The sequence below is a fragment of the Balaenoptera musculus genome, chromosome 11, assembly GCF_009873245.2.
Source record: "Balaenoptera musculus isolate JJ_BM4_2016_0621 chromosome 11, mBalMus1.pri.v3, whole genome shotgun sequence".
Taxonomy (NCBI): domain Eukaryota; kingdom Metazoa; phylum Chordata; class Mammalia; order Artiodactyla; family Balaenopteridae; genus Balaenoptera; species Balaenoptera musculus.
Genome location: NC_045795.1, coordinates 99940995 through 99998697, shown reverse-complemented (window position 1 = coordinate 99998697; position 57703 = coordinate 99940995). Strand labels below are relative to the sequence as shown.

The window sequence follows — 57703 nt, the reverse complement described above, 5'->3', positions numbered from 1 at the left end:
GACCTTGATTTTGTCCGGAGGCCTTAACCACACAGGTAACACAGGAGCTGGGCTGTCTTCTGATACTCAGAAGTTATTAAGAAAGGAGGGGAGAGATGTTATCTGGTAATTCTCACTCGCAACATGTGTGCACATACCCACACACACCCCCAACCACTAACATGTTATTTTATTTTTTCTAAAAAGGTTCCAATACAAGGCCTCAGAGTAGTGCATGCAAATCAATGACCTTCAAACTGTCTGTCACTGTCAGATGACCAGCACAATCTACTACCACAGTGTGTGACCTGGTAAAGAGACCAGCTTCTCACCCTGAGTCCCATCATCTATGCCAACGTCCAGCCTACCACGTGGCTCTTGAATGACTCAGGTACATTTTAGTATCTGAACAGAAAAGACACATTGAGCAGCAAGCATAATGAGTAAGTGTCCTTAGTGTATTAGACAAGGGAAAATACAGACAAGGCATAAAAGGGAAAAGCCAGCTTCATTTGGTGCCTAAATCCCCAAAGTCTCTTGCATACATGATCTGTTTCTAGGGACATCTGCCAACGCCGTATCAAGGACTTGCCCATTTTCCGATGAGATGGAGCTGTTTGCGATGAAGGACTGCAGGACGGGGGAACTATTCACACGAGGTAAAAACCTGAAGTTGTGGCTGCAATTCATAGGCCATCTTTTCCCTGACGTTAACCCATCCCTGTAAATCCAACTTTGTGCCCATGTGAATTACAAGGGATAGAGAATTCTAACTCCGGTCATGTCTGTGATTATAGGAGAATATAGCCATGGAAGAATTAAATGGAAAAATACAGCCGTGGAAGAATTCAGTCACATCAGAGGGTTTTAGTTTGATTTAGTATATTCAGTTAAAAATTTTTTTTTCTTTTTTTTCGTTTAAAAACATGTTTCTTATATTAGTGGCTCTCAATGCTCTTAGTTACTTATAGATTGCCACCTGCAATTGATTTCAGGGAAAGGGTATGTTTGGTAAACTAGTCTTAATTGAAACCACCAGCTAACTAAAAGAGATATATTCTCATTAGAAAAGTAATCATGAGGGAGAGCAGCATTTAGCTTTTGGAACTACCTGCTTTTCGGCGCAGAGAACTTCCTTCTCTTCAGTCAAAGAGAAAAGACAGACTGAGCAGGGAGGAGCATGCAGCCATCCATCAATCCCTCCAGAGTAACAGCATGAAGGGTAATGACCTTGAGGAAGAAAAAACGCCTGTACCAGGCAACATTTTATATGCCTGACGGCCAACTTCCCAAAACCATGACATCAGCAAGGTTGGTAACTGGCTGACCTCAAACCCACTCACATTCCTTTGTGAAGAGAACCCAAACTCGAGGGGTCCTCCACACACCCTCCACCCACCCACTCCCCATTCCCACGCCCCCGTACAGGACCTCCTCATTCAGCCCAAAGATCCAGCAGGTGCTAAAGAAATGTGAATAGTGTCAATACAAAAACAGATTACCTTTACACCACAATGTTTTTCAGACCTTCCCAAGATTGAGAGGTCTTCTCAGAATGTAACAAAGTGAATTTCAACTCTCACACCATTAACCATTGAGAGTATGACCCAGAGTTAGTTAAGGGGTATAAAGTGACTAGTGGTCAGTTATTGTTCAGTAGTTAACAAGCATAATTGCAGGAACTCTACCCAGAGCTGAGCACACTTGGGTATCACGATGGCAGATGTCAGTTAAGGGTTATGTTCCTGTAAACCTAAGCACCAGAGCTAAATTAACAATTTCCCTTTTTGCCCTTAATTGGTGAAGAGTTCAAGTACTGCAATTCTACCAAAATGATCCTGGGTTGTGCCTCTTTCAAACATTTCAGTTTCTTTTTTTTTTTTTTTCCCAGCCATGCAGCGCACTGTGCAGGATCTTAGTTCCCTGATCAGGGATTGAACCCGTGCCCTCAGCCATGAAAGCGCCGAGTCCTAACCACTGAACCATCAGGGAATTCCCCATTTCAGTTTCTTAGTACTAAACATTGGTAAAAAAATATCTCACCAGTGCCCACGGTCAGCACAAGATGAACCAAAAGGGAAGAAGGCTCATCAACTAGCCTTGGAAGTTATTTTAATTGACCTTCTGACTCAGGGGAGCTTTAACTCTTCTGACAATGTTCCACAAGAGCTTCCTGGTCACCAATTCCTAAACTATGAAAAAGTCTGAAAAAGCCCAGCTCAGAGTTATTTTGCCAAAGCTCTTGAGGAAGCTTTCTCTGTGGACAGACAATTATCCCAGCAGTCATTCAGTTCCACAGAGCCACACTTGGATAGAGACTCTTCTCCCAAATTACACCACCTCCATCAACCAAAAAGTTATCCAGTCCTGTTTTGTAAAAAGCTCATGATCAGACTCACAGTGATACCCCCGCACTGGGAGTTTAACTTCCTGAAAGAGACAAACAAGAAGTCAAAGAGGGAAATAGACCCTGGTGAAACCTCACCCCCATTACCCACTCTTAAGAAGAGGTGCTGGGCTTTCCTGGATCTAAACTATTGCCTTCATAGCAAGACCTCCCCCTTCCATTGCACAGGCAGAATGTGCCCAGTAGGGCAGTGGAAGTCCCAGGTAAAAGGAACATAATACCCTAATGGGGACAGACTTCCTCCAGAGCCGAGTAAAATTTACAGGACTCTATCTTGTCTGTCTTGGCTAAAGGAAGGGCCCTATATAAGGCTGCCCTATAATACTGCATAATGACCAAACACTAGGCAGGAGCAAATGGATGCAAGAGGTACACAGTAGCCATTTCTGCCCAGGGCCCAACAGAACTGCGCTTAGTTATATCTCGGCAGTGAAGTTTTAAATTCCCTTCTAAAGGGAAAACCCAATTATAAAAAAAAAAAAAAACAGGAAAAACAGCAAATGCATGCTGATTCTTCCTGTTCTAGTTCCCATTTTATTATTCAACTATCATGGAAAAAGTTCCAAGTGCACAGCACAAAACAGCAGATTCCTCCCCCCCTAACCTGCGTGCAGCTTAAATCTCACCCTTCCTCCTTCTCCATCAACCCCACCAGCCCTCCCTCCTGCTCCCCTGGCTCCTGCCAGGCCCCAGAGGCGCCCTGCCCACCACAGTCAGTCGGCGCCCCCCTTCTGTTTGGCCAGGGTGTGCTTCAGCTCCCTCAGGTTCTCCGTCAGCACCTCCACCTCGTCCAGGCGGCCGCACTGCTTGGCATCGAAGATGTACGCCTTGATGTTGTCGATCTGCTGGAGAAGGAGCTCCTCCTCTATGGGCTCCTCGCCCTCCTGCCCGCTCTCACTGTCCACCTCGAAGGGGTTAGTACAGGGAGCCTCCTCGAAGGGGTTGCCAGGAACAGGAGGGCCTGAGGGTCTCTGATGGGGATGCCCATCTTCCTCGTCAAAGGGACTGGGGGCTGGGCTGTCTGGGCTAGAGAAGGGATTCCCTGCCACTGCCTCCTCTTCCTCCTCTTCCTCAAAAGGATTGTACTCCTTGAGGACACAGGCTGGAGGGCCGAGGGAAGGCTCTGCAGCAGGAGGGCTGGCCGTGCCCTCTGCTGCAGGGCTGGAGAGGTCTTCCTCATCAAAGGGATTTAGGGAGGGCACCTCATTGTGCTGCGATGTGGTGCTCTGGGGGAAGAATTCCTGGTCAAGGGCTGGGGGCCCAGACCACACTCTGATGGGCTCGAGAGCCGAGCTGGGTGAAGGGGTCTTGGGTGCTGCACTGCTCTGAGCTGGGGAACAGCCCAGATCCAGGGCATGAGCAAGGTGGTCGCGAGGCTCTCTGCCTGGCTCCAGCTGAAAAGGCCTGATTTCTCGGAAGTCCAGGGACCGAGTCCGCGTGTGCAGAGATGCCGCCTGGAACTGCTCCCGTTCTCGTTCCCGCTCCCGTTCCCTCAGCATCTGCAGCTGTTCCCGCTGCAGGTCCTCCTCCTCGGCCTGCCTCCGGGACAGCTCAATGGCCTTCTCTGTCTGCTGCTGGTCATACTCGTCCTGCAGCTGGCGCAGGTTCTCCTGCAGCGTACGCACTTCATCCATCCGGCCCGCGGCCTTAGCCTGCCTGATAAAGGATGTGATGTTGTGGATCTGTTGGAGGAGTGGGTCCGAGTCTTCGATCTGCCCCTGACCTCCTGAGAGCGGAAGCCAGCCCTCAGCCTTTCTCAACGGGGCAGGGCCCCCGCGAAGGGACACCACCTCCCCGTTGGTCGCATGAGACACCAGGTCACTGCGCCTTTCCTCAAGCCTTCGCTGGGATTCCAGGGCAGCCTGGGGAGACACCAAAGCCAAAGAGAAGAAACACGGTCACCAGGCCAACAGCCACACAGCCAGCCACCCTCTGCGGTCCCGCTATCCCTGTGTCAGTGAGACTCCAATTCTCCACCTCAGGACTACGATATCCAACTGCTAAAATCAAATCAGGCTTTTTTATCAGAAGGGAAGGAGGGACAAACCCTGATTTTCAAAATTAAAATAACAAATAACAGTAAGTTAAGGGATAAGCTTTTTCTCAATCTTAGATTCACTGGCCATGCACTTGTCTTAAATCTCTGAGGTCTATTACCACTCATCTACACTAGAACCTCACACAATCTTAAATACACATATTATTCTGTTTAATATTGCATATTCCAAAGTGTTCTACAAAGAACTCCCTGGTGTCTGGGTCCTCTGCAGCCTGTACCAGGGGGAGGATTGCCAGTCTCTATGGTATTCTGGACAGAAGAGAATCAGTAGAACCTCTGAAAGAAAAATAGGACCTGGAGAGAAAAATAATTACTCTGACCTCTGAAGATGAGAGAGGCCAGAAACAGAACAGAAGGAGAATGCAAACTAGAGAGAATGAGAGGTTCTGACTTAACGACAACCTCACAGGACCTCCTGGGAGCCTGAGGAGGCCTCTGAGCTCAAGGGAGCTGCAGGGAAGAAGCCAGATGCCAGCATCCCTGAGCTTCACTCACCCGTCTCTCCAGGATCTTCTTCCTCTCCACTTCCTGCTTCCTTTTCTTTTTCAGTTCCTCAAACTGTTCTTTGGTTGGCAGTGACATCAAACCAAGCAACTTTTCCTGTAGGGGGTCACAGGCAATTTTACACTTAAACCCTTTTAGGAAAAAAGTGAACCTGAAGCCCTCTAGTGAGAGCCCACTTAAACTAAGCCACCCCACTCTCGGACAGTCACGTTAATGAGCAGAGCAGAAAAGGACCTAACGCTGAAATCAGACCAGAGCCAACTTTCAAATGGGCCAGTCTTTTCCTGATGAAACGATCAACACCAGACATCCCAGTTATTTGCCCTCTCAGTGGGGCCTTTTCCTGCCCTCCCTGTCTACATCCGTAAGCCTCCATCCGAGCCCCAACCCCACGCTCTTTACGTTTCTCCACAGCACTCTCCACCCTCTTAAGCTATATTTTTTAGTTGTTTCTTATCTATTCCCCTCTCTAGAATACAAGCTTTATGAGAACACGAATGTCTGTCTTTACTCATGGCAGGATACCCAGCACCCAGAACACTGCCTGGGACTCAGCAGGCACTCATCAAACGACTGTGGAATACAGCCACTAATCAAAAGCAGGAAGGGCCTCATTCTCTGCATGACGATGTTGGGAAACTAACCCAACAGGACGCTTAGATCTCTGTCAGGAGCCCCACAGGGGATTGGCTGTGACTCTCACAAGGGCTTTCTGACGTAGAAACAACTTAGATCCAACCACCTAGGTCTAGTGTGCCCTTGAATAATCACCTGTTTCCTCCAAACCAATGGCCCAGGAAGAGTCCCGTAGGAGCTTATCCCAAGGAGGAAATGCTATGTGCAAGTATGTCCATCAGGCAATCCTCAACAGCAAAAAATGGGAATCTATCAAATGCCCAGTGAATGGGGAATAGTTAAAGGATGGTGTACACAGAGCACTATTCTGTAGTCATTCAAACAAGAGCTGTTTGAGGACTGCATAAAAAAGTTCTTATGGGGGGCTTCCCTGGTGGTGCAGTGGTTGAGAATCTGCCTGCCAATGCAGGGGACACGGGTTCGAGCCCTGGTCTGGGAAGATCCCACATGCCGCGGAGCAACTAGGCCCGTGAGCCACAACTACTGAGCCTGCGCGTCTGGAGCCTGTGCTCCGCAACAAGAGAGGCCGCGACAGGGAGAGGCCCGCGCACCGCGATGAAGAGTGGCCCCCGCTCGCCGCAACTAGAGAAAGCCCTTGCACAGAAACGAAGACCCAACACAGCCAAAAATAAATTTAAAAAAAAAAAAAAAAAAAAAAGTTCTTATGGGACTTCCCTGGCACTCCAGTCGTTAAGACTCAGTGTTTCCACTGCAGAGGGCATGGGTTCGATCCCTGGTCGGGGAACTAGAAATCTTGCATGCCGTGTGGTGCCGCCAAAAAAAAAAGTGCTTATGATATAAAATTCAGCAATAAGAAGGCCTAAACTTGCAAATATGCTACTTATATAACTATAAGTTACTATAAGTAGCATATATAACTACTTTATATAACCACTGCAAATGGAATAAAAAAGAAAATACATCAGAATGAGGCAGGATGGTGTTAAGGACATAGGACTAAAAGGAATATTTACTTTTCTTTGACATCCAGATTTTTCTCTAGATGTGGCTGACACATTTATAATCTTAAAAAGTAATTAATGTACAAACAGAAAATAAACAAGCCATTGGCCCAGTCTGCCTTCAGAGTGGTAGAAGAGCAGGGGAGGCGAGTGTGGTGTTTCTGCCACCCCAGGATGGCTTTACCTGCACAAAAAGCGTAGCTGAATATCTGATCATCCTCTGCAGCCGTAAAGTGTTTGGATGTGGCGGAGGGTCCTGCTTCAAGTCTAAGGTTAAGATCTTCTTACTGAATTGGAACAAACACATCACTGTAACAGGCACTGCCAGCCTCAGAAACATGGGTGAAAAGTCCCGAGTCACCAGGCTTGCATGCCAGCAACATGTGTAGAGAAATGGGTTAGAGACTCCACTGAAATGCCCTTGCAGGCAAAGCCCACTTCCTACCCTTTGGCTGTACCCAAGGCCCCAAACAAGCACAGGGTGAACGACAAACACTCAGCCATTGAGGCGCTGACCACTGGTGCAGGGCCAGCGTCGCGGGTGAGTGACCAGCACGGCAGAAGGGCCCTGTGCTTGGTTTCATATTCTGCTATCACTGTCTTACAATCCTTCATTTTGAACAAGGGACCTGAATTTTCATTTTGCAACAGACCCTAAAACCATGTAGCTAGTCCTGCACGTACGGATGGACAAGGGTTCTGCATCTCTGTTCTGAGTCACAGTACTTCCTATGCTGCAAAGGGCTGATGTAACCCCAACAGCCAATCCACATTTAAAAAGCAGCGACTGGGACTCCCCTGGTGGTCCAGTGGTTAAGACTCAGCGCTTTCACTGCCATGGGCCTGGGTTCGATCCCTGGTCGGGGAACTAAGATCCCACAAGCTGCACAGCGTGGCCAAAAAAAACAAGGCAGCAGCCAACTTGAAGGAAAGAATCTGGGTGTCCATCTGGGCTCCAGCACTTCTTCTAGCTGTGGTGCATTCTCTCACCTATAAAATGGGGATGTTAATCTCTACCACACAGGGTAACTGTGGTATGATAAAGGAGCTACTCTGTGTGGAAGTAGTCAGTGACTGGCACACAGCTGGTGTCAATCAGCTCCTATTCCTTTAATAATAATGAACAGTAGAAATCCTTAACCGAAAGTTACTGAGATGCACTGAGCGCCAGAGCTGGCAACTCCCTCAGCCTCCTCCTCACACACTCCCACTAGCACCAGGACTGGGTAAGCTCAGGTCTGCTGGCCGCCCACCACTCATTAGCACAGCACCTCCTCCACTCAAGGCAGCACGTAAGACATCACCTAACAGACCTTACCTTAAAGCGTCTATTAGCTCATACACTTTCTGCACTTCCACTCTAAGGTCATTGGCATGTTCCAGACTGTAGGTTGTCTCTCCAGCACTAGGGAGAAATCACAGAGATGTTTGATCTAAGTGTCATCGCACTGAATGGACAGTGTGGTGTGAAAGGACTCACAGAGGGGTAGACAGTTAATTCTCTCCAAATGGCATTTCAGACTCTTGTATATATTGCAGTGCTCATTCCTTTTCAAAATATAAGTGCTAATCAACTAGAAACTGCTTTTAATTTGCAGACACCATAGGGACACACTAGTGCCGAGGTCTTTGAGGACCAGCTCCTAAGCTCATTGCCAAAATAAATGTGACTGAATCTACTTCAGCCTACTTTCCCTGAACAATTTCAGTGCATCTAGTAAGACGGATGAAGTGGTTTACTAAATGAGTTGGTTAGACCACATAAGAGGAGAAGGAACTTTCTTTTCTCACTCAAAGACTACCCACGGAGCGGAGGAATGATAGGAAAGCTGACCAAGGAATCCAAGCCATGGCCCGCGTGGCACTGTGTCAGTTGCCCCATGCTCCTGGTTCTCACGCACAATTGCTCCCTGTGTGAGAAAAACACTTGGACTCCAACTCAAGAAAGGAGGTGAGAGGGAGTAACTCTGCCCAGGATGGAGGAGGGGACATCAGGGAAGGCCAGAGGTGGCTTAACCCCAGTCTCAGAGGAACAGCAACAGTTATCATGTGGTCTTAGAATTGTTCCTTTACGAGTCTGCCATTCCCACCAGACTGCTGAACTCCAAGTGCAGTGATTATGGCTTTTCATTTTTATACCCCTAGTAACTAGCACATGGGACAAGCTTAAACAATGTTTACTGTGAAGAGAAACATTTCAAATGATCTCCAAGCTATTAATCCAGCCTCAGCAATGGCCACTCAACTCCCTTCCTGAGGCAGCAGCTATTTAAGTTAAATAAGCAGAAAGAACTGCTGTGTTTACCTGTTTTCCATCTATAAGGCAGCCCTAGCTGGAAAAATCTTGGTGTGTGCTGTAATCTGCAGATTCAGTAAAGTCGTTTCATCATCTCTAACTGCACAGTTTGCAAAAAGAACATCAGATCAGAACTAAGAAGACTTGCACTTTGTCTTGATAACGCCAAGTCATGTGGAAAATAACAGGGTTGGCCCAAATCTGAAATCACTGCCCTGGTCTCAGTCACATCAACCAACTGTATTCTCCTCGGAGCACCTATCATACCTGGCATTATTATCATGTGCGTTACTTGTTCACTTGGTTACGGTCTGCACTCCCATGATAATGAAGCTGTCTTCACAGTCCATTGCTGCAGCCCCAGCACCCAGAACAGCACTTGGCACATAACTCGTGCTTGATAAATATCCACTGAGTGAGTGAGTGACAGACTGAAAGGCACTTACTTAAAGCACTGCAGAACTGGTCTTTGGAGGTGTAAGAGTTAGACACCTGGAAGCATGCTCAGCAATGGTAGCTCCCCCCAGCTACGGAGGCCCATACAGTCTCTGTTGCAACTATTCAACTCTGCCGCTGTAGTGCAAAATCAGCTACAGTAATCAAACAAACGGGCATGGCTGTGTCCCAATAACATTTTATTTATAAAAAACAAGTGGCAATAATAAGTGTGGGCAAGAATGTGGAGAAATTGAAGGTCTCATACACTGCTGATGGGAATGTAAAATGGTGCAGTCATTTTGGAAAACTGTCTGGAAGTTCCTCAAAAAGTTAAACACAGAGTTAACATATGACCCAAGAACTCCACTCCTAGGTATATACCCAAGAGAAATAAAAATATATGTCCACAAAACACCTATCATGAATATTCATAGAAGCATTATTCCCAATAGCCAAAAGTGGAAAAACCCAAATGTTCACCATGGGACTAATGGATAAACAAAATGTGGTCTACCCACACAGTGCCTTCATACAAAAGGAATGATGCACTAAACCATGCTACAATAGGGATGAATCTCGAAAACTTTACATTGTGAAAAAAGCAAGACACAAAAGATCATATATCTATGATTCTATTTAAATGAAATATCCAAACTAGGCAAATCCATAGACAGAAAGCAGACTAGTGGTTTCCAGAGAAAGGGAGAAGGAGCAGTGACTGCTAATGGGTATGGGGTTTCTTACTAGGATGATGAAAGTGTTTCAGAATTAAGACAGTGGTGACGGGCATACAATTTTGTGAATGTTGTACTAAATGTGATGTGATGGTTGTACCAAAACCACTGAACTGTACACTTTAAAAGGGTGAATTTTATGGTGTGTGAATTAAATCTTAATTTTAAAAGAAGAGACGGCACACTAGATGAGGCCCGAGGGCCGAAGTCTGCCAACCCCTGACCTAAAGGAAATGTCTGCTCTCAGCCCTGACACCTCAACGTCACCCTGAAGTGGCATCGACCCAGGCACAAGCACGAGGCACAGTGCCCTTGCCCACCTCCGGATGCTGCACTTGGCAGTGGTGCTTATCATCCAAGGCCCTTCCTAAACCCGCTCAATCAGAAAAGCTGGGGTCACATGACTGAACATGACTACACAGGACTGCAACATGCACCCCAAAGAAATACAGATATGACGAAGATTCTCTGCAGTCGGTGGCAGAAGAAAAGCCTGGGCAGAGTTAGGAATTTCATTTTCACCTACTAAAGAATTGACCTAAAATGCCAGAAAACAGTCACCACTAAATTAGTAAAACAGAGAGGAATAGCTTACTTTAATGATGCTGCCATCCTGATGTATTCAGGAGCTTTTTGGTCAACTTTCTCCATGCAAAGTCGTAATTTCTAAGAACAAAAAAGAAGAGATGAGTTGTGCTCTCAAGGTATAGAAAAGCCTACCCAGAGGTTATGCTGAATCAACAGAGATGTATTTAAAATGTGCAGTTTTATAAAATGCAAAAAGTGCAGAGAGCGGTTTTTAGTTCTGTTTTGTTTTGTTTCTTGTTATCAATTTCCTGATTTAGACCTACTCTACAAGAAAACCTTGCAGGAAGGAAAGAAAGCAAGGGTGAACTTTTTTTTTTTTTAATACATTTATTTATTTATTTTTGGCTGCGTTGGGTCTTTGTTGCTGTGCGCGGGCTTTCTCTAGTTGTGGCGAGCGGGGGCTACTCTTCGTTGTGGTGCGCGGGCTTCTCATTGCGGTGGCTTCTCTTGTTGAGGAGCACAGGCTCTAGGCGCATGGGCTTCAGTAGTTGTGGAGCACTTGCTCCGTGGCATGTGGGATCTTCCCGGACCAGGGCTTGAACCCGTGTCCCCTGCATTGGCAGGCGGATTCTTAACCACTGCGCCACCAGGGAAGCCCAAGGGTGAACTTTTGACCGGATGTTTCTGAGAGGAGCAAGGCCTTCCAGGACACAAGTCATCTGAGTTAACCAAGGTAGAGAAAAGAAATTAGTTGCTATGTCCTTTATCTGCCAGGTGACGCCAGATCCCAGCACAAGGCACTGCCAGGGCGCACTTCAAAAAAGAAGGAAGCCAAAAGCACGGCAGCTATTTACAAAAATGAGTTATCAGATCGTGAACTCCACATAAAGGACGGCCAATGGCTACATCTGCAGCTCAGCAAGGGTTTAATTAACACCATTTCTAGTATCCTGAGTATTTTCACGGTGGTTTCAGAAATACAGCCACTCTGACCCGCAGAACTGCTACCAGTGACCATTCAGTGATCATCAGACAAAAACACATCCCTCCTTGGGGCTTCCCTGGTGGCGCAGTGGTTAAGAATCTGCCTGCCAATGCAGGGGACACGGGTTCGAGCCCTGGCCCAGGAAGATCCCACATGCCGCGGAGCAACTAAGCCCGTGCGCTGCAACTACTGAGGCTGCGCTCTAGAGCCTGCGAGCCACAACTACTGAAGCCCACGTGCTACAACTACTGAAGCTCACGTGCCACAAGTACTGAAGACCGCGCGCCGAGAGCCCGTGCTCCGCAACAAGAGAAGCCACCGCAATGAGAAGCCCGCGCACCACAACGAAGAGTAGCCCCTGCTCGCCACAACTAGAGAAAGCCCACGCGCAGCAATGAAGCCCAATGCAGCCAAAAATAAATAAATAAATAAATAAAATCTATTAAAAAAAAAAAAAGAACACACCCCTCCACTGTTCAGTTTTGCACAAACTGCTTCCGACGCCCGGGCTGGTTTCCTCCTCCCCGTTTCCTACCACCTCCCTGCCCAACCCCCACCTGGCTCATCCTTCTCATCTTGCAGGCCTCACCTGGCCATTAGGAGGCCAAGCCAGGCTCACACCCAGTCTGACTCTAAATCCCAGCTTCTGGCACCATACTCTGCTCCTTTAAAGCAGCACCTACTGAAGGCATTCCAGGGTTGCTGGTGGTAATGAGAGCTGAGGCATTTGAATAGACTTAAAAGAGGAAGCTCTAAGCCTCTGGGCAGTTTCTCAAACTCCCAAGTGAGTGTGGCAGGTCTCTTCCAGCCCACTCTTCACCACCAGCTCCAGCTCCTGCCCACCCACAGAACTTGTCCACAACGCATGGCAACCACCCTTCCTCCTCTTGCCCCTGGGCCATGGAAGCCCCTAACCACCCCCGCTGTCAAGTGGGCATGGAAGGGCGAGGGAACAAGCTTGTTGCAACATACCCAGTGACTCTGCGACTCACCCAGGGCCCTAGCTAGTGCCCTTTGGCAGAAACTAAAAATGATTCAAAGGAATGACTTCCCAAAGCATTCTCCAAAATCTGCAGGCACGTATATAAGCAACAGCCAAATCTCTCTAATCAGACTCAAGACCACACACGAATCACCTCGTAGAGCTTCACGATGTCAGGGGTGTGCTCCCTCTCGTCGATCTGCTGCTCTCTCTTGAGTAGTGTGTCCTTGCAGTGTGTACAGCAGCGGATCCGGTCGTCATCCTTCTCGTCCAGGACAGAGCTCACGCTGCTCACGCTGCTGATACTGGCCCGGCGGGAGCCGTGGACACTGTTGGGTGACTGGCTGGGGCTGGTATGAGTGCTCAGGGAGTCCTTGCTGGCACTGGTGAGCTTGTCTGTAAAGCACAACACAGGACAGGCAGCAGTGAGCCCGCAGCCTCCAATCACCCCACCAGCCACGACAGCAGTGGAGTCCAACGGTGGGCGTGGCACGAGAGCAGGCTCTGCCCACAGGCGAGAAGCACCCACACCTCTGCCTTCCCGGGCTCAGGCTCTGAGGTGGGATGGACGCCCAGTGCAGCCGGCAAAGAGCCAGGCAGCCTAGGACAGTCTGTCTTCGAGGCTCGGAAGCCCACCCCTAACCTGGCCTTACCACCTACTGCCCTGCTCCATCTGCCCCGTGCCTCAGACACAACCCAGGCTCTCCCTGGACTATCCTCCACGGCCTTCCCCCACGCCCAAACGCCAGACTCCTATCCCTTCCAAAGCTCAGCTCAAATGGCACATCCTCCCGGAAGCCCCCCCCAATTCCCTGAGGCAAAAACAATCTGCCTTTCTATCAGTTTCTACCACGTCGCCCCTCGTGGAGCACTTCCCACTTTTCCCTGTAGTGATAGCTCTATGTACACCCCAGAGCTGCCCTAGGAATCTGTGATTCTGAGGGTAGAAACTGTCTTATTCATAGCTGCACCCCTATATTTTTTCCAACAGGGCCACCTCATAGCAGCTGCCCAGTAAATGTCAGTTAATTAGCCCAAAAGAAGGACGGTGAAGAGTGTCCCCAAAACATAGTTTATAAAGTCTCAGGTAAGACAGGGAGTCGCCTCAGGGAGAAAGGGGAAGTATCAAGGTAATGCGAGCCTGCTGGACATCAGAGCTCGACAGAGGAAGCATCTGCTTCTGTCCCATGTTATCCAGACATCCTGCAGCCAACAGTACATGCAGAGTCAGCAGAACTCTCCAGGGTTGCAAAATCACCCCAAAAGTCCCAGAATTAGCCAAAACCCCATGAGATCATCTTTAGCAACCTTTAACCAGCTGAGATTCAAAGTTCTGGACCATTGGGACCACTGGGTTCCACCTAACCTTTACAGCCTCATTCCCACATTCTCAAGCAGTGTTTCACACCCCCAACTACTGTACCTGCTCATCTACTAACCTTCCCCGGGCCTTTCCACATCCCACGCCTGTGCACCAGCTCTTCACTCTCCCCAGGATGCCTGCCTGCCCCACCTCTCTGCAGTCCCAGTTGTGTTTCAAGGCTCCTCTCAAACGTCACCTCCCGACCCTGAGCACCCACACTCTCCCTCTTCTCCAGCCTCTGCAGCGGCCTCAGCAGCGCTCAGTGGCTCTCATATTACGACATTACAGCCTATTCTATATGACAGTGAGCTGTCTGTGACTCTTTGCTCAAAGGAAAGGACTAGCCCGCTGCTCATTTTTCAAGACCATCTCCTACAGTCTCCTCTCAGAGCCTCACCTGCCACTTCAAGCAGAGCTGACAAAGATTCCATCAACTCGGGACTTCCCTGGTGGCGCAGTGGTTAAGAATCCACCTGCCAATGCAGGGGATACGGGTTCGAGTCCTGGTCCGGGAAGATCCCACATGCCGCGGAGCAACTAAGCCCGTGCGCCACCACTACTGAGCCTGTGCTCTAGAGCCCGCTCACCACAACTACTGAGCCCGCTCACCACAACTACTGAAGCCCACGCGCCTAGAGCCCATGTTCCCTAACAAGAGAAGCCACCACAATGAAAAGCCTGTGCACCACAAAGAAGAGTAGCCCCCGCTCGCCGCAAATGGAGAAAGCCTGCTAGCACCAATGAAGACCCAACACAGCCAAAAATAAATAAATAAATAAATAAATAAATTTATTAAAAAAAAAGATTCCGTCAACTCTCCCACATGCCTGACACAACTTCTCTCATCATACCTGTCTCTTTATGAAGCACTTGTTTGTGAGTGTGTCTCCCCTGTTGGACGCTGGACTCCCTGAAGGAATGGATGATGCTTATAGACCAGACGTGGGCAAACAACAACCTGCAAGCCAAGTCCAGGCTGTTTTTGTATGGCCCTCAAGCTACATATGGTTTTTACACTTCAAAAGGGTTGTTTAAAACAGAAGAAGAAATGTGACAGAGACCGTATGTGGCCCACAAAGCCTGAAATATTTACTACCTGATCTTTTATGGGAAAAGTCTGCCACCCTCTGTTACAGACCACTGAATCACGGGTCCCTAACACAGGGCGTAGGCTGTAATGGGCTTCAAGGAATAAACAAGTAAATGAATGAAGATCCCATGGGCCATTAATTTTAAAAAAAAGTCCCCCAAATCACCCAGTGGTAATTAGTAAACAAGTTAGTCTCAAAAGGAGATCAGGGTCCAGGGCCTGCCTCCCCATCACCTACTTGCCAAGGGAAGGCTGATGAGCTCCATACACTTCTTGCACATAATAGACCCACAGAGGCGGCAGTGGTGGCGGCGGTTGCGGATGCTGAACTTATTCCCACAGTCTGGACAGAAGGGGACATCCTGGTCGTTGACCCAAGGCACCACGGACTTTTCTATTGCTTTGGGAAGAACAAAACAAAAACCAAACAAACATAAATGTAGGCCATTTTAAAAAGGAGATCTGGTCAAGAAGAAAGATAAAGAATAGAAGGAATGTGAGCAAAGTTCTAGAGTTACCTCGGATCTTTCGCAGACTCAGTATTTGTCTGTCAAATGCATGAGCTGACAAGGAGAAAAAAGTGCCAGAAAGAATTATCTGGTGGTGTATACACTTTCTACAGGCAGAGGCATCAAGTGGGAATGAGCACACCAGCATTGCTCAAGTCTTATCTGTCGTCTCCAACCCCAAAATGTCACAAAAACAACTTTAATAGGGGATAGAGTATAGCTTTGCATCCAGAAGGTACCTCCCTTCCCATGACCCATTCCAATCTCTTTATTGTCAGTTACCCCGCTTAAGCAATAACCAGGGGTAGGCAAGGACAACGGTGGGGTGCTACTGAAAGCAATGGGAACCCCCCGATTCGCCACAGTCCTCCTGGACAATGAAAGTGGTCACATATTTCTGCCCTACGAAGTACACATGAAGAACTGAACCCGTGTGGTTGCTGCCATGCCCACCACACAACCCAGCTTATACACAACAAGCATTTCCAGGGTTAAAGTAAACAGCAATCGTGGTATTGAAGACACACTCTTAAACCAACCACAGGACGAGAGGCTCCCACACTGCACAGTGGCCCTGGCAGGGTACTCCTCTCACGCCTGGTTACTAGCCTCTCTGTTTGCCATCACATGGTATCACACACTATGCCTCACTGCGTGATTGTCCCTGGGACACCCAAACGAGGAAAGGATCTAAAGGCAGAAAGGCTGTCCAGCAGCCAAGTGGGCTTCATAGGAAGTAAAAGGGAAGCCGGATATGTGGCCAGTCATCAACCTGGGCCACTGCCTTCAGTAAAGCCAGCCCAGGCTGGAACCATCCACCACGTCCTCAGCACAGCTCTAGGTAGGGCGCTTCCTTGCCAGCATGGGACATACACAATATACAAGACACATGCTACAGAAATGTAATTCTCCCCCCAGAAAATTTATACTTGCAGAAAAAAAGTGTTTTAAAACAAAAGAATTTACCTTCTCTAACCTGATTATTAATTTATTGACTTCAACGACATAGTGGTCAATTCTGGCAGCTCGGTGTTTTTTGAAGTCGGAAAGATGGCTTCTCACAGCACCTAGGAGGGGAGGTGGTGACATAAACGACTTGTCGTTTCCCTGAGGGAGCCTCTCTACCTTGAATTTCAAACATTCTAGGATTGTATTATATTTATCTATTTATTTATCTATCTATTGGCCGCACCGTGCAGCATGTGGGATCTTAGTTCCCCAACCAGGGATTGAACCTGGGCCCCCTACGTTGGGAGCACGGAGTCTTAACCACTGGACCGCCAGGGAAGTCCATTAGAGTCTTACTAAAAATTAAAAAACTAGAAAAGCAAATGGAAGGAAATTTGCTAAAATGTTAACTATGGTCACCTTGGGGCCACAAAGTATGATAGGAAAGACCTTAAGGACAGAGGTTGAACTCTGGAGCCAGCCTGTGCTCAAGTTTCAATTCTGCCACACACTGTGTGACCTTGGACAAGTTCCTAACCTCTCTGTAACTTGGAGTACTCAGCTATAACATGGGGAAAACAGTAGTACCTACTCCACAGGGCTGTTATCAGGACTAAAGAAGTTAAAATTTATAAAATCCTTAGAATACTGCCTGTCACATGAATTTTTGTTAAATAAAAAGGCAGTAACGTTATGGGCGATTTTTAAACATCTCATACTTTTCTGTCCTTTTCAAGGCTGGTACAATATGGTTTTTCATCAGAATAAAAACAATCCTTCTCAAAATGTAAACACTAATAGATGCCCTTGGAGGGGGCTAGTTAAACTGGTAACTTCTCAGTCCAGCAGCCAAGACCCAGGACAAACCTCCTCACACAAATGGAACCAAGTAGCCTGTTGTCTCAGTTCATCTGAAATATAACCTGCTCAATCTCACCTCTTCTGAAAGCCGGCCCTGCCCCCCAACCCTCCCAGCACTCAGTTCATTTCTTCCACCCAATGATGGCCTATTCATTTAGGTACTTTACCACAGGGGTCCCCAGCCCATGCCACACAGCAGGAGGTGAGTGGAAGGCAAGGGAGCGAGCAAAGCTTCATCTGCAGCTCCCCATCGCTCCCCACCGCCCGCATTACCACCTGCACCATCCCTCCCATCGCCCGCATTACCGCCTGAACCATCCACCCTCCACCCCTGTCTGTGGAAAAACTGTCTTCCTCGAAACCGGTCCCTGGTGCCAAAAAGGTTGGGGACCGCTGCTTTTCCATATCTAGATCTTTACGCTACACTCTTAACCATCCATGCTTTTCTTCTTCCCTAATCAACTTTAACACCTAATTAAATTTTAGTTTTGAATTTTTAGGAGTGACAATACATATTAATTTTAAAATTTGCCATTCACTTGACCTTTTGTAATTTGTGACTTCCTTCAGTTGCTGAAACAGGCAAGTTAATCAGTAAATCACCTTGATAATTTAACACTGGCAATCATGAAATAAGCTACCAAAAAGCTAATAATTCATATGCTTGAAAAGTCTCCTTCATGTTTCTAATTGTCTTTCATATGTAACTAATAAATATATGCGTATAGTCTCATTTTTAAGCCATTTTTCTCCTGCCATAATGAAAATAAAATGTTTCCGCTCTCCAACATGGTAGCCCCTAGCCACACCTGGAGACTGAGCACTTAAAATGTGGCTAATGTGTGGCTGTGGAACTGACTTTTAATTTTATTTAACTTTAATTTATTTAAATTTAAATAGCCACATATAGTTAGTAGCTATCATATTGGATAGTGTAATTATAGGACTTTCCTCTTCCAAAAAGACACATTCTGGGATTCCCTGGTGGTGCAGTGGTTAAGAATCTGCCTGCCAAGGCAGGGGACATGGGTTCGATCCCTGGTCTGGGAAGATCCCACATTCTGCGGAGCAACTAAGCCCATACGCCACAACTACTGAGGCTGCGCTCTAGAGCCCACGTGCCACATCTCCTGAAGCCCGCACGCCTAGAACCCGTGCTCCGCAACAAGAGAAGCCACTGCAATGAGAAGCCCGCGCACCACAAGGAAGAGTAGCCCTGCTCGCTGCAACTAGAGAAAGCCTGTGTGCAGCAACGAAGACCCAACACAGCCAAAAATAAAAGTAAATAAAATAAATAAATTTATTAAAAAAATAAAATAAAAGACACATCCTGCAGCAGCACTATTTGGTAGCTGACCCCAGGGTAAATATCACTTGCCTTCTTAGAGCCTGTTTTCTCATCTATAATGGAATGAGCATCACTACCCTTTCTACCTCACAAGGCTTTTGTGAAAGGTGAACAAGATAATGAGTATCAAAGTATAATAAAGTACTATGGGACTTCCCTGGCAGTCCAATGGTTAAGACTCCACACTTCCAATGCAGGGGGCGCGTGTTCGATCCCTGGTTGGGGAACTAAGATCCCACGTGCCATGCAGAGCGGCCCAAAAACAAAACAAAGTATAATAAACTACTACGACAGAATCATTATTTACCCATCGCATGGACAGAAAATACTATATAATGATCACTATCATTCAACAGTTAAAGGACATTAAGATTAGCTAGTTCAACTCCATGTGGCATGATCTTTTTGGTAAAAGCTTTACTGAGTTATCATTCAAATACATACAATTCACCATTTAAAGCATACAAATTCAATGGCTTTTAGTATATTGACAGGGTTGTGCAACCATCACCAAAATAAATTTTAGAACATTTTCATCATCCCGAAAAGATGGTAATTTTGAAAGTAAGTAGATGATACCACAATTACATGCTTCAGAAAATTAAGTTGCATGAACCAGTGCTTCTCAGTAGGCAGGTAATCAATGTCTACACAAGAAGAGACAGCCCAGTCAATGGACTGCACCTGGGCTGATGTCAGAGACCTGGATTCCTGCCCCAGTTCTGCAGTTTCCTAGCTGTCTGACCCTGGGAGGTCCCCATGGAGTTCAGTAAGGATTAAATGAGAGTTCACATGTAAAGAATTTAATGCAGTGCCTAACACAAAGCAGAGGCCCAGCTCATTCTTGTCCATTTTCTCCCCCCACTAGAACACAAGGTCCAGAAGCTTACAGCCATTCTGATTTACTGGTGTCTCTTCAGCTAACTCTTAAAACATATAGATGTTCAATAAACATTTGCTGAATGAATGAATGAATGAATGAACGAAGATGAAAAGAATTTCTTACCAGCTCCTGGGTTCCCACATGTAAGGATCAACCCCTCCATAGCTGAAAGACTCATATCCTTGGGTCCCTGATTCAGCTCGGTCATCTCCTTCTCGTTTCAACAGCCTGTTCTTTGCTTTCCTAGCCTTCTGGACAAGACCTTGAAAAATGGAACAAACACCATATGAATCCACGAAGAATACCCAGTAGAGAGTCAAGGTCCTATAGGAAGAGCACTTAGATTTCACCTATCAACAGGGTCCCAATGCATTTCACGGCTTCCCCTGTATCAGGGTTCTTTCATTTTCTGAGGACATAAGTAACATGAGGGAAGGAGGAAAACTTCTAGAATCACTGTCACAATCCCATTTACTGGTCCAATTCCATCCTCCAGCCCATATACATTACAGGGATCTTGTTGCTTAAATCAATTATAAAGTTAAGGAGAGACTCAACTGCAGGCTGAGGAACATCAGCAAACCCTACCAGAAAATCGGTTCTGAAGTAGAGATTCTTGAATTCAAAGATCTGTACTTTAGATATGTAGTATGGAAGGGAACTCTTGGGTCTGGGGTCCCATAAGAAAGCTGCAGACTGTGATTTCAGCAGTATTATTATGATTAACTCTAGTCTAAAATCCTAGAGCCATAAAAGATAAAAGAGACTATTTCAGACAAAATTAGAGAATTTCAAGGACTGTAACAGCTCGGGGCCAAGGAAGTAGACAAGAGGAACTATGTGCTTCTATGAGGACAAAAACGCCAAGTCAAGAGCTCGAAAGGTAAAGAGAGAGAGCTAAATAGTAGGAATATGAGGACATTATGTTTTTATTTATTTATTTATTTATTAATTATTTGGCTGCATTGGGTCTTCGTTGCTGCGCTCGGGCTTTCTCTAGTTGCGGCGAGCTAGGGCTACTCTTCATTGTGGTGCCTGGGCTTCTCATTGTGGTGGCTTCCCTTGTTGTGGAGCACCAGCTCTAGGCATGCAGGCTCAGTAGTTGTGGCACGCAGGCTCAGTAGTTGTGGCTTGCAGGCTCTAGAGCTCAGGCTCAGTAATTGTGGCGCTCGGGCTTAGCTGCTCCGCCGCATGTGGGATCTTCCCGGACCAGGGCTCGAACCCGTGTCCCCTGCATTGGCAGGCGGATTCTTAAACACTGCACCACCAGGGGAGTCCCGAGGACATTATGGATAGCATAGTCTATCTCCTGGTAAGTCATTCCCTAGCCTTGGGTCTTGCCTCCCAAATTCCAGCAAGACAAATGGAATAAGAATCTTAATGAACACCAGAGTGTCTCCCAGATTTCAAGCTTCCTAAAAAAGAGGCTGATTAAGAGGAACAGAGAGAATGAGGAAAGTTAAATTCAACTAACAGCCCTTGTGTCCTGAAAAGGCTTTGTTAAAAAAAACGCATCTCAGATAAGGCAAATGTCCTGACACAAAATGGACTAGACACTGAATCCTTCCTGAAAGGTTTGGATGGCTTTTTTATAGCAGAAGGTAGCTATAAAGTAAGCCTAGTGAAGGCACCAGGAAGACAATGGGCTATATACATAAATAGTTTCCCTCTGATGTGAGATACTGTGAGTTAGGAGAGAAAGTAGCCCATAACCTGCCCTCGTCAGGGATGGTGAGGCTAGTTTTAAGAGATTATGTTAGAGTTAGAACCAAAGCTTGAGCCAACCAAAGAAGGTCTTTCTTGCAGCCTTCCATTGTAACGGACACTAAATAGAGAATTAGAAATGCCCTTCCTAATAAAAGCAGGCTTTAGTGCTTGCAACCTGGCCCCTTAGCTACCATCATCTTTGAGAGTTATTTCCAGTCCCAGGTTTCACAAGAGCCCACATCAAACCAAGTAAAGGAAGCAGAGGTAGGAGGAAAGAACTCCACCTGAAGAGGTAGTTTCCAGTATTTGATCGGCCCAAAGCATTTCTTCAACTCAGTACCAAGTTTCTCCTTTTCATTAGTGAAAAGAAAGCCCAAATCTTGACTTCTTGCAAATGTTTTGTGATTATGAGCTACATGAAAGAAAAGGGGACTAAAATCTAGGTGCCTTATTCATTTGCCTGTCTTCCCCTCACAGCCAAAGCAGCAGGAAATTCACTGTCTCTCAAAGGAGGCAGAAAAAGAAAAGCAGAGAGAAACAGACACTGACAGAAAGAGAAACTAAATTTGATAACCTCCCGGTTTCTCTCCAGCTAGTACTCAGGATCAACCCTCACTTCGTTTCAGTCAGCAGCAGAAGGTCCTATATCTATTATTCCCTCGATAATCTTACACATTTTCCCCCTAATACAAGGGCAGTCATCACAGGAATGTGAGGACATTCTCTAACCTCTCCACCCACTGGCATCAAAGTTTTAGTGATATCACGGTATATGACTCAGTTGAGCTGGCACTAAGACTAGATGCTCACTGAAAATCATGGAGGCCCTTCAGTTATCCAAAGGACACTTAGACAATCAGTTCCTTCGTTTGCTAGTTTTCCAGCTGTAGTGCATGCTGTGACTGGAATACAGGGCCTCACCTCATCAGTGATACCACGTGCAAAGAGCAGCATTAGGCTTAGAGGTGATGGAAGACATGGGGTCAAGGCCTACCTCTGTCAATTCCTATCTGACCTTGGATAAGTCACTCCACATCTCTGAGCCTCACTTTTTCTCTATGAAATGAGACCAACACCTTCCTGCAGGGTTGCTGGGAGAGTCAAATGAAATAACAACGTATGTGAAAGAACATACATTTCTCTTTTTTTTTTTTTCTTTCTTGTCTCCTCAGAGTTATGACTCTGCTCCAGCCTCTATAGCCAGAAGCCACCTAGTCCATTGCAGCCTTCAGGATTTTGAAAATGTTTGACTTTGTCATATTTTTGACAGAAGTTATAAATGTTAATACTTTCAACAACTCTTTTTTTTCGGAACTGAAAAGTGAGACATGGAGTGAGACTTTGATTACAAGGGGCATGTGACTCACGTGTGTGGAGGCCAGAGTCCGCTTAGGAATACATGGGTCATTCCTTTCTCTCCCACCCAACAAAGAATTGTGAATACAGCAATAGACCTTTTTAATCTCATTGCCTTCAGAAGTGTGGCCAGCTATTAACTGAATCACTAGGAAAGTGAATTCCAGAGCACCAGCATCATACTTAGGAGTTAGAATCTAAAGTCCGGGAAATGAATAATCTGTATAGCAAAAATTACTTTGAAAAATTCTTTCTGCAACCCTCCAGGACCTGAGGGTCCTTGGAAGCTCAAAAACCAAGTTTTAACTTTTTGGGTTTAACTCCTTATATTTCAACCATAATCTTCCTTTTCCTGTGCTGCAGAGGACAAGGTCTAGTTGAAGAAGTAAGGATGGCAGGAAGGCCTGAATTTGTGACAGGTGAATGGGTGTACAATGTGCCTCCACTTACAGAGCAAAGGAAAGGAATTCCACCCCAAACCCTCTTAGGCTGGCAGTTAGGTAATTCAAACATTATAGCAAGAGACAGCAGAGGACAGTAATTACACTTACTAGGTTCAAAGCCGGGCTCTACCTCACTTTGCAGCTTCAGGCAAGTTATCTCTGTGTCTAATCTCTCTGTGTCTGGTATCCTCATCAGTAAGATGGGGCTCATAGTCACATAGTTATCGTGAGAATTAAATAAAGTTAATACACTGGAAGATTTTGAATAATGCCTGGCACATGGAAAGCACTAGAAATATGTTCTCTATTATTATTATTAATTTCCTATTGTTTATCATATTACGGTGGCAACATGGTAGCTGATGAAAACCATCCCACGAGTTAAAGCTCCCAGTGACAGAATGAGATAAGCAGAAAATCCTTGCCTCTTACTTTTAATTTGCCCTTTGACATCGCGGTCTTCCCCGGAGTGCTCTTCCTCATAATGTGACTGCAGCTGATAGAAAGACTGCAGGTCCTTCAGGCACAAAGGGCAGAGGAAGCCCTCCCTCACTTCCCCTGGGTCATCCAGAGAAGCCATGGCAGTGTCACTCTCAACCCCCGCAAGGCAGGGTCTTCATGCCAAGAGCCAGCTTGATTCCTCCACAAGAGACAAGGGATGCGCAGCATTAGCTTAACCAAGCAGCATACAGGTGATGGGGAAGTGGCATCACGGCCCTGGATGAGGTATCCTCTCTGGAGTAGGAGTCCTAAGAAAGGAAAGAAGCGGGAAGAAACCAATTCAGGCAAATTAGCAGCAATTGAGAATTTTCCTTGTTCTTTTCACAGTTCAGGAAGGGTACTTAACATTTTTCAGTGCAAGTTTGAGAACACAAACTGCTTTCTCGAATCCTTAGACCAAAACACAAAACTTTCTAAGATATGAGAACATCACTGGACAATGGCAATTCAGTGAAAGGGAAAGCACAGATTCTTGAAGATAAGAAAGGAAAATACAACTTCAACAGTAAACACAATACCAAGGCAATTCACTAACATTCATTCCAATGATCCAGCTGCATAATCTGTATGCCACTTTAGCCGCTGGGTAAATGTCTGAAATAGTTATCAACAAGCACAAATTTTTATTTGACTCTCTTTACCTTGAGCATTTATTCAACTACATATATGGAGCTCTTGCACCTCTGTCAAAAAGGCACTGATGAAAAAAAAAAAAAAAAAAGGCACTGATGTAAAAGGGATAGCGCCTGCCCTAAAAATCAAACCAAACCAAATCAAACAAAATCCCAGCTTCAGTCTAAGGAGGAGCATTAGAAACCTAGTGATCAAAAAGAAAAATCTATTCTGTGTCTTACGTTTGTAGGGTACTTTTTCTCCAATAAACTTACTAGACTTTATAAACCAGCAAGCCTAACGTTCTCACTGCTTCAAAAATAAAAGAAGCTGATGCTTATACAATTCAGGGCTTAATAAGTTATTTTCAGTTTTATCCGGCCACGGCAAAGTCACTTCCAATGTCACCTCAGAAAGATGCACAGCCATAGGGAAACGCGGACAAAACCAATCCACGGAAGCAGAGAAATTTCTCCCCAAGAACCTGAGGCCACAAACCACAGTAGAGAGTGAGAGGGAATGTATGACCGTCAGCTTTGAGCTGTGGATGGACCTGCTAACAGGGCCACGGAGGAGGAACTGCCTAGCCCTCCAAAGTGAAGAGTGGCAGTGACCCAGGAAATAAACAAATGAAACACGAGGTCCCTGTTTTCTTCCTCTAGCTAAAAAGCCCAATGGCTATATACATTCAGATCTCAGCCCCTTTTACAGAAGGTCACTGAAAGAGCAGCTCCCGGCCCCTCCCAGCCAGTGGTTCACCCGAGCCCCCTTCCTTCCCATGCACTCACGCTACCAACACACACTCTCCCGCATCTCAGACAACCCTCACTTCCTCGAGAATGTCTTGCTTGACGCATTCTCCCATCGGGCAGCCCTGCACCTCTCCTCATAGCATTTATCTCAATTGTAATCACAGGTACACAAGCGACTGAATCCGACAGCCTGTAAGCTGTTTGAGAGCACAAGCCACGTCCTCGTTCCCAACACCACACCCCCCGGGTCAGTGCCCGTACAAACCACCGAGAATCTCAACAACGCTCCAAGGGTGAATAAATGAATGAACGGACGAACCCTACAATCATATAACCAAATAAACCAAATACCCACCACAAACCACCAAGCCAGGCCCACGTCCACAACATATGCGAGACCCTCACACCCTAAATCACGTCCAAAGTCCAAATAAAACCCACATCTCCTGCAACTCCACGTCCAGCGTGAGTGCTGCCGGCCACAGGCCGCAGCACCACACATCCCCCGGCCGCCCGACCACCCTCCACGTAACTCACGTGACGTGCACGCGCCGCATCACCGCACCCACAGTGCGGTGGGTGAAAAGGCTCATCCCCACAAAGCACACACGACAACTTTCACATAGGCACCACACAACCCCGAACCCAAACTCCTAAAACCTCCCCAGAAGACCCAAAAAACGCTCCTTGGAGACAGCCCCCCGCTGCCCCAGCCGCATAACGTTACAGGGCTCACACAACCCCAAGCAACCACAGAGTAAAAACACCCCGGGCACACGAGCGAGACGCGCGGCCCGAGAGCCCCAGCGCCCACCACGCACGTCACACCCACCACACACAGATCCCACGCCCGCACGGCCCGCCCGCCCGGTTTCTGACAAGAGCCGCGCCCAGCCCCGCAGGCACGCCCAGCCCTGTGTACCTTTCCCGGTCCCACAGCCGCGAAGGCCTGTCCAATTCTCCGACCCGAGCTCGGGGCCTCCACGATCCCTCAAGCGGTCGCGGCCACCATCTCCATCGACTGCTCGGCGCTCGACAGGCGCGCCTGCGTCGACGCCTAAAACGAAAGAAAGGCAGACGGACCACGGAGGAGCGCCGAGTCTTCGAGGGGACGAAAGGGAATCCCCAAGCGCAGGCCAGCGGCGGATTCTGCGCAGGCGCAGGAAAAACCGGCCAGGCGAGGCTGGGTAATTTTGCGACGTTTTGACGACTCTGGTAGTTCCGCCAGCGAAGTTGAACTACGCCCCTTGCTCTCCACCCCACTGTTAAGTATGGGAAAACTGAAGCCGGTGGTTTTTTTGCTCCTTGACCGAGGTGCGCAGTGAATGAGGCAGCGAATGGTTTTGAATGCCTCCTCCCTCACCGCCAAATGGGCTTCTAAATTAATTAATTTAGAGTCAATTAAACTTCCTGAGCGCTAGAGAGTAAAGGAATTATTTGAGAGGCTTGGAGGATGTGGAGAGTCTGGAATATAACAGCATGAGAGTGGGCTTATAATGACAGGAAGTATACATCCAAAACAGGTACAGTGTGCTCAGGAAAATCTGTGAAATTTTCCAATACAAACAACACTGTAATGAGATATCACTTTACAACTGTTATAGTGGCCGTTTTCAAAAGAAATGTGTTGCGGAGGATGGGAATGGAACACATGTAGACTATCGCTGAGAATGTAAATTTCTGCACCCACTACGGAAAACACGGAGGTTCCTCAAAAAATTTAAAAATAGAGCTAACATAGGACTCACTAAATCCGCTTCCGGGTGTTTATCTGCAGAACAGGAAAATACTAATTCAAAGAGGTATCTACATCCACTTATCTACTGCAGCATCACTTACAGTACCCAAGATATGTAAACAACCTAAGTGTCCACCAACGGATGAATGGATGAAGAACAATGTGTGGGGGAAAAACACACACACACAAAAGAAACCCCAACGATATTCCCCACAGGCCTCGGTGACCTGGGCTGGTGTCACATCCCTGGACCCTGAACAGCCTTGTGTCCCAAGGCTAGACTGTGGCGGAGCTGAGGGACCTGGGGAGGATGTGCCAGCAAATGAGCCCCCCTTGCACCTGCAGAGCCAGCTTCCCTGGGGATGGGACCACCATCTCCAGATCCAGGCGGGCCGTCGTACAGCTCAACCAAGCCGAGTGCACCCAAAGCCCGGTGGACCCTACGGCTGTAAGAGCTCTGATTAAGTCACCAGGTCTCCAAGTCTCCTGGTGCTGGGTTCCCAGCGGCAGCCTCCTTCCTCGGAATCCCCCCACCTACATACGACAGTACCTCAGCATTGCCGTGTGGGCAGGGTTTGGATTTTCCTGGGGCTGAAGGGTAAGGAGGAAGCAACAATGAGACGCCAGCCCTTAGCTGTTTCTTCTGGCACATTCCACTGTAATATCTAACCCAGAAACAGGACTTTCTCTATGGCTCTGATTGCCCAGTAACCAGAGTTGGGCCTGAAGCAGTGCTGCCGCCTAGTGTACAAATCCTGGAACAACAACTTAAAAACCGGTACTTCAGGGAGATCAGCTCTATGCTCTGTGAAAACCTAGAGCGGTGGGTTGGGGGGGTCGAAGGGAGACGCAAGAGGGAGGGGGTATGGGGATATAAGTAAACATATAGCTGACTCACTTGTGATACAGCAGAAACTAACACACCATTGTAAAGCAATTACACTCCAATAAAGATGTTAAAAAAAAAAAAAAAAACCTGTGCTTACGGGCACTTAATATTCAAAAGGCCTGCAGGGGCTGTAAATGACAGCAACCCTCAAGAAACATCCTACGGTAGGTAATCGAAAAAGATTTCAAAATACGGAGGACTTGCCAGAAGCCATTTCAAGAGGGAAGTTTAACGGACACCGTTTTGCTTAGTTCTGTTTTGCTATGTAACCACATGGAAAGAGGTCCACATTGCCAATGATTACAGAAAGTAAGATCAAAATCAAAACGAGGTATCACCTCACACCCGTCAGAAGGGCCATCATCAAAAAGTCTACAAACAAGAAAGGCGGGACAGGGCATGGAGAAAAGGGAACCGTCCTGCGCTGGTTTTGGGAAGGTAAATTGGTACCAGGCATGGGGGAGAACAGTATGGAGGTTTGTTAAAAAACTTAAAATAAAGCTACCACATGACCGGGCAACCCCACTCTTCGGCCTCTATGCGGAGAAACACCAAAATTCAAAAAGACACATCACCCCCCTGTTCGCTGCGGCAGTATTTACTGGAGCCAAGACATGGAGGCAACCAAAGGTCCAACAGCAGACTGACGAATAAAGAGGATATGGTACATATACAGGACGGAATATGACTCTGCCACAATAGCAATGAAATAATGCCTTCTGCAGCAACATGCATGGACTGGAGATGATCACACGAAGTGGAGGAGGTCAGACAGTTAAGGACAAATAGCATATGACATCACATAGAGGTGGAATCTAGCAATCGATACAAATGAACACATTAACAAACGAGAAACAGGCACACAAACTTAAACAACTTCTGCTTACCAGAGGGGAAAGGTGGGCGGGGAAGGGAGGGAGAAAGGGAGGGATGAATATATACACACGAATATACGTAAACTCGAAAATCACCAAGGACCTACTGCTTAGCACAGGGAACCCTACTCACCAATCAGTTATAACCTATATGGGAAAAGAATCGGAAAAATAATAGATATCTATATACGTATAACTGAATCAGGTTGCTGTACAGCCAACACAAACACAACACTGTAAATTGACTCAGTTCCAATGTAAAATAAAATTAAAAAGAAAAGAAATCCGAAAGATATTCCCCATAGGGCTCCAAGACTTCTGCTACTGTCAAATCCCTGGATACCGAACAGCCTTGTGTCCCAAGTCTGGACTGTGGCGGAGCTGAGGGACCTGGGTAGGATATGCCAGCAAATAAGACCCCCTTGCACCTGCAGTGCCAGGTTCTCTGGGGATGGGACCACGACCTACAGATCCAGGTGGGCCGTGCTGCAGCTCAACCAAGCCGAGTGCACCCAAAGGCCGGCAGACCTTCCGGCTGGAAAAGCTTTGAAAACTCACCTGGTGTCCAAGTCTCCTGATTCTGGGTTTCCACCGGCAGCCTCTTTCCTCGGAATACCCCATCTACGAACGACAGCTTCCTCAGCACTGCCTTGTGGGCAGGGCTTGGGATTTGCCTGAGGGTTAAAGGGGAAGAGGGAGGCAGCAATGAGTCACCAGCCCTTAGCTGTTTCTTCTGGATATTCCACCCTAATCTACAACCCGGGAACGCGACTTTCTCTATGGCTCTGGTTGCCCGAGTAACCAGTTGGGCCTGAAGAAGTGCTGCCCCCTTGTGGACGTGCCCCATTACAACAACTGGAAAACCGGTGCTCAAGGGCACTTCATATTCAAAAGGCCTGCGGGGGCTGTAAATGACACCTGCCCTCAAGAGAGATCCTCGCGGAGGTAATGGAAAAAGAATTCAACACAGAGCCGACCTTCACGCAGCCAATTCGATAGCGAAACTGTACTCATCACACCGTTTAAAACAAAACCACCTGCAAGATACGCAAACTTCTGGTTCCCCAAGGGACAGGTGTGGGGAGAGGAATCAATTAGGACGTTGGGATTCACATATACACTACAACATGTATAAACTAGATAACCAACCAGGACCTACTGTACAGCAGAGGGAAATCTACTCAACACTCTGCTATACCCTATACGAGAATAGCATCCACAAAATTAGACATGTGTGTATATGTATAACTGTATCAGGTTGCTGGACACCTAAAAAAAACACGACATAATTGTAAATGAACTATACGTCGACAGAAAACAAAAATTAAAGAAAGAAAAAGAAAGAAAAAAAGAAAGAAAGGCCCACTCTCTTCACCTCAGGCGTATGTGACCGGGGCTGGGGTCACATCCCTAAAGCTTGAGCAGCCCTGGGTCCCAAGGCTGGACTGTCCTGGGGTTGAGGGAGCTGGGGAGGATGTGGTAGCAAAGCAGCCCCCTTGGACCTGTAGTGATGGGTCCTCTCTGCATGGACCACAATCTCCAGATCCTGGCGGGCCCTCCTACACCTCAGCCAAGCCTAGTGCACCCAAAGAATGGTGGGCCCTCTGGGCTGCAAGAACTTCGAAACGTCACCTGGTCTGCACGTGTCCCGGTGGTGGGGTTCCCACGTGCAGCCTCCTTCCTTAGAGTCGTCCTCCATCTACGTATGACAGCACCCTCAGCACGGCGGGTTGACAGGGGTTGGGAATTGTCTGAAGTTGGGGGGAGGGCAAGGGGGAAAAAGGAATGGAACACAAGCCCTTGGGTGATTCTGCTAGCACCTTCCAATCTAATTCACGACCCAGGAACAGCACTTTTGCTAAGGCTCCTGTAGCCTTAGTAACCAGAGTTGGGCAGGAGGAAATGCCGCCGCCTTGTGGCCGTTTCTTGTAACAACAACGTTAAACCTGCTGTTTCTTCACAAAACCGGCTGGGCTGTAAATGCCACCTGCCCTCAAGAAAGATCCTCGGGGAGGTAATCGAAAAAGAATTCAAGATAGGGACAAACTTCACGCAGCCAATTTCGAGAAGGAAACTGTACTCACACCGTTTAAAACAAAACCACCTGCAACAATGCGCAACATCGATAATTCTTAGAGAAACGCCATTCAAACCTTCCACGAGGTGTCACCTCGCAGCGGTCAGAACGACCATCACCTAAATGTCTACAAACAATAAGTGTGGGAGAGGCCGTGGAAGAAAGGGAACCTTCCTCTGCTCTTGGTGGTAATGTAAATTGCTAACAGGCACTATGCGCAACAGTATGGAGGTTCCTGAAGAGAAAAACTAAAACTAGAGGTACCACGTGATCCGGCAATTCCACTCTTCGATCTATATCCAGAGAAAATCATCATGCGAAAAGGCACATGCACACCAACATTGCTCACAGCATGATATACAATAGGCAAGAGTTGGAAGCAACCAAAATGTCCATCGACAGATGAGTGAGTAACGAAGATGCGGTACATTTATACAATGGGATATAATTGAGCCATATAAAAGGATAAAATCATGCCAATTTCAGTAACGTGGATGGACTGGAGATGATCATACTAAGCGGAGGACGTCAGACAGACAAGGACAAATAGCATATAATATCAATTAGAGGTGGGATCTAACAAGCGATAAAAATGAATTCATTTATATAGAGAAACAGACTCAGAAACTTAGAAAACAACTCATGGTTACCTGAGGGGAAAGGTAGGCGGGGGGAAGGGAGGGAGAAATTAGACAATTGGGATTAATATATACACAATAACTTATGTATACTCGACAATTACCAAGGATCTACTGCTGAGCACAGGGAATTCTCGTCACCAACCTGTTATAACCTATATCGGAAAAGAATCGGAAAAAGAATGGATATCTGTATATGCATAAATGAATCAGGTTTCTGTACAGACAACACAAACACAACACTGTAAATCCACTTTGTCCCAATATAAAATAAAATTAAACTTAAACAGAAAAGAAAAGAAAAGAAATCCCAATGATATTCCCCACAAGTTTCAGTGACCTGGGCTGGTATCACATCCTTGGAACCTGAGCAGACTTGTGTCTCAAGGCTGGACTGTGGCGGAGCTGAGGGACCTAGGGAGGATGGGCCAGCAAATGAGGCCCCCTTGCACCTGAAGAGCCAGGTTCCCTGGGGATGGGACCACCATCTCCAGATCCAGGCGGGCCATCGTACAGCTCAACCAAGCCGAGTGCACCCAAAGCCCGGTGGACTTTTCGGCTGGAAGAGCTTTGAGAAGTCACCTAGTCTCCACGTCTCCTGGTGGTGGGTTCCCAGCGGCAGCCTCCTTCCTCGGAATCCCCGCCTCCCTACAACTGCATCCTCAGAATTGTCCTGTGGTCAGGTATTGGGATTTTCCTGGGGCTGAAGGTTAAAGGGAAGGAGCAATGAGACACCAGCCCTTAGCTGTTTCTTCTGGCACATTCCACCCTTACCTAACCCGGGAACACGACTTTCTCTATGGCTCTCGTTACCCCAGTAACCACAGTTGGATCTGAAGAAGTGCCGCCCCCTTGTGGGCGTCTTCCATAACAACACCTGGAAAACCGGTGCTTACAGGCACTGCAGAGTCACAAGGCCTGAGGGGCCATAAATGACATGTGCCCTCAAGAAATGTCCTGGGGGGCGACTTCCCTGGTGGCATAGTGGTTGAGAATCTGCCTGCCAATGCTGGGGACATGGGTTCAAGACGAGGTCCAGGAAGATCCCACATGCTGCGGAGCAATTAAACCTGCAAGCCACAACTACTGAGCTTGCACGCGTAGAGCTCGTTCTCCTCAACAAGAGAAGCCACCACCTCGAGAATCCTGCGCACTGCAACGAAGACCTAACGCAGCCAAAAATTAAGTAATCAATTAGTTAATTAAGAAAAAAAAGAAATATCCTTGGAGTAGGTAATCGAAGAAGAATTCAAAACAGGGCCAACTTTTTAGAATCCAATTTCAAGAAGTAAATTTTATGCACAGTTTTTTAAAAAATCAAATGAGAACATGCTGAGCATCGCTTATTATTAGAGAAATGGAAATCAAAGCTACAACGAGGTGTCACTTTGGGCCAGTCAATATGGCCATAATTAATACGTCTGCAAACAGTACATCCGCGAGGGGGCTCGGAGTAAAGGGAAGCCTCCTTCACTGTTTTTGGTAATGTAAACTGATAACAGCCACGATGAAGAACAGTATGAAGGTTCCCTCAGAAACTAATAATAGAGCTACCATATGATCCAGCAATCCCACTCCTGGGCCTATATACAGAGAAAACACCAAAATTCAAAAAGACACATGCACATCGACGTTCACTGCAGCAGTATTTACAATAGCCAAGACATGGAAGCAACCAAAATGTCCATTCGACAGATGGATTTATAAAGAAGATGTGGTACATATATACAATGAAATATTACTTAACCATGAAAAATAATGAAATAATGCTTTTTCCAGCAGCATGGATGGACATGGAGATGGGCATAGTACGTGAAGGAAGTCAGACAGAGAAACATAAATAGCATTTGAAGTCACTTATATGTGGAATGTAAACATAGGCACACACAAAATCGAGCTCTAGATGTAGAGTACAGATTGGTGTTCCCTGGGTAGGGGGTAGATATGAGGGAAGGGTGTCAACATGTACAGACATGTACACTTATAAAATAAATAAGTCCTGTGGTTGTAGTCTACAGCATGGTGACTAAGTTAACATTACCGTATTGCATATTTGATAGTTGCTTAGAGAGTAGATCCTAACAGATCTCATCACAGGAAAAAAATTTTTCGTAAGTATATATGGTGACAGATGTTAATTAGACTTAGTGTGGTGATCATTTTGCAGTGTATGCAAATATCGAATTATTATGTTGTACACCTGAAACTGATATAATGGTACATGTGAAGTATACCTAAAAAAAAATGAGAGTTTCCTCAGTCAGCACCAGTCCATGATCTGCACTGTCCTGGGTACCCCAGGGTGTACAGGGGCAAAACCTCATCCCAGCTTTTGGTAGCTATTTGCCTTGTACTCTGCCTAAGTGCCAGCCTTCAGCACCGGCCTGGGCTCCTGAAGAAGAGCTATAGCACATTATCGGAAGATCCTGAGCTTTGGGGTCAGAAGATGACCTCGGTTCATGTTCCAGCAGTGTTACTTGACTGCTGTGACTCCTAGTATCACAGTCCGTAAAATGGGGATAAAATAGTTTCTACCTCATAGGATTGTGAAGGCTGAGTGAGGTTATGTGAGGTGGGGGGAGTATGAGGAGTGGTCTTAACAGTGGCTCCAACTCTGGACAGGAGCACTGATTCTGCAACTAGCACTTGGCCTCCATAGCCTTCTGTTTAAGGACATGAGGCTCCCAGCATGGAGAACATTGAGCTTTTGGAGGGTAATCACCAGTGAAAGGGCAGTTAAATAGGTGTCCAGAGCCCGGGCTCCTCTTACTTTGTGACTTCGATCAAGTCCCGTCCCCTTACTTTGCCTCAGTTTTCCCATCTATACAGATAAAATGGGTTCCAAAGCTCTTTTATTTTTTCAACCTGATGATCCCATTTTTTTCACTTTACAAGGTTGGGAGGCGTGGACAGGGACTTCCCCTTGTGTACTGGCACAGACAAGGAAGAGACTTGCCAACCTGTCAGAAGCAAAGCAACAGACCCAGATCTGCCTTTGTTACTGGCCTCTGCCTTGGGTCCTGGGAGCCAGGACTGGGGAATGAAAACACCGTATTTCATGTCTGGGTCAGAGGAGTCCCAGCACAAGCCATGCTCCCAGGCAGGACTATGTCTGGGGTCAGGCGATGAAACTTTTATTAAACCATCATGATTTTTCCTGTCATTCTAACATTTACAAAAGCCAGTGTCACATTCACCATTTCATTTGCTCAAAAAAGCAATAGCCGTGTGGCCCCTTAGTGTCTAAGTCCATCCCTAGCAGCACAGGATGTCTTGGCATCACAGTGAAATCGCTGAGCAGGAGAGGGAGCTCACGATGTGGGCATTGTACGTCAGGGCCAGGTGTGTGGCACGTCATGCAACTCCCCAAAGACTTGGCTTCCCTCCAGGCTGGCCCAGGCCCCAGTTCCCAGGCCTCTGCCACCTGCCACTGCGGTTGGGAGCAGGTGGGTTGAGGGGTGGCACACCCCGTCCGCTGGCACAGGGAAATGAGAGCAATGACGGAAGATCTGGCAGGGCCACAGGAGGGCAGGGCCTGGTCTGGAGAATCGGCAGAGATTGTGCCAGTCTGGGTGGTGTCCAGGGGAAGCAGATGACGGCTGCTCTGGGTCAGGAAGGAAGGAAGCAGGGGGAAGGAAGGGGAAGAAAGAGAGAGACGCAAGCAGGGAAAGAGGGAGAAAAGAATGACAAGAAAAAACTGAAGGGGTAGCGAAGCATCGTAGTTGTCAGATGCCAGAGCCAGTGGACCCAGATTTGAATCCCAGCCCTGTAATCTGATCCCAGGTGGGTCACTTTGGTTCTCTGAGCTTTAGTTTTGTCATCAGTAAAATGGGATCATGATTGTACCTCCCTCCTAGGTTGGAAGATTAAATTGGTTAATATTTGGAAAGTGCTGGAACAATGCCTGGTACATAGGAAGGACTAAGTAAATGTTTGTTAAATAAAGAGAAGGGAGGTGTCATTCAAATGCCTTGGCAGTTGTATCAAGCTGTGCCATAGGAGGTGTGGGGATCCAATCTGGTTCGTGGCAATATTTTGGAGACTCATGGCCCTGCCAGATGGGAACTCAGAACAGAATTAGATAGTAACCACATTCATTGAATCCCATGAGGGGGTGGGGAGTGGCAGCCTCTGCAGACCTGAAAAGTAGGAAATATGGAATTGACTTGGGGGCACGTGAACCGCAAGGCCACCCAATTTGCAGGTCATGGACTGGCATCTCCTTTGACAAAGCAGGGCCACCACCCACCCAGAGGGACCTTTGGCGAATGAGAAAGATGCCCCCCTCCCTCCAGCAGATGTAGCCCTGTGCCAGGACTCAAGCCCTGTGCTTGGCGAGTGGGGCGAGGCCTGGATTTCTGCTCCCACTCAACCCCTCGACTGTGCTGTGCACAACCCGCACTACGGTCCCAGGGACAGAGGCGAGAATAAAGGTCAACATGGTCCTCAGGTTGGGGAAAAAAATGACACTTGTTGTCTGCAGCTTCATATCTCATTCCTCTGACCTAAATCTCTGGAGATATGTATGCTCGGCCAGTTGAGAAGTTAATCCCAATTTCAGCCCAGAATTGAAGTAATCTGTATATAATATGTGGTATTTTAAGTATTTGAGGTATTTAAGAGAGTTTGGCAAGTAGAGCATCTAACACATTAGACCTGTGCCTCCAGTTTGAAATGTGTAACTCAGAATTGACTTAGGATTGGGATTTTAAGTTCCTTCAATAAACTATGTATTGAGTACCTGTCCACATGTTGCCTGAGGTACACCAAACTGACAGTGATTCTTGCTCTCCTGAAGCTGACATTCTAGTGGACAGACACAGACACTAAACAATAAATATACTAAATAAGTACATTATGTAGTATGTTGGAAAGTGATGAGTGCTATAGAAAAAAGAAACAAATAGAGTAAAGGGGATGGGGCGGGCCAGGTCACAGTGTTTAGTAGGGTGCTTCGAGTAGACCTCACTGAGAAGGCACAGTTTGAAGAAGAAAGAACTGAAGGCAGTGAGGAACGAGCCACATGGATCTCTTGGGGAAAAACATTCCACACAGAAGGAATAACCAGTGCAAAGTCCTCATGGCAGGGTGTGCCTGGCAGGTTGAAAAAAGAATTATGAGGCCAGCACCCGTGCTCATAGCAGCATTGTGCACAGTACCCAAAAGGTGGGAAGAACCCAAGTGTCCATCAGTGGATGAATGGATAAACAAGATGTGGTCTAGTCATACAATGGAATATTATTCAGTCATAAAAAGGAACAAATTTTTGACATATGCTATAACATGGATGGACCATTTTCTTTGTGCTTAGTGAAGTAAGCCAGACACAGAAGGACAAATTCTGTATGAGTCCACTTATATGAAGCCCCTAGATTAGGCAAGTTCACAGAGACAGAAAGCTGAATAGAGGTGACCAGGGGCTGGGGACAGAGAAGGAGGGGGAGTTTCATGGGTGCAGAGTTTTTGGGGGGTGATGAAAAAGTTTTGGGAGTAGTTAGTGGTGCTAGTTACACTAAATTGTAAGTATATTTAATGCCACTGAATTGTACACTTAAAAAGGGTTAAAATGATAAATATAATGTATATGTTTACCATAACTAAAAAAACTAGAGGCCAATGTGGCTGGAACAGACGGAGCGAGGGAGACAATGATAGGACTTGGGTCCTAGAGCTCGAGGTGAGAGGGCAGGTCATGGTTATTATGGCGACTTCTGCCTTTACTCTGAGTGAGGTGGGGGAAAGAGGAGGGTTTGGAGCAGGAGAGGGACAGGATTTGCCTTTTGGCTTCTGTGCTGGGAAGAGAGGCAGAGGACAGAAATGCCACGTGTGCTTGGCACATAGTAAACCCTTGATAAGTGTCAGTGTAAAGGATGCATGCTGAGAAATAGAGACACAGACGTAGAGAACAAACGTATGGACACCAAGGGGGGAAAGTGGTAGGGCAGGAGGTGGTGGTGGGATGAATTGGGAGATTGGGATTGACATGTATACACTAATATGTATAAAATAGATAACTAATAAGAACCTGCTGTAAAAAAATGAATAAAATAAAATTCAAAAAAAAAAAAAGAAAAAAAAGGATGCATGCTGAGTCTCTAGAAGGAAACAAATTCTAGCAGTAGTTGCCTCTGGGGAGGGGCGCTGGGTTGGAGGAGACCTTTTCACAGCGCATACTCTTTTTGTAGGCTATGCACGCTGGGTGAGCAGAGCGCTGCGAGGAGCCGAGACAGCCACCAGGGGGAGCCATACGGCCGCATCGAACCGTGCAGACCGCCCAGGTTGCCAGCGTGGGCTGGTCCCCATCTTAGGCCTTCCGACCCCCTGCTGACCAGCAGAGGAGGGTGAGCACCCCAGTGGCCTGGTGCGGGAGAGTCAGCCCCCCTCCTGCTCCCCGGCCAAGCCCCTGCACCGCTGAACGTGAGCCCCCTTTCTCTTGCAGGGGCTTGACTGAGCAGCTGATGACAGTATGGAGCTCAGACGGCACGTCGCACAGCGTGTTCTGGACCGTCGCTGTGCCTTCAACAGAGCTCATGGGTTCTTTTCTCTCGGGGACCCCACCCCCAAACCTATTCTTTCCACAGCCTGTCAATAGGAGTAAATGGCACCTCCGTTCAGCCAGGTGCTCCAGCCAAAAGCCTTGAGGTCGTCTTTGACCCCCCTTCTCTCACACTTCACTCGGAACCCATCAGCCAGTCCCGTGGACTTCTGCTCTGAAACGGACCTAGAATATGCCCAGTTCTCCCCACCTTGCTGCCACACCACCATCTCTGGCCTGGATGACTGCAGCGGCCTCCTCCCCCCCACCCCACTCCTGCCTCTGCTCAGCCCCAGGCACCCCTACAGCCTCTGCTCCCCTCGCAGACAGAAGCATCCAACTGGAGCAAAGTTAGGTCAGGCCCTTTGCCTGGCACCCTCCTGAGGCTCCCACCAAAGTCCTCCCAAGGGCCCACAGGACCCTGCCTGACCTGGACCCCAGTCCCCTTGGAGGCATCGCTGGGCGCCCTCCCCTGCCCCAGTGCTCAGGCACAGCGGCCTCAGGTCCTGCCCTCCCTGGGGAGGATGCTCCACCTCCAGGCACCTGCACTTGCTGGTCCCGTGCGGGGAACACTCTTATCCCAGATTCCTAAATGCCTCTGTCCCTCACCTCCTTCAGGCCTCTGCACTAACGTCACCTCATCCCGACCACCCTATCAAAGCAGCACATCCCAGGCCACAGCTGGGACCAGGTGAGGCACCCACGGTACAAAGTTGAAGGGGGCGTTCGCTCTCAAACCGTGCACCGCTGGCCTCCTTTCTGCACTCAGGGAGCCTCACTCACCTCACCTGTTCCTGGCTGTTCACCCACCCCCTGACCCCTTTCCCTCTGTGGCTGTGCCCTGCATTCACTTCCTTCATCTCTTCTGAATTTGCGTGTGTTTATTGCTCCCCTCTCTCCCTCTTGGATGCCAGCTGCACGTGGTAGGAACTCTGCCTCATTTGCTGCTGCATCCCAGCCTCCAAATGGGCTGGCACGTGATAGGCCCTCAATAAATGTTTGTTGCAGGACTCAGAGAATGAATGTGTGACCTGAAGTGCCCTTCCCTTTTCCCCCACCCCCTTTAAGCCTGGCTAACTCCTCCTCAACCTTTAGAACCCATTTCAAGGGCCCGCCCTCCCTAACCTCTCCCAGACAGAGGTGACCCTTCATCTCTTGTGAGTCCTAGGCCTGTCACCGGACCAGACAGTGAGCTTCTCAAGGAAGGAACGCCGTCTTAGTCATGCCCCAGGACATTTTAGCTGTCAGAACTTGAGTGAGTTATTTACCCTCTCTATGTATCAGTTTCTTCACCTGTAAAATGGGGATAATGACCCCCCTCATAGGATTGTATGAGGATCAAATGAGTTCATTTGTGCAAAGCACGTAGAACAGTTCCTGGCACAAAGTAAGTGCTCAATAACTGTGAGCTTTTAGTATTTTTGTTATTATCCACCAGTGCCCTGCAAAGGACCTGGCCCAGGAAATAGTTGTTGAATGAATGAATTGCTGAATTATGAGTGACCTTCTACTTCATGAGCAGAAAGCCAGAGCATAGGAATGGGTAAGATTTTAGCTGGGAGAAAAAATAGACTATCACCAAGCGTATTAAGCATTTTAATTAGAGCCTCCTGCACGCCCCCGTGCTGTCTGGCCGCTGTCTTCTGCTCCTATTTTTGTTTGGCCTTGGTGGCACTTTGAGGATCAGAATTTGGGGCATGTCTTCTGCCTGTGACCTGAGCCCATGCGCCAGACCTAGTGGCCTCCCACATGCCTCCCAGCCTCCTGCTTTAAATAGCCTCCTCTGGCTAACTGTGAATAGGCAGCCTGGAACACTGTTTATGTAAACCAGCCAAACTCTCCCCCATGTAGCTGAGACCCCGAGTCTCCCAGCAAATCCCACCAGAGGGAGAGCAAGCGACTCCTCCCGCCAGCAGGGGGCGCCCAACATCCTTTTCTCCTGAGAGGCTCAGGGGAGCTCTGGGAACCACTCACTTGTCCCTGGTGGGACTTAAAGAATTCTGATGCTTGTCTGGAACCCTCAGGTTGATCTGGAACGCATCCTGGACTCTGGGGTTTTCAACACTTCCCATGTGATTCCAATGTTCAACCAAAACTGAGAATCACAGCTCAGGACCTCTGCCTCCCTCTACCAGCCGCTGGGTGGGCTCATTCTAGGCACGAAGCATCCGTCTCACTTTCTTGAGCCACCTGTTATAGGCAGCAGCATTTCCAAGCTTCTGAGCTGTCTCTGTGCCTCCTGTACAATTTCACCCCTTTTACAAATCGCCTGTTATTTACCTTGAAGACAAGGTAAATAAATTTTATTTATTTATTTAAAATTTTAACCACATTTTAGGCAGATGTGAAATTATGAGTTGGATGTATTAGTCTGTTTTCTTTAATACACATTTAAATAAAAGCTAAACTATTAAAATTTGAGCCATATACCTCTCCAAATCATCTTCTTCAGAGCCAGGGGCACACTCAACACACCAGGAAGGGAGCAGAGAGGGGACACCCAGGGCATGTGGGATCATGGAATAGAGGCTGCCTTCCAGGCTTGCACGGAGAGGGAGAGGAGGGGATAACTCCCAAATCCAGGACAGCACAGGGATGTTGAAAATGCTTAAAATATCTCTAGAGGAACTCACAAGAAACTAGTAAAAGTAGCTACTTCTGGAACTTCTGGACTTTTTTTTTTTTCACTTTTAAAAATAAATCTTTTGAGGGGGGATCCACACCACATGGCATGCCAGAACTTAGTTCCGCGACCAGGGACCGAACCTGTACCCCCCCCTGCAATGGAAGCCCACAGTCTTAACCACTGGACCACCAGGGAAGCCCCAATAAATGATTTTTAAAAAGAGACAGAATAGGTTAACAGAAAGAAGTGTCCAAGATGGAGACGCCAGTGCCAGAGCCCTGACTTCGGCTGAGAATGTCCAGCCCTGTCCAGGCAGGAGAGGCACAGAATCAGGGTGGGGACACCTGGTGTTCTAGTCCCCAGACACCCACTGCCCTCTAGATGGGACATGTAGGCGTCCTCAGGTCTCAGCCAGGGCACGACCATCCCTGCAAAGGAACGTGGGGAAGGAGCCAGAGTAAGGTCACCAGGTTGAGCAAACAAAAAGTACAGGACACCTAGTTAAATTTGAATGTCAGAGAAACAACGAACAATTTTATAGTAGAAGTATGTTCTATGCAGTATGTCCCATGCATATGTCTATTAAAAACATAGGGAATTCCCTGGCGGTCCAGTGGTTAGGACTCTGGGCTTCCACTGCAGGGGGCACGGGTTTGATCCCCGGTCGGGGAGCTAAGATCCCCCATGCCACACGGTGTGGCCAAAACAAACAAATAAAATAAAATGGCTCAAGAAGCTGAGTTAAAACAAATTATTCATTGTTTACCCGACTTTTAACTGGGCATCCTGTACTTTCCCTGGAGGCAACTGGGAGAGGCATCCGACCACAATGCAGGTCTCACTCCCTTGGAAAGGAGAGGAAAAGAGGGCAGGTGGGTAATGCGGTAGGCTGATAATGGCCCCCCAAAATGCCCAGAACTTGTGACTGTTACCTTATGTGTCCAAAGGAATTTGCAGATAGGATTGAGTGGAGGATCTCGAGGTGGGGAGATGATCCTGGATTATCCAGGTGGGCCCTAAATGTAATTACAAGGGTCCTTAGCAAAGAGAGGCAAGCGAGTCAAAAGAGGAAGTAGAAGGTGTGACCACCAGGCCCATGGGGTGTCCTGTCCCTTGGGAAGGGCCTGGTGCTCTCAGTCACTGGCTGGAAGCAGCCCATGAGAACCTGGTCTCCGAGGCAGTGTCGTGTGTACTTCCTTGAGTGCAGGCAGTTGAGGCAGTCAGTGACACACCCCATCCTTGGAAACCTCAGGGGTGCATTTTTATGGCTATCATCTACCACAACCTCTTTTTCTCATCCTACCACAAAGAAGCCAACACACAGAGAAGTTAAGAAACTTGTCAAGGTCACACAGCCTTCAAGTGTTGTGACTGGGATTTGAACCTAAGTGGTCTGATTCTAGAGCCCACACAACTTGAGCCCGATTCTAGAATGCTTCCTTCACATATCTTTGAGTAAAAGCTGCCTTGAACCACTTTGGGAATCAAGTAGAATGTATACTAGAAATAGGTTAATTTTTAAAATATTAGGAACTTCCCTGGTGGCGCAGTGGTTAAGAATCCGCCTGCCAACGCAGGGGACACATGTTTAATCCCTGGTCCGGGAGGATCCCACATGCTGCAGAGCAACTAAGCCCGTGTGCCACAACTACTGAGGCCGCATGACACAACTACTGGAGCCCGTACACCTAGAGCCCGTGCTCCGCAACAAAAGAAGCCACTGCAAGGAGAAGACCACGCACCACAACGAAGAGCAGCCCCCGCTTGACGCAACTAGAGAAAGCCCACGTGCAGCAACAAAGACCCAATGCAGCCAAAAATAAAAATAAATAAATAAATAATTAATTAAATAATATTAGAGACTGATAATATCCAGTGTTGGAAATGGTGAAGGGAAATGAGTACTCTCAAATCTCCTGCACTCTAGTGGGAGTATAAATCGTGTACAGCCTTTTGTAGAACAATTGGCAGGATTTACAAAAATTGTATCTGTCCATGTCTTTTGTCCTAGAGATTTCCTTTCTAGGTGTTCTATCCCACAGAAGCTCTCACGTCTGCACAAGGCTGCTCATCACGGCATGGTTTGTCATCAGAAAGCACTGAAAATAACCTAGATATCCAGCAATAGGGGAGTGCTAAAATGAATGATGGCGCATCCATACGTCAACCATTGCAGTGATTAAAAAGAACAGGGGATATCTCTAATGGCACAGTCATGTGGTGCTAAAAGCAGCTGAGGACGAGGAATAGAGTAGAGGGACGATACATTTATGCAAAATAAGAGGAGACAAGGCGTGAGAGTGCGTGTGTGTGTGTGAGCGTGCATGTGATGTGTGCAAATATGCAAATGCAGGGGCTACTACGGCTAGGATTTGTGTTTCTTTCCAGAGACTCAATGGGTGTCCTTTCTTTTTTTTTTTTTTCCGGCAGTTTATTTATTTTATTTTTATTTTATTTTATTTTATTTTAAACTTTGGGTTTATTTATTTATTTATTTATTTATGGCTCTGTTGGGTCTTCGTTTCTGTGCGAGGGCTTTCTCTAGTTGCAGCAAGTGGGGGCCACTCTTCATCGCGGTGCGCGGGCCTCTCACTATCGTGGCCTCTCTCGTTGCAGAGCACAGGCTCCAGACACGCAGGCTCAGTAATTGTGGCTCACGGGCCTAGTTGCTCTGCGGCATGTGGGATCTTCCTGGACCAGGGCTTGAACCCGTGTCCCCGCATTGGCAGGCGGATTCTTAACCACTGCACCACCAGGGAAGCCCTAATTAACATCTTTATTGAAGTATAATTGCTTTACAATGTTGCGTTAGTTTCTGCTGTATAACAAAGTGAATCAGCTATATGTATACATATCGGGCATCCTTTCAACTGACGCTTACCGAGGGTTTACTATATGCCCAGCACGTTCAGCATTTTTGCCCTCTGCACCTCTCCTCAACACACAAGCCAGAGGTCAGATCCTGTACCTCCTCTATTCCAAACACTCCGGGGAGGGAAGTCACAGCCGGCAATGAGCATATCACTCTGGGGCACGTCCTGTCCCAGCTGGCAGATCGGTCACAGGCCCTGGAAGTGCAGGACCCTCCCCCTTGGCCTAACAGCCTCAGGCCCAGAGTTTCTGGCTCCTCCCTTGCCTTTTACCTTCTCTTATTTCTGATGCTTTCTTTGATCTCTGGGGCCTTGCAGGCTCTGGAGAGGCTGTCCCTCCCAGGGTAGCCAATTCCTAGAGATAGTAAAGGATTACCTGGGAGAGTGACTTTTAGATGCAAACTAACCCATCCAGAGACGACACCCCCATCACCTCCTTTCTGGAGCTCTTATACCCTGAGCCACTACCGCCCCCCAGCCCCCGTGCCCTAAACACCCCAGGGCCAGGCACCAGACAGCTAGGGATAGTCCCTACTCCCCAGAGCCCACTGGAATTATTCAAACCCACTTACCCTGCCTCGCCTGTTCCTTCCTACAGAAACCACAGTAAAGGCTCTTGCCCACATTTTCCCTCTTTCTGCCTTCCAACAAGCCTGGTGCTTCCTACTGGGTCCCCACCTGCAATGGAGTGGTGAGTCCCCTCCACTCAGGGACTGTGGGAAACAAACTGTCTTTTCTTTCTTCCTTTCTCCGTTCCTTCCTTCCTTCCTTCCTTCCTCCCTCCCTCCCTCTCTCTCTCTCTTTCTTTCTTTCCTTCTTCCTTTCTTTTTTTTGGATCTTATTTCCCCGACCAGGGATTGAACCCAAGCCCTCAGCAGTGAAATCACCGGATCCTAAGCACTGGACCACAGGGAATTCCCAAACTCTCTTTTTAGTGGCTGTGGTCTCCTGGCCCGTGGGCCTCACCACACCTGAATAATAACAAAATCTACGTTTAAAAACCTTCCCCCACCTCCGTACCTGAAAGGCCACCCCTCGGTGAGCTCTGCAGTGACTTCCGGATCCTCCAGAGCCCTCCAGCCTTGTAGTCCGTCTGGAGACGTTACCCGTGAAATGGTCGCACCTGTGAGCAGTCTGGGAGGATTACCGTGAAGCAAAGGCCCCAGGATCACACACCCTCCTCATTCCCTCCCTAGGCCCCTCCACTTCCTGGCAGCAATGCCCTGGGCCAGCTACCTCCAAACTGTGAACTCTGATCACCTCTTCAGAGGGATGCGGGGAGGTGGGGAGTTAGAAAATGAGACTCTAATTTTTGCTCTGCAGATCTGTATATACACGAATTTTTAAACAATAATGTATTAATTTATGCCAACTGAAGAATGTCGCTTGCCATCCGGCTCTACAAGGATTAGGTCACTAGCCACTACAGTCCCTGACCTTCAACATACCCTGAAAGGAGTTCAGGGTGGAGATCAGGAATGAGGCTCTCTGTGCTCTGGGAAAACTGGCAGAACAGGCCTTCAGATAGCTGGATATTTTCAGGAGAAAATTTTATGAACCTAAACTCTTGCATCTTCCCACACTTTGAGAAAGCACTAAAACCGTTAACTAAGCTATCTGTTCCTGTTACTGAGATGTGTGCTCGGTTGCCTGTACCCACTTCGCCAAAATCACATATATACTGGCCTCCCCACTTACCTCTTCGGGACAGTTCCTCAGGCTGAGAGGCTGTCTCCTGGGCCGTAGTCCTCGGAGAGGCAATGAACAAACTCGACTCACAGCTTTTACATTGTGTAGTTTTTTTTTTTTAATGTCGACATTTGTTACTTGAGTAAATTTTAAAAATTAAAAATGATGTTAGGTTTGGGGGACAGAAAGAAAGAGCCACCTTAACTCAACAGCCACGTGTTTTGCCAGTGTGGTGGGGAGGCATTGGAGGGGGCAAGCTCTGTCTTTGCTGCTTGTCACTGGTTTTGAAGCTTTGCTCTGACAGGATCCCCAGCCTGGTGCCAGGAAATGGGCCTTTTTCTCAGACCTGTTGGCACTAGCTGCCGAGATGCCAGCATCTCCCCCAGTGCTCTCAGCTCCTGGCCAGCTTCCTCCTCCTTCTCCTCCACCTCTTCCTCCTTCCAGCCTCAGAAGCCCGTCATCAAAGGACAACGACGGGGGGCTTCCCTGGGGGCTCAGTGGTTAAGAATCCACCTGCCAATGCAGGGGACACGGGTTCGAGCCCTGGTCCGGGAAGATCCCACATGCCACGGAGCAACTAAGCCCGTGCACCACAACTACTGAGCCTGCGCTCTAGAGCCCGCGAGCCACAACTACTGAGCACGCATGCTGCAACTACTGAAGCCCACGCGCCTAGAACCCGTGCTCCACAACAAGAGAAGCCACCACAATGATAAGCCCATGCACCACAATGAAGAGTAGCCCCTGCTCGCCGCAACTAGAGAAAGCCCGCGCGCAGCAACGAAGACCCAACACAGCCAAAAAAAAAAAAAAAAAAAAAATTTATATAAAAAAATAATAAAAGGACAACTACGGGGCTCATCTGTCTCTGCCTCGGGCCTTGCCCTCCTCATCCTAAATCTCCAGAGGCAGGATGCTTCCTTCGACAGCTGCCCCCATGCAAAAGAAACACTCAAGGGTCTATCCAGGAAGCGAGTCCCCAATTGTACAGTTAGTTCACCTGGATTCAAATACAGGTTTTGTCACAAAATTGCCGTGTGACCTTACACACGTTGTTTAATCTCTCTGAGCCTCAGTTTCTTCATGTAAAATGAGGATAAAATAATATCTACATCATAAAGTTGTTGGCAGAGTGAATAGATCTGAGACACTTAATATAATGCACAGAGTAAATGTTCATTTGCTTTTTTTTTTTGGTACGTTCGTATGTATGTATGTATATATGTATGTATTTATGTTTTTGGCGGCACCGTGCGGCATGCAGGATCTTTGTTCCGCGACCAGGGATCGAACCTGTGCCCCCTGCAATGGAAGCCCAGAGTTTTCATCACTGGGCCGCTAGGGAAGTCCCAAATGTTCATTTTCAATTGTCAAATTTTATTATTAATCTCCCCCTTCACTCATCTTCTAAACAAATAAAACATTTATTAGGGGCTCACTGTGTGCCTGGTCCTTTGCTAGTTTCCAGAGCTGTAACACAGAGATAAAACTACTTGTACCTTATATATCACAGGCTGGTTTGGAGCCAGCGACAGCCAGAAAGAGTTGGGTTAGGGCTTCCCTGGTGCAGTGGTTAAGAATCCACCTGCCAATGCAGGGGACACGGGTTCGAGCCCTGGTGTGGGAAAATCCCACATGCCACAGAGCACCTAAGCCCGTGCGCCACAACTACTGAGCCTGCGCTCTAGAGCCCGTGAGCCACAACTACTGAGCCCATACACCACAACTACTGAAGCCCGCGTGCCTAGAGCCCGTGCTCTGCAACAAGAGAACCCACTGCAATGAGAAGCCCGCGTACCACAACGAAGAGTAGCCCCACTCGCCGCAACTAGAGAAAGCCTGCGTGCAGCAACGAAGACCCAACGCAGACAAAAATTAAAAAAAAAAAAAAAAAAAAAAGATTTGGGTTAGACACCAAGAAGAACTTAAAGTTAGCAGATTCCTGAAGTGGAGGAAGGGGATTAGATTGAGGGAAATGACTCTTCTGATGGGAGAAGAACCTGGTGCAGAAAACATCTGGTCTGCTGAGACCGTCCCAGCTTTCTGAACCACAATGGTGGGGTGTTGGGCAAGAGAAGAGGAGAAAAGAAGTATTTTTCCAGACAACATGTGGTGTGTCTGAGAGGATCCACGTGAAATTGACAACATTTTCCTGAAGAGGAAGCTGACCGGTGGTTTGATTCTCAAACTCAGCAGGCCCCAGCCTGGCAGGATTAGGATGGAAGAGAAGCTGATGAGAAATAAATGAGACAGGTGCTGAAATTTCTTCTTTGTCAATAAAAGAAAGTTACAATTTGAAATTGGTTGAGAGTCTTCAGGAAGTAGAAGAAGGGGAGGTGATGGGGAAAATTCTCGTCTGTAACAACTCCATGAGCTGGTGGCACCCAGGGGAGACGACTGCTCGGCCTGGGCCTCTCCCTCCTGCAGCAGGTGCTGGAGTCGGGCCCATGTCATGAGGCACTTCAAACACCGAAATATAACAGGTTGCAGAGGCCTGGATTAGACTGGTGGTTCTCAAACCTGAGCGTCAGAATTCCCTGGAGGGCTTTTTACAACATAGATTGCTGGGCCCCGCTCCCAGTTTTGACTCAGAAGGTCTGGCGTGGGGCCTGAGAAGTCACATTTCTCAGAAGTTTCCAGATGATGCTGGACCACACTTTGAGATGCGCTGTTCTAGATGGACCCCAGGATCCTGGGGCCAGGTCTGTCTAACTCTGGCAGGTGGGATCCCAGAGGAGTTGCCTGGTGTAACATGGGAGGAGGTCACAGAAGGCTTCCTGGAGGAGGAGGTGCCTGAGTTGAGTCTGAAGTTGGGATTTTCCAACTTCAAAAAGAGAGGCAGGAAGAAATCATTTGGTCTCTACAGTGTGATTGGATGAGGTGGGTGGTGGGTGCTGAGACAGGAGCAATGGGCAGGGTCCGGCTTACGAAGGGCCTTGAACGGCAGGCCGAGGAACTGGCCTGTGTCCTGAGGGCCGGGGTTAGCGTTGCCTAGGGATGTCAGCAGGAGAGAAACGTGAACAGAGCTGACTTGTGAAATGAGTTGTCTCAGGGTAGGGGAGTAGGGGTTCAGGTATGATTATTCATCCCCTTCTTACAGATGAGGACACTGGAGTGCAGAGAGTAGAAATGATTTGCCTAACACCATGGCTGGAAAGTGGCAGAACCAGGAGCCACGATGTTTGCCTGACATCAAGTCTGCCCCCCACTTCAAGGGTTTGGAGCAGAGACACGGGGTCTCAATGCTGGCTCTGCCCCCCTCACTGGAGCCTCACGTTCTGATTCACCCTCTCTTGGCCACTAGGAGGACCAATTAGTAAAGAACTAGTTTACTATAAAGGCGGCTTCAGTGCTGGTGCTGTGGCAGCTTAGAAAGCGGGCTGGAGAATCGTGGAGGGAGGGGAGCAGTGCTGGTCCAGAGGGCCGAAGCCACCGCTTTGTGCTGACAATAATGTCCTCAGAAATGCGATGTTCCCTGAGTCATCAGGCCCAGACACAAAGGGACTGGAGGCCCTGCCCGCCCCGCTGTCAGAGCTGCTGCTTCCTTCTGCTCTAATGAGGGGCGTGCTCGGCGGAGGCCACGGCAGCCCCGCTTGTTGGCTCTGCTCTCAGCAGGCGCTAATGAGGCATTTGGAGAGCTCTGAGGTCACAGGGACTCGGGGCCTTGGGGGAGGGACGATAAAGGCGGGGGCCTCATCCTGGCTAGGTCGGGCATCCTGACCCCACAGAGGCAATCACACAGTGCAATCCCGGCGGACTTCACAAAGGCGGGACGTGCACATTTATCGTAATATCCCCACCCCAGCAGGCAGACCCACGCTCCTTTTATTCCCAAACCAACGGTTCTTGACCTTCCTGGATCGTAGACCCCTTTGAGAATTATATGAAAGCTCAAAACTCTTCCCCCAACAAAAACAAATACAAACTAATAAAGTAGTAATCTCAAGAGCTGGCCTTTGTGAATAATTTACTATGTGTCAGGCCCTAAATTAAATGATTTACATGCCTCATCTCATTAAATCTTTACGACTCCGTAGGTTTGGCCGTCTCCGCTTGGCGGTGGGGGACTGAGACACAGAGAGGCTGTTAGCCATGGGAAGCCACACAGCTGGTTAGTGGTTGAGCTCGGACTCAGAACCAGGTCTGCTGGATTCCAAAGCCTGGCTTTTAACCAGCTCATTCTACCGCATAAACACGTAAACACGAGCATAAATTTGGAGGCAATTTCCTCCTACCACAGAGGACGTGAGAAGCATCCTTCCTGAGTCCTAGGGACACAATTCTTCACCCCCCTCAAAGATCTCATACTTCAATGGGGAATAGACATGCTCCCTGGTGGTCAGTGGTGTGAAGGGGGAGCTGGAAGCATAGAGGAGGATCATCCAACGCAACCAGGGGTGTTAGGAACATCCCAGAGGCAGTAGTGTCACTGAGTCACTGGGTACTAAAGGATGAGTAAGGAAGGGCATTCCCAGCAGACAGAATGATGGGGGCAAAGATGTAGAGGCAGGAAAGAGTGTGGCATGTTTGGGGACAAGGCACAGCTAAGACAAGCGACAGCAAAGGGTCGGGGAGCATGAGAGCTGGGACGTGGCAGATGACGAATCTAAAATGTCAGGTTCTATAGCAGTTAGGATGCTTTGGGCCACAAGTAACAGAAGCCCCAACTAGAAGTGGTTTAAGCAAGGAGTCAGTTTTATTATCCCACATAACAAGATGTTCGGAGATGTGGTGCCCCAGGGTTGGTTAATTCTACGTAACTCAATGACATTGTCAAGGACTCAGATGTACCCATCTTTCCTCTCTGCCATTCCCAGTGGGTTGACTTCTATCTCAGGCTTTGCCCTCATGGTCATGATATGGCTGCCAGAGTTCCAGATATCACTTGAGAACATTATGACATTAAGCGGAAGAAGAGGGCTTATTTTTTCCCATGGTGCATCTGTTTTATCAGCAACAAACCTTTCTCCAAGGACCCCATTTTTCCCCCACTGACGTCTCATATTTCACTAAGTGACACAAACACCCCTAAATAGATCACTGGTAAGAGAATGGAATTTTCATGATTGGCTCAGACCAATGAAGATTCACCTCTTTGGAGACACATGGCTGCTTGATACCAGAATAAAACCAGGAAGAAATGGGGGAAATGTCTGTTAAGAAGGCAATTAACAGTGTCTGCCACTCGTTCTGGACATGAATGACTTTTTTTTTTTAATTTTTTTTTTTTTTTTTTGGCTGCATCGGGTCTTAGTTGCAGCAGGCGGGCTCCTTAGTTACAGCACGTGGGCTCCTTAGTTGTGGCATGCAAACTCTTAGTTGCGGCATGCATGTGGAATATAGTTCCCTGACCAGGAATCGAACCCGGGTCCCCTGCATTGGGAGTCTTAGCCACAGAGCCACAGGAAAGTCCCATGAATGACTTCTATTATGAAGGAAATGAAGACTCATCAGAGGTTTTAAGCAGGGAAATATAATGAAGTCCATGTTTTTAAAAGATCACCCTGCTGGCCAAAAAGAAGGACATTCAGCAGTCAGAAGAGATGAAGAAATAGAGACAGCAACAGACCAGGTAAGGGAGGAGAAGAACAGCCCTAGGTTTAGGGCAGGAGTAGTGGGATTGAAGAAAAAGATGCATTTCTAAGATGTTTAGCAATCATATTTTTAATTTCCGAGTTTTTTTCTCATTCCCTGACTGATCCGTTTCTGTATCATCTTGTACTCGTTTTATGGATGCTGTATTTTATTTTATTTATTTATATTTTTGGCTGTGCCTCTCGGCTTGCGGGATCTTAGTTCCCCAACTAGGGATTGAACCTGGGCCATGGCAGTGAAAGTGCCAAGTCCTAACCACCGGACCACCAGGGAATTCCCTGGATGCTGTATTTTGTCTTATTTCTCTGAGGATACCAATTAGAAGGTATTTTCTTTCTTCTTCATTTTTAAAAACATCCTTTTCTGTTTTCAGAATTATCTGTTTCCTCTGGGGTCATTTTTTTCTGTTTCTCTTAGTCTCTTGTTTAGGTTGCATGTTTTCCTGAAATGTTTAGATCAGGGGTCGCCCACTACCCCCTGGCCCGCGGACTCCTCAGCCTGTTAGGAACTGGGCCGCACAGCAGGAGGTGAGCGGCGGGTGAGTGAGCAAGCGAAGCTTCGCGTGTGCCGCTTCCCATCGCTCCCCATCGCTCGCGTTACCGCACTACCGCCTGAATCACCCCACCCCAGGCCCCCCAACCCGCCGTCCATGGAAAAATTGTCTTCCACGAAACCGGTGCCTGGTGCCAAAAAGATTGGGGACCGCTGGTTTAGATCATTCTTGATTGTTCATTCAGGAAGGAGAGAAGCTAATTGTGTGTCAATTGTCCATCTTCAGCCAGAAATCTCCCGAGATATTTAAAATATAGAATCGCCAGGAATTACTGGGCTCGAGGGAAGCACAGACGTCCAACCTCTGAAGAGCTGCATCCAGGCTGTCTTTAAAAATGTGCTCAAAGAGGGTGACATTTATAGATTATGTTAAACTTGTGTTATATTTGAAACACAAATGACTTGAGAAAAAACAGAATTTATTGGCTCAGGTAAGCGAAAAGGCCAAGGGTGTAAGGTAAGGCTGGATCCGGGTCTCAAAGTCACCAGACATCTGTCTGTCTCTCCAGTGCTTGACTGTCTTCTGAGTGGTGAAGATTCTCAGCCAGTTTCTTGCTTTGCCCTGGCCAGGTGGCCTCCTGCAGCTCCAGGCTAACACCCTACCAGTTTAGCAACCTGTGAGGGGAAAGAGTGCCTCTGGACCAAAGTTCCCACAGAAGCCCTGAAGCCGGCTCTCATCGGCCTGGTGTGGCCCATCCCTGAGCCGGTCACTGTTGGGGCAGTGAGGAGGTGGGGCCTGGGGCTGGCTCAGAACTGGGGAGTCAGGAGCACCCCCTGCCCCCTTGGCTGTGTGATCCAGGCAAAGCTCTGTATCTCTTTGTGCAGAAATGTCCTTATCATGGGGAACTTAGGATGATGCCTTTAAAAGCAGTAAGCCCTGAGCTCCATGCTGACGCCCCCTGCCAGGGTGAGCAATGCTGCCCAGAGGTAGGGGGCACAGCCATGGCCAAGAGCTCACACCTGGAGCCTGGAGACCTAGGTTGGCAGCTGGGCTCTGCCCTGTCTTGGTTGTGGCCTTGGGGCAAGAGATTTAACCGCTCTGTGCCTCAGTTTCCCGTGTGGATAATTGTAATAGTTACCTCCCGGGTGTGAAGACTAAGTAGGTCAAAATACATAAAGCCCTTAGAACAGTGTCTAACACACAGGAGTGCTAAGTCCAGCTCTTCTTAAGATAGTATGTGTGTATCAGTGTGTCTCAATCTCATTGCTCTCAGCACCCCTTCATGCACTTAAAAATTATTGACACCCCCCCAAAGAACTTTTGATTATATCTATTGATATTTCCCATATTAGAAATTAAACTGAGAATTTTTTAACATTTGCTTGTTTAAAAATAACTGGTAAATCCATGATGTGTTAACATAACTAAAATGTTTTCATGGAAAATATAGTTTTGTGAGAAAAGTGGCATTTTTACAAATTTTTTAATTGTCTGACTTAATAGAAGACAACTGGATTCTCTTATCTGCTTCTGCATTTATTCAACAGATTAAATTTTGGTTGAAGCATATGAAAGCCTTACACAGGTATGTAGTTAGGAAAGTGAAAACCTCGTGGTTCCCCTGAAAGGGTTTTAGGACCTGAAGGGTCATCAGAGCAGTGTCGCAGGAGAGCCCGCATTCCATCCATAGCTGTTCAACTTGGAAGCAGACTGGCTGGGTGTAAATCTCAGATGTGGGGCAAGTGGCCTAGCCTCTCTGTGCCTCTGTTTTCTCCTTGAGAGGGTTGAATGCCCTGCTTCCTGTGGAGTGGTTAGAGCAGTGCCTGACACATAGTAAGTGCTCAATAAACACTGACTGTTACGATTATTAGCTCAGAGTCTGGCACTAGCAGGGGCTCCCTTTTCTTCCTAGGTTGGGCATCTTCTCAGAGATAATGTTCAACCTCCCAAGGATGGCCTGGGGTTCCATGTCCTCCAGGGTTGCCCTGAGACGCCACACTCCTCCCAGTGGGGACCGGACTGAGCCTGACATGTGCCCTGTGCCACCTCTCTGGCCATAGGCCTAAAGCGGCCACCACCCCCAACACAGGCCTGTCAGCCTGTGGCACGTCAAACAGGGTGTACCTGCGTCGGTGCAGGGAAGCTCTCCCCCTTGGCAGCTGGCGATTAGGAAGTCACTCTCCACAATGGACAGGGTCTAATCAGCCTGCCGATAATCACCAGGCCCAGAACGTGGCCGCGATTCAGGAAAGATGATCCCCAAAGACTAGAGCCACTTAAATCCTGGCATTGACCACAGGTCCCCTTGGTAACCCATAACTCTCAGCACAGTTTAGCCACTGAGCTAATTGATGTTCTCCAAGGCAGTTAGCTCATACCCGGGCGATTGAAATGGGCTCTAATTGCCAACATCCTTCAGGTAAGAAGCCCCACATGTTCCACCACCCAAGAGGCCTGAGCAGGAACTGAGTCTCTCGGCAAACCAGTCCTCTGGTTGCATCTAATTAATCAAAATAAGGTTCGCAGAGAGAATTAATTAAAGAACATATCAGAGGAAGTCGTGACATCGGGATGGTTCACAGCAAAGTAGGACAGGAGGCTCACTGAATTTGTGAGAGGCAGCTCCTTGAAAGAATGTTCCCCGGCTTTTAAAGCTGCCTGAGCGAGGAACGGCAGGGATAGAGGAAAGACCACTGGCCTTGGAGTCTACAGAACTGGGGTGAGCCTGGTGGTACCACCCACGTGAGATGTGTGGCCGTGGGCGAGTTGCCTCACCTCTCCAAACCAGGCATCTCTCACCCATAAAGTAGGGGTGTAAATCGTGAGTGGAAAGTCCCTGCACAAAGGAGGTTCTTGGTGGCACAGTGCAGAGGTAAAAACCGGCACCTGCAGAGGGCTGTTAGATGTCCTCTAAGGCATTTTAAAAGGCAGAGTAATTGGGCAGATGTTACACTGGGTCACAACATAAGCTCTCAGCTCCGGGGCCATCCTTGAGGCCAGGCTCACAGGTTTGTAGCGACTGCGTAGCACCCTGCAGCATTTGGGTTTGCCCCTCCAGCTCCCGCTCAGGCAGGCCTGATCTCAAATCCCATCTCCACCTTCATTCACACATTTGACAAATGTTTGCTGAGCACGTGCCCTGTGCCGGCACTGTCCTCGGTGCTGGGGGTACAGGAGTGGTCCCTGCTTCATGGAGCGCAGAGTTTGGTGAAGGAGGAGGCATTTATGAAAAAATTGCCCAAGAAGACTGGCAGACGCTGCTGGTCCCTCACTCCATCCCCTCAGCGCTCACCTTTGCGGTACACACAATAGCATCCTAAGATTCTTCACCTGAGGGCCTCTAGTGGTCAGTGCTTGGGGCAAGCTGGAAGTGCCAGGGAGTTAACATCCCCAGGAGCAGCCCTCAACCCCTGATCAATGGGAATCAGAAGAAAATCTCCAGCTTCCTCACCCTGTCAAGTGGGAGACTGAGGCCTCTTCTACAGTTTCTCAAGGAAACCCTGCTCACTAATGCATCTACATTCACTTCCTTCCCTTTCCCGAATCCCTCCCCCACTCCGAGACCATTGCTTCCTGGGATCACCCTCCAAGTAAACCACTCGCACTCAAGTCCTCGTCTTGGGCTCTGGTACGGGGGGAACCAGCCTAAGACAGACATAATTACAAACTGTGACGGCTGCAAGGAAGGAGCGAGACGCAGTGCCACATCCCAACAAAGTGCTGTCTGAAATGACAGTTGAGGAGGGGAGGAGTTACCTAGTGTGAATCATCAGGAGTCAGCAGAGCAAATAGATATCGCTCTAGGAATGTTAAGTGGAAAAGTTAATTTAACATAACAGGGCTGGCGTTCAGCTAGTTGCACTGCTGTGGCCTCACAGGTTTGTCAGAATCCGTCCATTCTGATTGGACGTGCGCCCTGATTGGCTGATGCCTGTCTTGTACCAGTTGTTGAATATCTTGAATATCACTCTTGGAATAAAGTGCTTATGAAATTGTCAGAGCTTGGGGAGCAGTCCTGCAGAAAAATACCACAGAAGTGCCCTGCCAGGGAAGCTCTTTCCCAGTTTTCTAATCAGGAAACTGGGAAATGAGGAGGCTGCCATTGGAATCATCAAGTTAAGAAACCACTACCTGGGGACTTCCGTCGTGGTCCAATGGTTAAGAATCCACCTTCCAATGCAGGGGACGCAGGTTCGATCCCTTGTCGGGGATCCCACATGCTGTGGGGCAACTAAGCCCATGAGCCGCAACTAGAGAGCCAGTGTGCCGCAACGAAGATCCCTGCATGCCGCAACTAAGACCGACACAGCTAAATAAATAATAAATATTTTTTAAAAAAAGAACCCACTACTTAGAATACTATTCAGCAATCAAAAAGAACAAAGTAACAAAACATGTTACATCATGGATGAACTTCAAAAACATTATACCAATTGGCAAAAGCCAGGCATAAGAGACCACGTATTATAGATTCTATTAGTATAAAATACCCAGAAAAGGCAAATTGATATTTGAGAGAGAAGGTATATTAGTAGTTGCCTGGGGCTGAGAGTGGGGAGAGAGATTAATTGTAAATGGACACAGGGATTTTATTGGGAGTCTGAAAATGTTCTAAAACTGATTTATGCTGATGGTTGTACCTCTAGGTAAATTTACTAAAAATCATTGAATTGTATTCCTGCAATGAATAAATCTTATGATATGTAAAATATACCCCCAATAAAGTTGTTTAAAAGAGAAAAGAACATACTACCATAGCTATGAAGCTGGCCAGAAAGCCACTATCAACAACTGTCTCTAGATACGTAAGAGCTGGAGTTTGGACGGCAGGAAGCTGCTGCAGAAACAAATCATTATCACCTTGCTTTCCAGCAGGAATCGTCAAAGTGGCCTTCCCAATCTCACACAAGAGCTCACTGTGCTTCCACAATTCTAGCTGCAAGGGAGTCTTGGAAATGCAGTTTTTGCTTTCCAACCTCCACAGTTCAGGAAGCACCCTAGGAGGTGACCCAGGGTATGTGAGGAGTAGGAGAAAAGGAGGCTCCAGACAGAGGGAACAACACGGACAAAGGCCCTGAGGTGTGTTCAGGAAACAGAATGGGCAGGCCATGGTAAGGAGTTTGGATTTTATTCTAGGTGAGATGGAAGCTGCTGGCAGGTCTTAAGCAGGGTGGTTGCCATGGTCAGATCCGCTTCCCTCTGGCTGCTGTGTGGAAAATGGGCTTGGGGGACAGGAGTGGAAGCCAGAGTCCAGCAAATGATGGTGGCCGGGATGCGGGTGGTGGCAGAGGAACTGGGAGAAAATGGGTGGACTTGAGATATATCTAGGAGGTAAAATTTATAGGACACGGTAAAAATTGGATGCTAGGGGAGGGGAGGCATAGAGACAACCCCCAAGTTTCAGACTCATGAGCTGAGAAAAGTCACCTTACTTCTCTCTTAGTTTCCTTTTCTCTGAACTGGAGTTGACTATGATGAGTGATTAATTCATTCAACAGATATTTACAAATTACCTACTATGTGCTGGGCAGTGGGATAAAAGTGTTTTTCCCGATGTCTGGCCCCAGAGTAAGTGCTTAGGAAAATTTTCCTTTTTCTTTCATCCTTCAGAGCTCACCTCAAGTGCCCCTTCCCCCTGGAAGGCTTCCCTGATTCCACCCCAAACTGCACTGCTTTCTCACACTTCTAAGGGTTGGCAATCAGGGCTAGAAGATAGGGTGAAGGAGGAAAGGCATGGGCCAAAACACCGCAGATTTCCAGTGTTAACAACTCTAAGAACACTGATTTCTTCCCACTGAGCCTTTGTTCATGCTCTTTCCTTCTGCCTGAAATATCGTATCTCTTATTTATCCTTTGACTCAGCTTGGATGCTTCCTCCTCCAGGAAGCCTGCTTTGCCCAGCCAGACCTATTTGTTCTGCCATCTGTGTCTACCTTGCATACTTTGCTAACTACGAAGTGGTTGTCTGTCTCCCCACTGGATGGGGAGCCCCTTAAGGGCTGGGAGTCAGTCTAGGAAACTAAAATGGAAGTGACCTGAAGCTTTCAACATCCATTCAACAAATATATATTGAGCACCGACTTCATGCCAGGCCCTTATTTAGGCAGCTTTGACAAAAGCAGACACATATGAGAAGGGAAAGATGGGAAGGATTTCAGTGAAGAGAGAACAAGGTGGGAGGCATCTGTGTTAGTCAGAATTGGCTAAGTTTTGCTGTGGTAACAAAGAAACCCTGACATCTCTGTGACTTAATACAACACAAGTTTATTTCTTCCATGTGAGAAGTCTGATCTAACTTCCATCTGGTGACGCCAGGGCTCAGAATCCCTCCCTCCCATGCTCTGCTGTCTCAACCGGTAGCCTCCCAGGCTTCCTTGGCAGGAAGAAAAGGGTTAAGGGGCTCTAACTGCCACAGCCCCAGACTGACACTCCAGCTCACAGCCCATTGGCCAGGACTAGTCATATGACTCCATGCCAACTGCAAGGGAGCCTGGGAAATGTAGGGAAGCACATGCAGCATCTCTGCCACAGCATCCTAGGCCAAGCAAAAGGCATGTGTGTGAGAGGGGGAAGGACAGAGGTATTTGGGGAGCAGCATGCAGACTTTCTTAAGGATAAAGCCCCAGTGCCTGACAAGAACTCGCAATAAAGCCCCTATGTCTGGGCTTTTACTTTTTTTCTTTTTTGTGTATGTGATTGGAGAATGAAGGAAGGAAGGAACAAGTGTGTCTGCAAGACTCAGTTTTGAGTCTCTTCTGGTCTTGGAGCACTAGAGCTAAAGATGCCATTTATAAG

At 47.7% G+C, this 57703-nt stretch overlaps 1 protein-coding gene across 1 annotated transcript; it reads right to left on the bottom strand.

The window, feature by feature from the left end:
• Positions 1 to 416: 416 nt before the first annotated feature.
• RBSN (rabenosyn, RAB effector) lies at positions 417 to 29049 on the bottom strand. The gene is made up of 14 exons (XM_036870201.1): positions 28944 to 29049; positions 25806 to 25940; positions 23451 to 23767; positions 19639 to 19774; positions 16439 to 16544; positions 15755 to 15758; positions 15482 to 15526; positions 15202 to 15363; positions 12665 to 12906; positions 10611 to 10681; positions 7866 to 7952; positions 6732 to 6834; positions 4941 to 5045; positions 417 to 4248 (listed from the first exon to the last, which is right to left on the bottom strand). The coding sequence occupies exons 3-14, from the start codon at positions 23596 to 23598 to the stop codon at positions 3100 to 3102; spliced, it is 2358 nt and encodes a 785-aa protein (XP_036726096.1). The 5' UTR covers positions 23599 to 23767; positions 25806 to 25940; positions 28944 to 29049; the 3' UTR covers positions 417 to 3099.
• Positions 29050 to 57703: the final 28654 nt, after the last annotated feature.

Excerpts from the sequence above, each read along its gene's own strand:
- RBSN (XM_036870201.1), bottom strand. The coding sequence starts at position 23,598 with ATGGCTTCTCTGGATGACCCAGGGGAAGTGAGGGAGGGCTTCCTCTGC. Across the intron at positions 16,545-19,638 it reads TACATGTGGGAACCCAGGAG|CCTAGGTGCTGTGAGAAGCC; the intron begins CTGGTAAGAAAT and ends ACCACCTCCCCT. Across the intron at positions 5,046-6,731 it reads CAGCTACGCTTTTTGTGCAG|GAAAAGTTGCTTGGTTTGAT; the intron begins GTAAAGCCATCC and ends GACCCCCTACAG.